Genomic DNA, 72,089 nt, shown 5'->3' with positions numbered 1-72,089 from the left:
CAGAGCTTTGTGATGGCCGCTCCAATACCTTGACTTTGTTGTCCTTAAGCCATTTTGCCACAACTTTGAAAGTATGCTTGGGGTCATTGTTAATTTGCAAGACCCATTTGCGACCAAGCTTTAACATCCTGACTGAGTTCTTGAGATGTTGCTTCAATATATCCATGTAATTTTCCGTCCTCATGATGCCATCTATTTTGTGAAGTGCACCAGTCCCTCCTGCAGGAAATCACCCCCAAAACATGATGCTGCCACCCCCATGCTTCGTGGTTGGGATGGTGTTCTTCGGCTTGCAAGCCTCCCCCTTTTTCCTCCAAACATAACGATGGTCATTATGGCCAAACAGTTCTGTTTGGCCATAATGACCAGAGGACGTTTCTCCAAAAAATACGATCTTTGTCCCCATGTGCAGTTGTAAAACATATTCTGGCTTTTTTATGGCAGTTTTGGAGCAGTGGCATCTTCCTTGCTGAACGGCCATTCAGGTTATGTCAATATAGGACTAGTTTTACTGAGAATGCAGATACTTTTGTACCTGTTTTTTCCAGCATCTTCACAAGATCCTTTGCTGTTGTTTTAGGATTGATTTGCACACTTGGCACCAAAGTACGTTCATTTCTAGGAGACAGAAAGCGTCTTCTTCCTGAGCGGTATGACGGCTGCCTGGTCCCATGGTGTTTATAGTTGCATACTATTGTTTGTACAGATGAACGTGGTACCTTCCCTGTAGCTCAGTTGGTAGAGCATGGTGTTTGCAACGCATGGTGTTTGCAACGCCAGGGTTGTGGGTTTGATTCCCACGGGGGGCCAGTATGGAGAAAAAAAAATGTATGAAATGAAATGTATGAACTGTATTCACTACTGTAAGTCGCTCTGGATAACAGCGTCTGCTAAATGACTAAAATGTAATGTAAATGTACCTTCAGGCATTTGGAAATTGTTCCCAAGGATTAACCAGACTTGTGGAGGTCTACAATTTTTTTTCTGAGGTGTTGGCTGATTTCTTTTGATTTTCCCATGAGGTCAAGCTAAGAGGCACTGAGTTTGAAGGTAGACCTTGAAATACATCCACAGGTACACCTCCAATTGACTCAAATGATGTCAATTAGCCTATCAGAAGCTTCTAAAGCCATGACGTGGTTTTCTGGAATTCTCCAAGCTGTTTAAAGGCACAGTCAACTTAGTGTTTGTAAATGTCTGACCCACTGGAATTGTGATACAGTGAATTATAAGTGAAATAATCTGTCTGTAAACAATTGTTGGAAAAATTACTTGTGTCATGCACAAAGTAGATGTCCTAACTGACTTGCCAAAACTATAGTTTGTTAACAAGAAATTTGTGGAGTGGTTGAAAATGAGTTTTAATGACTCCAACCTAAGTGTATGTAAACTTTCGACTTCAACTGCATATACAGTGAGGGAAAAAAGTATTTGATCCCCTGCTGATTTTGTACATTTTCCCTCATTAAAATGCAAATCAATTTATAACAGTTTTGACATGTGTTTTTCTGGATTTTTTTGTTGTTATTCTGTCTCTCACTGTTCAAATAAACCTACCATTAAAATTATAGTCTGATCCTTTCTTTATCAGTGGGCAAACGTACAAAATCGGCAGTGGATCAAATACTTTTCCCCCCCACTGTATATACACTACAATTCAAAAGTTTGGGGTCACTTAGAAATGTCCTTGTTTTTCAAAGAAAAGTACATTTTATGTCCATTAAAATAACATCAAATTGATCAGAAATACAGTTTAGACATTGTTAATGTTGTAAATGACTATTGTAGCTGGAAACGGCAGATTTTTTTATGGAATATCTACATAGGCATACAGAGGCCAATTATCTGCAACCATCACTCCTGTGTTCCAAAGGCACATTGTGTTAGCTAATTCAAGTTTATCATTTTAAAATGCTAATTGATCATTAGAAAACCCTTTTGCAATTATGTCAGCACAGCTGAACACTGCAGTCGGCCATTTTGTGATCTGTAGTTCTAATCAGGGTGGGCATTTTAGTGATCGTGCAGGGCCCGTTTATTAGTTCTGCTCTCACATATCTGCCATTTACCACTCGACCCCCTTCTTTGCCACAATATGTATATATATATATATATATATATTTTTACCATCTTAGATGACAGAGAACACAATCTTAGAGTCTTGGGAAGAGTAGCAAGCCAGAGAGAGGTTAAATGATACAATTACAAGCCGGGAATGATTTGCTTGCCATGGTAGCCCGACTAGATCACTTACTGTACACTTCAGCATGTAAATGACTAACAAATTGTCCCTGTGAATGCCAGTGGAGCAATGGACAATGGGGCTGGCAGTAAATAACTGTCAGTCTGGTGTGTGTGGAAGCAGATCTTCAAACAGAGGCCTGGTGACTGGGAAGGCAGCTGCCAGGTCAGGAACAGAGCATGGTCCTATAGAAAAGAGAATGCATTTGTAGAAAAGTTTTTTTTAAAGACAAATTTACAAAGGTTCTCAGTTGAAGTACTCTGTTGCTATTGCAAAACTGTAACATCTGTCTTCAGAAATGGACCAAGACGCAGCGGGAATGTGGATACTCATAGTTTTTTAATAAACATAAGTAAAGCATCCACTGGCAAAAACAATAAACAATACTCACGACGACAGGAACAGTCTTGCAGGCACACAAAACGCAATGCAAGAACAACTACCCACAACCCCAAAGAAAAACACACACGACTATATAGGACTCCCAATCAAAGGCAACTCAACATACCTGCCTTCAATTGGGAGTCCTAATCACCAACACAACACTTAACACACAAAAACCTGCCACGTCCTGACCAAAACTAATACAATTGCTCCCTCTGCTGGTCAGGACATGACAGTACCCCCCCCCCCCCCCTCAAGGTGCAGACCCTGGAATGCACCTTACAAAAAAAACCACAAAACAAATCCCCAATATCCCAACAAAACCCATAAACAATAACCCCAAAACAATAAGGGAGGGAAGGGAGGGTGGCTGCCGTCAACGACGGCACTGTGCTACACCCTCCCCAACCCACCTCTCCTGGAGGTGGCTCAGGTGCAGGACGTGGACCTCGCTCCACCTTCGACGTCGCCCACTTCGGTTTCGCCGATAGCTGCGCCGGGCAGACGGGCCACTCGGGCTGACCCTGGCAGACGGGCCACTTGGGCTGGACCGGAGGACAGGCGGGCCACTCGGGCTGGGCCGGAGGACAGGCGGGCCACTCTGGCATCTCCGGGCAGACGGGCCACTCTGGCATCTCCGGGCAGACGGGCCATTCTGGCATCTCCGGGCAGACGGGCCACTCTGGCATCTCCGGGCAGACGGGCCACTCTGGCGACTCCTGACTGGCGGGCGGCTCTGGCGACTCCTGACTGGCGGGCGGCTCTGGCGACTAATGACTGGCGGGCGGCTCTGGTGACTCCTGACTGGCGGGCGGCTCTGGCGACTCCTGACTGGCGGGCAGCTCTGGCGACTCCTGACTGGCGGGCAGCTCTGGCGACTTCTGACTGGCGGGCAGCTCTGGCGACTCCTGACTGGCGGGCAGCTCTGGTGACTCCTGACTGGCGGGAAGCTCTGGCAGCTCCTGAAAGGCGAGGCTGGGCTGACACACTAGACGCCTGATGCGTGGGGCTGGTACTGGACGTGCCAGCCTGGAGACACGCACCTCAGGGCTAGTGCAGGAAGCTGGCCTGGGGCTCCATTCCTGCCCTGCAAAACTGCCCTTGTGCCCCCCCCCCCCCCCCCCCCCCCCAAAAAAAAATGATTGGGGCTGTCTCTCGAGTTTACTTAACTCTTCCGTAGCCCTGGAAACACTCATCCTTAACTCCGCCCACGTCCATCCTTCTTCCTCGTTCGTCCGCTGCTTGGTCCTTTGGTGGTGGGTAGTTCTGTAACAGCTGTCTTCAAGAATGGACCAAGGCGCAGCGGGAATGTGGATACTCATAGTTTTTTAATAAACATAAGTAAAGCATCCACTGGCAAAAACAATAAACAATACTCACGACGACAGGAACAGTCTTGCAGGCACACAAAACGCAATGCAAGAACAACTACCCACAACCCCAAAGAAAAACACACACTACTATATAGGACTCCCAATCAAAGGCAACTCAACACACCTGCCTTCAATTGGGAGTCCTAATCACCAACACAACACTTAACACACAAAAACCTGCCACGTCCTGACCAAAACTAACAATTGCTCCCTCTGCTGGTCAGGACGTGACAAAAACAGAAACACTAACTTGTAATGTCCCTTTGTTCTTGTGTAACATTTTATAATAAGCCCATTTTTAGTTAATATCAGCTGAGAAAAACCTTGGTATTTCATTGTATTATTGGTGCTGGACTAGATTACTTTTACAAGAGTGAAATAAAAATGTGATTCAAAGTCACATTATGATTTAATAGCTATAATTAAAACTTCTTCGGGATCAGTGTCCCGTCCACGGGACGGTTGGGCTAACGTAGGCTAATGTGATTAGCATGAGGTTGTAAGTAACAAGAACATTTCCCTGGACATAGGCATATCTGATATTGGCAGAAACCTTAACCTGTTATGGCTAGGGGCAGTATTTTCACAGCCGGATAAAAAACGTACCCGATTTAATCTGATTATTACTCCTGCCCAGAAACTGGAATATGCATATAATTATTAGCTTTGGATAGAAAACACTCCAAAGTTTCTAAAACTGTTTGAATGGTGTCTGTGAGTATAACAGAACTCATTTGGCAGGCCAAAACCTGAGAAGATTCCATGCAGGAAGTGGCCTGTCTGACAATTTCTTGCCCTTCTTGATTATCTCTATCCATTACAGAGGATCTCTGCTGTTACGTGACACTTCCTACGGCTCCCATGGGCTCTCAGAAGGCGGCAAAAAGCTGAATCGTGGATTTGCAGGCTCTGGTTGAAAAAAAGTCGTGCGTTTGGGTAGTGGCTGGTTACAGTACTGTGAGACTCAGGCTCGTGCCCGCGTCGACAGAATGCTTTGTTTTCTTTCGTCTGTTTACCTAAACGCAGATTCCCGGTCGGAATAGTATCGCTTTTTTACGAGAAAAATGGCATAAAAATTTATTTTAAACAGCGGTTGACATGCTTCGAAGTACGGTAATGGAATTTTTAGAAATCTTTTGTCACGAATTGCGCCATGCTCGTGACCCTTATTTACACTTCGGATAGTGTCTTGAACGCACGAACAAAACGCCGCTATTTGGATATAACGATGGATTATTTTGGACCAAACCAACATTTGTTATTGAAGTAGCAGTCCTGGGAGTGCATTCTGATGAAGACAACAAAGGTAATCAAACTTTTGTAATAGTAAATCGGAGTTTGGTCAGGGCTAAACTTGGTCGGTGTCTAAATGGCTAGCCGTGATGGCTGGGCTATCTACTGAGAATATTGTAAAATGTGCTTTCACCGAAAAGCTATTTTAAAATCGGACATATCGAGTCCATAGAGGAGTTCTGTATCTATAATTCTTAAAATAATTGTTATGTTTTTTGTGAACGTTTATCGTGAGTAATTTAGTAAATTCACCGGATGTTTGCGGGGGGTATGCTAGTTCTGAACGTCACATGCTCATGTAAAAAAGCTGGTTTTTGATATAAATATGAACTTGATTGAACAAAACATGCATGCATTGTATAACATAATGTCATAGGGTTGTCATCTGATGAAGATCATCAAAGGTTAGTGCTGCATTTAGCTGTGGTTTTGTTTTTTGTGACATTATATGCTAGCTTGAAAAATGGGTGTCTGATTATTTCTGGCTGGGTACTCTGCTGACATAATCTAATGTTTTGCTTTCGCTGTAAAGCTTTTTTGAAATCGGACAGTGCGGTTAGATTAACGAGAGTCTTGTCTTTAAAATGCTGTAAAATAGTCATATGTTTGAAAAATGGAAGTTTTCGGATTTTAGAGGAGTTTGTATTTCGCGCCACGCCCATCATTGGATATTGGAGCAGGTGTTCCGCTAGCGGAACGTCTAGATGTAAGAGGTTAAATTCTTGTTCATCTAAATGCACTAACCAATTTACAGTAGCTATTACAGTGAAAGAATACCATGCTAATCTTTTAGGAGAGTGCACACTTTTGAACATGAAAAGTTATTAATAAACAAATTAGGCACAGTTGGGCAGTCTTGATACAACATTTGAACAGAAATGCAATGGTTCATTGGATCAGTCTAAAACTTTGCACATACACTGCTGCCATCTATTGGACAAAATCTAAATTGCAGCTGGGCTGGAATAATACATTATGGCCTTTCTCTTGCATTTCAAAGATGATGGTACAAAAAAATTAAAAAGAACGGTTGGTTTTTTCTTTGTATTATCTTTTACGAGATCTAATGTGTGATATTCTCCTACATTCCTTTCACATTTCCACAATTTCCAAAGTGTTTCCTTTCCAATGGAACCCTGAGTTAGGCAGTTAGATTTGGGTACAGTGAGGGAAAAAGTATTTGATCCCCTTGTCACGTCCTGACCAGTAAAGAGGTTATTTGTTATTGTAGTTTGGTCAGGACGTGGCAGGGGGTGTGTGTTTAGTGTGTTTCGGGGTTTGTTGGGGAATGTTCTATGTTAGTATATTTCTATGTTCTTTCTAGGTCTTCTATTTCTATGTGTAGTTTATTGGGTTGACCTTCAATTGGAGGCAGCTGTTCCTCGTTGCCTCGAATTGAAGGTCCTATTTAATAGGGGTGTTTTTTTCCATGGGATTTGTGGGTAGTTGCTCCGTAATTGTAGCTGTGTGCCTCACAGGACTGTTTTCTCGTTGTTGTTTTGATTAAGTGTTTGTTTTGGTTTTTCTTCATAATAAAGGAAGATGAGCATACACATTCCTGCTGCGCCTTGGTCCCATCTTTACGACGAGCATGACACCCCTGCTGATTTTGTACGTTTGCCCACTGACAAAGAAATTATCATAATTTTAATGGTAGGTTTATTTGAACAGTGAAAGACAGAATAACAACAAAAAACGTCCAGAAAAACGCATGTCAAAAATGTTATAAATTGATTTGCATTTTAATGAGGGAAATAAGTATTTGACCCCCTCTCAATCAGAAAGATTTCTGGTTCCCAGGTGTCTTTTATACAGATAACGAGCTGAGATTAGGAGCACACTCTTAAAGGGAGTGCTCCTAATCTCAGTTTGTTACCTGTATAAAAGACACCTGTCCACAGAAGCAATCAATCAATCAGATTCCAAACTCTCCAACATGGCCAAGACCAAAGAGCTCTCCAAAGATGTCAGGGACAAGATTGTAGACCTATACAAGGCTGGAATGGGCTACAAGACCATCGCCAAGCAGCTTGGTGAGAAGGTGACAAGTTGGTGCGATTATTCGCAAATGGATGAAACACAAACAAACTGTCAATCTCCCTCAGCCTGGGGCTCCATGCAAGATCTCACTTCGTGGAGTTGCAATGATCATGAGAACGGTGAGGAATCAGCCCAGAACTACACGGGAGGATCTTGTCAATGATCTCAAGGCAGCTGGGACCATAGTCACCAAGAAAACAATTGGTAACACAATATGCCGTGAAGGACTGAAATCCTGCAGCGCCCGCAAGGTCCCCCTGCTCAAGAATACATATACATGCCCGTCTGAAATTTGCCAATAAACATCTGAATGACTCAGAGGACAACTGGTGAAAGTGTTGTGATCAGATGAGACCCAAATGGAGCTCTTTGGCATCAACTCAACTCGCCGTGTTTGGAGGAGGAGGAATGCTGCCTATGACCCCAAGAACACCATCTCCACCGTCAAACATGGAGGTGGAAACATTATGCTTTGGTGGTGTTTTTCTGCTAAGGGGACAGGACAACTTCACCGCATCAAAGGGACGATGGACGGGGCCATGTACCGTCAAATCTTGGGTGAGAACCTCCTTCCCTCAGCCAGGGCATTGAAAATGGGTCGTGGATGGGTATTCCAGCATGGCAATGACCCAAAACACACGGCCAAGGCAACAAAAGAGTGGCTCAAGAAGAAGCACATTAAGGTCCTGGAGTGGCCTAGCCAGTCTCCAGACCTTAATCCCATAGAAAATCTGTGGAGGGAGCTGAAGGTTCGAGTTGCCAAACGTCAGCCTCGGAACCTTAATGACTTAGATAAGATCTGAAAAGAGGTTTGGGACAAAATCCCTCCTGAGATGTGTGCAAACCTGGTGGCCAACTACAAGAAATGTCTGACCTCTATGATTGCCAACAAGGGTTTTGCCATCAAGTACTAAGTCATGTTTTGCAGAGGGGTCAAATACTTATTTCCCTCATTAAAATGCAAATCATTTTATAAAATTTTTGACGTGTTTTTCTGGATTTTTTTGTTGTTATTCTGTCTCTCACTGTTCAAATAAACCTACCATTAAAATTATAGACTGATCATTTCTTTGTAAGTGGGCAAATGTACAAAATCAGCATGGGATCAAATACTTTTTTCCCCCCACTGTACATTCTATTACAGCTTTGCCATCGTAGGTTTGGACAACGAGTTCCTCTATGAACTTAAACTCAGACATCTCAAAATTCATAAAGTTAAACACAGACTCTGCATTTCGCCCACTTGACACATCAAAGTATCCCAAGAAAAGTTCCTGAATAAAGCCCTGATCTTCCACATACCTGACGATAACTGACCACCGTAGGTCCCAGACCGGTGGGGTAATTTTTACCGCCTGGGGCCTGGAGTTTTTCCTTATATGTTAACCTAACTAGGACAACTCTGGACCCCATAAGGTATGGCAGTGATAGTCAGTTGTAAAAAGGTTTTATATGGGCTATGATGGGACCAGTTTTTCCTAATCAGGTCACATGATTTTTAAAAACTCCTGAAAAAACTCCTGGTCCTGGGGGGATGATAACCCTGTCAAACTGCAGCTACCTTATATTTGTTCATATAAATTATATTTAGACTAGATTAGGTGGGGGATTTCCTCTACCCAGACACATAGACAACAACTGATAGACAATAGAACTCACAGGGCTGAGCTTGCTTTATGCACATTTGCATCATACAGGCCTATGCAACTGTAGGCCTTACAAAACATTTACTCACATCGTCATCACTATTATGTTGATTCATTATTCGACTTAATCATTATGGATTAAAAACGTATTGGCAGTTTAGCAAGCCCAATGTTTTATATAAACTAAATTTGATCACATTCACATTTTCTCCTGACACACAAATGGACTTTAAATACATAACATTACCAATTATTTACCCTGACCAGGTGGACAGGGCGCATAGGATGTATGTAATTGCTCTTATTAGTAGCCTACAATTGATCAGACTGAAAAATAGTATCGTTTTCATCTCATACAGCATGTCAGATTTATAATGTTTATGTGTAGTCTAGGCTGCTGCAACATTTATATCATGAGTTCTTGCTTGTGTCTGTCCGTAGTGATTATGTGTTATCATCTTTGCTAAATAAATACCGGAGGAAAGTGGAAAGCCTACTTGAGCGCATGTGAAAAAAATGCACCGCGTCAAACTCTCTTTAATCTTTTAATGGATGATGTGATGGAAGCTATCAAATCATTTAGAATTGTATTCGACATCCCAGAAAAGACAGTCGAAAGTTCGATATGTTCAGCAAGTAAAGCATTGCAATGTGCAATTACCCTTGCAAGTTCCTTGTAGTTGCCCTTGTCGGTGGAATTTTCCATCTTGTCGTGTCCTCTAAAAGCAAATTCTTGCACGCACAAAAACGCAGGCAAGGCCAGCAATACAGACGGCTTGATGAAAGGCTCCCTGTTAACCAGCTATACATTTGATACCAGGTGGTATTGAATGCCCTCACATTTTCATCCTTCTTCATGAAACTGATCTCAGGCAGAGGTCGACCCTCATTTTTAATTCGCACCTTTCCGTGTACCCCAGAGAATGAAAGGGGTTCTTCAACAAGAACCCCCATTAATGCTCTCTGGTACAATCCCTATACAACTCAATGGGATCGTTCTCTGATCCTAATTCTATGATTGGATGGACAACATGTCAGTTCATACTGCAAAAGCTTTGATTGGTTGGAGGACGTCCTCTGGAAGTGGTCATAATTACCATGTATGTCTATGGAAGGGGGTGAGGCCTACGAGCCTCCTAGGTTTTGTATTGAAGTCAATGTAGCCAGAAAAGGACGGAAGCAAGCTGTCTTCCGGCTGCACCATGGTGCTACCCCAGACAATGCTGTTGAAGTTCCTGTATTTGGTGACATATGAATATATTTAATATAGTTTTATCTAAAAAGGATAAAAATTGTAATGTTTCACTATTTTTATTTTTATGAAATTTCACTGAGGAGGATGATTCTCCCCTTCCTCCTCTGAGGAGCCTCCACTGATTTCCATAATGAGTGAAACATAAGGTAATAGGGTAAAACTTGGCATCAAGTTTTTATACATCTGTAGTAACGTTTTGATTGTCACAATAGTAACATTGTTGCTACATAGGACTTTGGATATTGCTTTCTTTGTGGGATATACTCGGCCTTGTCTCAGGATGGTAAGTTGGTGGTTGAAGGTATCCCTCTAGTGGTGTGGGGGCTGTGCTTTGGCAAAGTGGGTGGGGTTTAATCCTGCCTGTTTGGCCCTGTCCGGGGGTATCGTTGGATGGGGCCACAGTGTCTCCTGACCCCTCCTGTCTCAGCCTCCAGTATTTATGCTGCAGTAGTTTATGTGTCGGGGGGCTAGGGTCAGTCTGTTATATCTGGACTATTTCTCCTGTCTTATCTGGTGTCCTGTGTGAATTCAATTATGCTCTCTCTAATTCTTTCTTTCTCTCTCTCGGAGGACCTGAGCCCTAGGACCATGCCTCAGGACTACCTGGCCTGATGACTCCTTGCTGTCCCCAGTCCACCTGGCTGTGCTGCTGCTCCAGTTTCAACTGTTATGCCTGCAGCTATGTAACCCTGACCTGTTCACCGGACGTGCTACCTGTCCCAGACCTGCTGTTTTCAACTCTCTAGAGACAGCAGGAGCGGTAGAGATACTCTGAATGATCGGCTATGAAAAGCCAACTGACATTTACTCCTGAGGTTCTGACCTGTTGCACCCTCGACAACCACTGTGATTATTATTATTTGACCCTGCTGGTCATCTATGAACATTTTAACATCTTGGCCCTGTTCTGTTATAATCTCGACCCGGCACAGCCAGAAGAGGACTGGCCACCCCTCATAGCATGGTTCCTCTCTAGGTTTCTTCCTAGGTTCTGGCCTTTCTAGGGAGTTTTTCCTAGCTACCGTGCTTCTACACCTGCATTGCTTGCTGTTTGGGGTTTTAGGCTGGGTTTCTGTACAGCACTTTGAGATATCAGCTGATGTAAGAAGGGCTTTATAAATACATTTGACTTGATTTATAATTACATAATAATGAAGTTATTACATAAGTGAAATAAGGATCACTCACTATTTAGTTGAAACTCTATATTAACCTCAAGTATTTGAAAAGACGGTCTTTTAAAATAAACTGCAAAATGCAACTATTTTCTGCCCAGGTCTGTACAGGGGTGAGTGGACCATTTTAAGTCCTTAGTGATTTCGACCTTTTCAAGGGCATGTTGAAAGAGTCATACAATAGTTGAGCATCACAACTTATTTATACTTATCTGTACAAAATATCATTGGCTAATTGGTTTGACTTGATAATGCACATCTGAGGCAACGGACATTCAGGAGAATGGCCACTTACAGAATGTTCAGATAGAAATGCATTGTGTAGATAAAACATGACTGCCAGCTAGATTGAACTCCTGAGTGGCGCAGCAGTCTAAGGCACTGCATCTCAGTGCAAGAGGTGTCACTACAGACCCTGGTTCGATTCCAGGCTGTATCACATCTGGCTGTGATTGGAAGTCCCATAGGGCTGTGCACAATTGGGCCAGCGTTGTCCGGGTTTGGCCAGGGTTGGCCGTCATTGATCCAATTAGAAGCTGGGAATGATTTGCTGTCCATGGTAGCCCGACTAGAAACAATTACTTACACTTCAGCATGCAACTCACTGACAAATTGTCCCTGTTAATGCCAGTGGAGCAACGGACAAGGGGTTGGGCAGTGAATAACTGTCGGTCTGGTATGTGTGAAAGCAGATCTCCAAACAGAGGCCTGGTGATTGAGAAAGCAGCTGCAGGTCAGGTAAAGAGCATGGTCCAATAGAAAAGAGAATGCATTTGTATAAACATTTTTTATTTTATATATATATATACTGTATTTACAGAGGTTCTCAGTTGAAGTACTCTGTTGCTACTGCAAAATAGAAACACTTTCTTGTAATGTCCCTTTGTTCTTTGGAAACATATATTTTCTCGTAACTAAATAGGTTATCACCTGAGAAAAAACCTGGGTATTTCAATGTATTCTTTGTGCTGGACTGGATTACTTTTACTAGAGTGAAATAAAAATGTGATACAAAGTAACATTGTGATTTAATAGCTTTACTTACTAAACAATCATGTTTGTAGTATGTTTACGTCATGTTCATTGTCAACATTTTGACTAATGCCTTCTTACACATGTTTGCCAGAGCAGCCAAGGTCAGAGCAGCTTTAATGTGTTATGGTGTGAGAGAGTTTTCACATAGCTTAGACACACTCATTCAATTTACTCATAAATACATAGCCACAAATTGTAATGTATTATAATGCCACTGGCATAGATTTTAAACATTTCCTTTGCATTATATTCATATATTTTGTATAGTGTTTTATACACATATTTACAACCTTTTTATGCACAATTACTAAATACATTGTTGCCATGGTTATTCAAGACGAAGAGAGGCATCCATGAACCATATTTTTGTATTCAAGTACATCCATTTAATAGGAAGAGATAGATTTATTGGCATTTATATACTGACTGCATGCATTTTTTCATGGCAGTTAAAAGTAATGGTATATTTCCCAGTGGTTTTAAAGGCAAGTGGGGATATTTAACATCTGTTGATTTCACTCATGCATATAGACCCTGCAGCGTTTCAAAGCTCACATAATATCAACAAAAATGCCTTTGATTTAAGGAACACATCCACACTATTATGGGTGGCTAAAAATAACTATCTGAAAACCACACTCCTACTAAACTACGCCTTCAGTCTTCTGATCTGACCCAGTGGGTCATATCTCAATAACCCAGCACCAATAACCCAGTACCCAGCAGTAAACCCTAGCTGTTTTTAAAGAAAGTAACCCAACTAAGTGATCCAACACCTGCAACCCAGCTGTTGGGTCCATCAAACAACCCAGCATGTTTTTGTGTTTACTCTCCTTTCTTCAGCCTAATGTCCTCCTACTCCTCCTCCTCTGCCTCCTCCTCCTCCTCCTCCATGACCTTAGTCCCTCACTCCTTTTCTTGACCTCTCTCTAGTTTCCCTTAATTCCTCTCTTTCTTTATCTTGGCCTGTGCCAGCCTATAAAAAAGCACTTAGCAGAGGAATGTGTGAAGGAGGACAACAGAGCTTAATTGGTACATGGAGTGAAAAGAGAGAGCGAGAAAGAGTTTGTGTGTGTGTGTGTGTGTGTGCACAGGTGTGTGCGTGCGTGCGTGCGTGTGTGTGCGTTTTTCATGTGTGTGTGTGTGTGTAGGAGCTAAGCCTGAAGCTTCTTTAGTCATAAGGTCCCATTTAGTATACAGATATTTATGACACCTCATGAGCTGTCCTAACCAGTTAAGAGTTACCAGCAGGTGTCTTGATAATAAAGCGAGTCAGTTGTTCCTGCTCCAATAGTTAGGTTTTCATCCAATTGGTGACAGATTTTCATGTGAATATTCTAAAATTCTCATGAAGAAAATGTGCACATTTTTCCACCAGTAGTGTTTCCACCAAACAGACTTGTTGCGGATAAAAATCAGTGCGTGATGACATAGTGGACACAAAATGTAGTTTATGTACCGAATAAAAATCTTAAATTCACTGTGTTTCCATCGCATTGTCAACTACACAAATAGTTTTGTGACAAAAACTGTTGCGTTAAATAGCAAAGGTTCCTACTCTGGTCTTGGCACGTGCGCTCTAGCCAACAGCTAGCAAATACAGAATGGGTAGGCTGTAAGGGTAGGCTACTCTACATGAGATTATTATTTGTCAAAATGGCAGTCAAGCATTAATCAAGTCACCAGAATAAGACCCTCAATATTTATTGGACAGGAGCATCAGATCACTGTGCAGAACACCACCCTGTGAAGTTCATCAAAAATGTATTTAATCTATAGCCTAATAAACTGCATGGTTTTCTGAGTTGTAGTGTGAGGAGCACACCATATAATCACGTGACAAGTTTACTTCGATATGATGGTTATTATATCAATATTTGAGCATAAAAGGAGTTTCTACCGCCATTTCTCGCATAATACATTTTACGGACACAAAAAGATTCCACCATGTCGAACAAACAGAGCTTCTGTTTCCTTCACGGCTGATTTGATATGGTATACGGTTTGTACGGTATGACTTTACTCACAGAAAAACAAACGGTGGATGGAAACATGGTTATAGAGACTTGTTGAAAGAATGTTTTGATATTTCTATATGATCAACTCATAGATAATGTAGACCTACCTGCAACAGTAGACTATATCTTGTGTTTTTGACAAGGATTTCACGAGGCCAAATGTACATTTTATGCCTAAATACTACTAGGCTAATACATAATCAAAAACATTTTATTTTATTAAACTAGTGGGCCTGTCTAACTTGTGTCAAACTAAAAAAAAAATGGGTCATTGTGCGGACCTCAATAAAAAAACATGGTCTGGTGTGTTAGAAATGGCAGGGACAATTTTTGGTCCCAGTCCGCCCCTGATTAACCAACATCATGTTATTTCAAGTTATCCTTTTGGAGCACAATATCACATTGTTAAAAATGATGGCTACATTGGTTTGAGTTTATTTCTATTTTTACAGGGACAGTGCATATTAGTTTTTTCCAACTGCTTACATGTTTTCAAAACTGTCTCCTTTTTACAAAACTCTACACACAATTCCCAAAACTGCACACACAAAATGCAAAATGCCTCACATCTCCTTCAAAATGTAACACTGCATTCAAAATGCCATAAACACATGTCAGAATGAAGCATTTGCATCAAATGGCAAACACTGCTTTCATAATAGTTCATTTTTGGATATACCATGTAAACACTGTTCTCTAATCTAAAGCTCTTTGGTCTTTCATAGGCTTAAAGCCACATTTCAATACAATGTTCTACAATGAAAGTAATCTGCCGAGAGGGGTAACAAGTACACTGTAAACACCAATGCAATGTAGAAACAGAAAATATTTATTAGGCCAAACATTACTGTTGTATACAGTAGCATACAACAAAACCATAAACATATGTAAACCAAAAGTATATTCTTTAGAATACAGTAAAGAACACAATTGTGTGTGTGTGGGGTCCCAGGGGGGCAGTCCAGGAATTGATGGGGGGGGGGGGGGGGGGGCAGTCACCAGTGCTAAGCTACACTTCATCTCTTCTCCGGGCTGGGTCTGGCCACAATACTTCGTCCACATCACAAGATACGTTTTCTCTTGCCAAACATCGAGGGAAGTATCTCCTAGCATGGCGTATCCAACCTTGGACAGAGGCAACCTCAGTGTCCCCACATGCGTCCTCCATTGCCTGGAGAAGCGGCATGTGGGCATAGGATTGGCAATCATACACTTTCCAGCGCCAGGCTGAGAAGAATTCCTCTATGGGATTTAGAAAAGGTGAATATGGGGGTAGGTACAAAACTACAAATTGGGGATGGGTGGCAAACCAGTTTTGGACCAGAACAGCCCGGTGAAAACTAACATTGTCCCATAAAACCAAAAATCTAGCAGGCTCCTGATCTGGATCAGGGACAAGCATTGTGGAAATTGCATCCAGAAAAGTGAGCATATGGCCGATGTTGTACAGACCCAGTGTGGCATTGTGATGGAGGACCCTGTTTTGAGTGATGGCAGCACACATATTTATATTACCCCCATGCTTTCCAGGGACATTGGTAATTGCCCTCTGTCCTATTACATTTCTTCCGCGGCGCCTGGGTTTGGTGAGGTTGAAGCCAACTGCATCCACATAAATAAATTCATGGCGAATTACATGGGCATCCAGCTCCAATACTCTCTGTAACAGACAAAAGGATATACAGATGAGTAAATATGTTATGTCTGAAGTACTGTTGCATACAAAGTCATGTTGCATATTCTTGACTCTGTCAGAGTTTCTCTCAAATGGCACCTTGTAAAGTTGTTTCATCGTCACTCGGTGCCGTTGGAGGATGCGTTGTATGGTCGACAGGCTTACAGTATTGATGTTGTTAAATATGGTGTCATTATTCAAGATATGCTCTCTTATCTCTCGAATCCTAATTGCATTGTTGGCCAAAACCATATATATAATTGCAGTCTCTTGTACATCTCTTCTTGCAGTCTCTTGTACAGAATTCAAACACAGTATGTGTTCAGCATAGGAACTGTAAACAATGTACAAAAAAAGGTAGTACAGCATAACAAACGTCATTCATTCAATGCAGTGCAGTAAATGGATGGCTTAGAGTTACAAATGTTTATGCAATACTATGCAGTCATACGTATTTTACAGTACATTACTGTAATGCTAAAATAGTCATTAGATAGTTGCATACCTGTTCTCATTTCTGAAGGTTCGAATTATGGACGCCACTGTAAATCGACTCAAGTTGGGCTGGACTCTCAGTCCAGCCTCTCTCAAGGTCAAACCGTGGTTGATCACATGATCAACAAGTGTTGCCCTAATCTCATCAGAGATGGCTCTCCTTCCTTCTCTTCTTTGCCCTCGTCCTCTTCTTCGTCTTCCCCTTCCAACTCTTCATCTTTGAATTTGTCCTCGTTGTTGTCGCCTGCCTCTCCCTCCTACTCCTCTTGCTCTTTGTCCATTGTTGGCATCCATTGTTCAAAACAGGTAATCTGACCTTTGACCTATTTATAGGCCTATACTACAGTAAAGCAGTGATTGGTTAGTGATCAGTTAAGCAATTAGTGTTTGCACAAGTGAGGAGTGTGTGTGTGACCTGGTGAATAAGTGTAGCATTTTGATTGGTTGTGTTTGGAAAAGGAAAGCAAGTCACTTCCTGTTAGATTTTTGTGTTTTAGGTAGAGAATTGTGTGTAGTGTTTTGAAAAAAGTGTTTTATGCAATTGACAACTGAGTCAAAGGCTGAGAAATAGCTTATGGTTTTGGATATTTGGTGTGTAGTTTTGCACTTTGAGTGAGAGGTTTCAAAAATCGTGTGACATGAAAAGATTTTGTGTGTAAGCAGTTGGAAAAAACTGTAAGCACTTTTCTTCTGGGATGCTAATTTGTTTTCAATCCTTTACTTGGAAGCTTAGCAGAGGTAGATATGCTCATGTTATTTATGTTAGTGCAGGGTGAGCTGCACACGGTGGACTTTCTTCCTGGGGCACACCGCCTCAGTGATAAAAGTATAAATCTGGTTCATAGGCACATGATCACTGCTGTTGGATCAGCAGAGGCATTCAGGGCAGTTCGAGGGAAATAAATTAGGTTACTTACATTGTGTCTACCAACGCCCCTTGTGTAATTTGTTGAAGCATTATGACAACGCTGTGTCACAATGGTAGGGATTAGCTGAGCTGGGCTGATAAGTCATTGTCTCAACACAGCCTTATAATGCTGTGAAAGGATCCAGGAACCCAAATGATTTGGGTGGATCCCATCCTCCTTATAAAACGTGTTTTGTTTCCAAGAGGTATTGAAATTGTCAACAAAGGTTACACACATTGATCTGCAATAATCACGTAGCAAATTGTGAAGAGAAAGAATCCTGCTAAAGCGTTGACTGCCATGATTCAGAGAGGGCACTGGTGCTAGATTTAATGGGTTTTTGTTAGTGTCTAGCAGAGAGTCAATCAGCTCTTTAAAATCCAGTTCCAGCTGTTCAGAGCTGCCCTTCATAATGTCATTAAAACCCACATGGACTACGATAGAATCGATTTCCATGTCCTGACGTAGTACATCTTTGTAATGTAATTTACTCGAGCTCCGGGATAGGACATTGTTTTTGCACCAGGAACGGTCACATTTTTTACCATGGAGCTGCCCAAAATCACGGCTGGATGAGGAAACCCACCCACTCCTGGTGCTTGGTGCAGGCCTCCGACAGATGGAGAAGCCCCGCTAGATCTAGAGCAGGGATGGAAGGTTGCCAATGTCGACTTCGAAGTCGTAGTAGTAGGACAGCAAAACTATTTGTTGTTTGTATCCGCTCTGGTCCTCTCGATGGGAGTGTATACTTTTTTTGCGGGAGGCCGCTGTCTTCGGCTTCCACGGCTCGTGACATGCAACCATTGTTGATTTCCTTGCTCCTCTTGCTGTGCTCCTTCTACTCCGCTATCAAATGGGGAGCTCCAGGCAACACCCTGGCCAGTCAGAAAATGTAAAACGACAAGATTGAACTGTATCCAACAAGCGCGAACGCCATCCAGCCAACGGCATAGAAAATGTAAACATTTCACTCTGCGTTTTCCCCAGTTTCTTACGTAGGCTGGCAACCTGTGTGATCAAGGAAGCCACCTCAAGCCTATAATCCTTGGCAAGCAAACAATTGCCGCATTGGAACTCTGTGTGATCCGGTTTGTCCCGAAACAAAGTACGGTAGATACAGCTCCTAAAGTGCTGGAACCGTTCATTTACTTCTTCAGACAAAGAGGGCTCCATTGCAAAACGCTTCTGGTACCAACTTTGTTAGCTTGATGGCTAGCAGCTTAGCTAGGTCCCAGGCTGATGTGGTGTTGTCCCAGGTTGTGTACACTTTTCGGCTGTCCCGATAGGAGAATCCTTTTTGGTTCCAGGTAGAACCCTTTTGGTTTCCAATAAGGACCTTCTGTGGAAAGGGGTCTACCTGGAACCCAAAAGGATTCTTCAATGGATGTTCCTATGGGGACAGCCGAAGAACCCTTTTAGGTTCTAGATAGCACTTTTTTTTGAAGAGTGTAGGTCGTCTTCCAACTGATCAGCCCACCTGGCTCTCGGTCTTCCTCTTGGACGTGGCCAGTTTGGGGAAGGCTCCTAGAGGATCATGGCAGGCTTCAGAGGTGGGTTTGATCTGACCAGGTGACCTTCCAGTCAGACGCGGTAGGCTCTGACCAGGGAGGAGACAGTGGGTTGGTCAGTCTTTTTTATATTGTGGAGTTTGGGATGTGGTTCAGCCATGTGATGCCCAGTATGTGGCCGAGGCACTTGGAGTCAAAGGTGTCCATACAACGTGTGAGGTCCAGGGTGATGGTTCATGACTGATCCATACATCAGGATGGAGATGACCAGGCTATTGTATATGCAACATTTTGTTTTCAGAAAGCAAGTTTGTTTTTACCAGATGACATTTAGGTTGGCCGCCGATGCATAGGTGAATGTCGGCATTGCTCCTGCAGTTAGGTGTTTAATGTGCTTCCAAGGTAGCAGAATGTAGGAACAATGGAAACATGGTGGGTGTCCACAACAGGGCTGGTTGGAGGGGATGCGATGTCGCTGAAAGACTGGATTTTAGTCTTGTCCCAGCAGATCATGAGGCCAAGTTGATGGGTCATGATCTCAAGGGAAAGGTGTATGATGTCCAAGAGCTCCTCACTGGAAGCACCATGTGAACCAAGGCTGCCTGGGCCAATGGGGTGCCACAAGAATCAATAGTAAGCCCTCGCGGCGCACCCACTTCAAGGTGGGCTGAATCAGAACCACTGGCAGAAACTTGTAAAAGAAGTTCAGAGGCCACTGGTGCGCCTGAGAGAGATAAAATATTTTTTTGGGGCGAGCCAAGTTTATGAGGGCGAGAGACAGAGTCTCTCCATCTGTTGATGCACGCCACCACTGACATACTGTCAGTTCTGACGAGCACAAGCCGGCCTGACAAAAACAGGGGCAGACGCCTCAGCGGCAGATACTACGGGTAACTGACATGCAGTGCGCTCTGCATCATTGTCCATATCCCCCAAATTCCGGTATGCAACCAGTGGTGCAAAGTACTTAAGTAAAAATACTTAAAAGTACTATTTAAGTCGTTTTTTGTGGTATCTGTACATTAATATTTAAACTTTTGACAACTTTTACTTTTACTCTACTATGTTTCCCTGACACTCAAAATTACTAATTACATTTCTAATGCTTAGGCAGGACAGCAATATGGTCCAATTTAATATAACACATTGTCATCCCTACTGCCTCTGATCTGGCAGACTCACTGAACACAAATACTGTGTTTGTAAATTATGTGTGAGTGTTAATCTGTACTCCTGTCTGTCCGTAAATTAAAACATGAAAATCATGCCATCTGGTTTGCTTAATATAAGGAATTTCATGTATAGCATTTACTTTTACTTTTTCCACCACTAGATACAACTCAGCCCATGGGAGCCCACTGAAAATAGCAGAGGGTCGCACCACTGGGCCATGGCTGGTGGGCCTGACATTGACACCCGAAGCGACCGGGTTAGGCTGTCAGATGCATCCAGGTGAGAGATTGGCACTCAGCGCTGGAAGGCCCTCATCAACAATAGCTCCACGGGAACAACTTCTCTCAAAGAAGCCATCATCCCCAATAGGCATAGGCACTGGCGAAAATGCACTGTGACGCAGCCGAAATTTGGCTAAGTAGAGCCGGAACCCAGACACCCTCCGTGGGGTAGAAAAATCGCAATATGCGTCACAATCTAGCTCGAGACCCAGAAATAGAATGCACTGAGATGGAGTCAGACAGCTCTTTTTCTGGTTTCCTATGAAGCGTAGAGACTTAATACGGGACAGTAGCATGGATGTGTGAAACACTATCACCAGTCAATCACTGTAATAGCCCGGCAGTTTGTGAGCATTCTGAGTTTGTAAACTCTGAGGTGCTTGTTGAGGGTACGTAGGTCTAAAATGGGACACAAAGTCCCATCACTTTTCATAACCAGGAATACCGGCTGTATCAGCCGTCCTGGATCTTCGACATAGGAACCACTCAGATTGCCTGCTTCTGGAGACAAGAGGATATTTCCTGGAGCCTTGCGAACTGTCAACACGATGATGCTGCAGAAGCATGGGGCGCAGACAACAAATTGTATCCTGTTCCCTGACGTCACTGTTCACATGATCCAGGGTGACACTGCGCATGCAAGCCATTGGTCGGAATAGACACCGCAACTCCTGTGAAGTGCGAGCTGAAGGGTCGGGACGCCACGTTGTGACTGGGTGAGATTGGTTCTTCTTCCATTTCCACCACAACCGTGTGTCCGAAAATGGAAAAGGGACACTTTTAATCGAACTCACATGCGGGAGACAACACTTTTAACGCTTGTGAACACTGTGGAACCTAGTGTTCCAAGGTTTGCCTAAAGCCAGGCCCACTCTGTGTACACAGGCTCTGGCTATTTGCCATACCCTGATTGGCCATGCCACTTGAAGTTAATGTCACAACGAGCCTGACTGGGTTTAGGCGGTAAGATGTGTTCCGGTAACCGATTGGCACCCAGCGCTTCCCAAACGTGTTAATGAAGGGTCAGGATCCACTGCAGTGATCCATTCCTTTGTGAACTTTCGAGTCCGGTCTAGCTAAACATACGCTGCATACCATGCTAGCCAGGTTGGCTCACTACCCGAGGTGAGCTAGCTATTGCGAACTATTCCTGCAGTTTCTGGGTAGCTCTCTTGTTTAGTATACGTAGCGTTAACCTCTATGGGCTAGGTGGGACGCAAGCGTCCCACCCGTGGTGCACTCCATCAACAGCAGGTGCATTTCAAGAGCGGCAAATTTGAATCCAAATAAATGTCAAAATTCAAATTTTTCAAACATACAACTATTTTACACCCTTTGAAAGATAAACATCTCCTTAATCTAACCACGTTTTACGATTTCAAAAAGGTTTTACGGCGAAAGCATAAATTTAGAGTATGTTAGGACAGTACATTTACAAGAGTTGTGTGTAATGTTTTGTCAATTCAAAGACAGGGTCACCAAAACCATAAAACCAGCTAAAATGATGCACTAACCTTTTACAATCTCCATCAGATGACACTCCTAGGACATTATGTTAGACAATGCATGCATTTTTAGTTCTATCAAGTTCATATTTATATCCAAAAACAGCGTTTTACTATGGCATTGATGTTGAGGAAATCGTTTCCCTCCAATAACCGGCAGTCAAGTCAGCACCACAAATTAAATAATTAAAATTAGAAAACATTGGTAAAATATTATATTGTCATTTAAAGAATTATAGATTTACATCTCTTGAACGCAATCAACTTGCCAGATTTAAAAATAACCTTACTGGGAAATCACACTTTGCAATAATCTGAGCACTGCGCCCAGAAAAATACGCGTTGCGATACAGACTAGCCGTCATGTTGGGGAGATCTAAAATCGAAAATACTATGTAAATAATCCATTACATTTTATTCTCTTCATCAGATGTCACTTCCAGGTATCACAGGTCCATAACGAATGTAGTTTTGTTCAAGAAAGCTCATCATTTATGTCCAAAAATCTCCGTCTTGTTAGCACATGATCTAAGCCCGCCGGACTTCACTTCATGAACGAGGGGAAAAAATATATTTACGTTCGTTCAAACATGTCAAACGTTGTATAGCATAAATCATTAGGGCCTTTTTTAACCAGAACATGAATAATATTCAAGGTGGACGAATGCATTCTCTTTTATAACGTATTGGAACGAGGGTACCCAACATGAACTCGCGCGCCAGGTGTCTAATGGGCCATCATCGTTCCATGGCTCTTGTTCGGTCAGATCTCCCTCCAGAAGACTCAAAACACTTTGTAAAGGCTGGTGACATCTAGTGGAAGCAATAGGAAGTGCCAAAATATTCCTCAGCCCCTGTGTTTTTCAATGGCATAGGTTTAAAGGTAATACAACACATCAGGTATCCACTTCCTGTCAGAAAATGTCTCAGGGTTTTGCCTGCCAAATGAGTTCTGTTATACTCACAGACACCATTCAAACAGTTTTAGAAACTTTGGGGTGTTTTCTATCCATATATAATAAGTATATGCATATACTAGTTACTGGGTAGGATTAGTAACCAGATTAAATCGGGTACATTTTTTTATCCAGCCGTGCAAATACTGCCCCCTAGCCCTAACAGGTTAAGTCCCTTGGTTATTCTAAATGGAACGTGCTGCAGTTAAAGAGTCTAGCTAGCCTAGCTTAGCCTAAAAAGCATCCTGGCTAACATCGGTCATATGAAGTGTCTAGTGATACAGGTTATGGGTTCTATAGGCAATGAGTTGTTGATAGCGGAGTCGAGAGAACAAGCAGGGTTGGACACCACCACGCTATTATCCCACACACATTACAAATAGACACAGGGAAAAAACTTTACCATGGAGGTTTCCCTACCGACCAGTCATAGGCACTGGCGACAAAGTACCTTGTAACCTAGCTGGGAATGTACCCCTTCTGTGGTAACAGACAGGGACGATTCGTAATTTAATCTAATTCACTGGAGTGAAAAGTGTTGAGCTGGAGACAGACAGCTCATTTGCCTTCTCATATGAACCACAGAGACTGCATGTGGGATAATTCTCATATGAACCACAGAGACTGCATATGGGATAATTCTCATATGAACCACAGAGACTGCGTGTAGGATAATTCTCATTTGAACTACAGAGACTGCGTGTGGGGTAATTCTCATATGAACCACAGACACTGCGTGTGGGATAATAGCGTGGTCGTGTCCAACCCTGCTTGTTCCCTCGACTCCGCTACCAACAACTAATCACCTATAACCTGTAACCTGTATCACTAGATACCTCATAGGGACTCTTAGTGTCCCAGTAATGAGCCACCTATGGGGTAGGGGCACCCTTGTTGACAGTGACCCAATTTATCACTCTTACCCTAGGGAGATGTATATAACCCAGAGGGGGCAGTATTAAACATGGACAATTTTCCAACATACTTTGTGCTTCCATGAGACTGTATACAGGCACAGGGCGCTCTGACAATGGCTGACATAGTATCCCGTTTGCCAAGCGTGGGGGCACTGTTGTCACAGTAAGATTTTTTGTGCAGAGACGCACTTGTCACTCAGACCTGTGCCAAGGCCCCTCGCTAAGTGTTTGGGGGGCTGCTTCTTCATTGGAGGAGCACGCAAACTCTGCTTCATCACTCCCTCCAACTCAAGGAATTGAAAATGGGAACGGGGTTGCCATAACGCCGGAAGAAAGCTAGTAAGTTTCACTCACAGGAAGTTAGCCAGGAGGCTTTTTAGCCTAACCTAGCTAGACTCTTTGACCACAGCACGGTCTGTTTATAATAAACAAGGGACTTAACGCTACGTATATTAAACAAGACAGCTACCCTAGCAACTCCACCATAGGGAGGCAGGAATAGTTATTAATAGCTAGTTCACCTCTGCGAGTTAGCCAACCTGGCTAGCACGCTATCCAGAGCTTGTTTAGCTAGACCAGTCTCGAAAGTCCACATAGGACTGGATCACCGAGGTGGAATCGGACCCTTCATTAACAAGTTTGGTAAGAGAGGCATGTGGTGCTTGACCTAGCAGACACACGCGGCAGGGGGTACAAACTGAATATGGCCACCCTCTCTCCTCAAGTAGCCTCCCGTAGAGCACACAGGAACTGGGTTGGGCATGAGAGGGCACACAGGAGCCAAGTTGGGCACGAGCATGTGATCAAATGAAGCTTCGGACGTCATCGATGACGTACTTCTGATAAATTGATACAAATTGATACACATATTCAATTGTCATTTCTTGAGTAAAAGTACAAAGTAAAATCTATACATCAAATTCCTTATATTAAGCAAACCAGAGGAAACTATTTTCTTGTTTTCAAATTTACGGACAGAAACAGCATTTGTGTTTACTGAGTCTGCCAGATCAGAGGCAGTAGGGATGACAACGCATTATATTGATAGGTGTGTGAATTGCTGTCCTGTCTTAGCATTCAACACGTAATGAGTACTTTTGGGTGTCATGAAAAATGTATGGGAGTAAAAAGTACATATTTTCTTTATTAAGAATGTAGTGGAGTAAAAGTAAAAGTACAGATACCCCCAACAACGATTTAAGTAGTACTTTACACCACTGGTAATATTAATGTATTAGATACACTCTTGAAATAGTTGATGAAATCAGTAACAGTAACATTTGCTGAATCAGTATAGCCCTTGACACAGTCTCTCTCAATCTCCCTCTAATCATAATGCCATATTGGCCTATTTATATTCTACTTTGTTCCCAGCTTTCTTTGCTGCCAGGGGGCTGAGTTCATTCTTTGGCTAATCCAGCCAAACACACACACGTACGCACTCACACATGCACGCATGCATGCACCACACACAATTTCTCTCTTAGAACTCGAGTCCGCCGGAAATATCATGAGGAATAACTGGAATATTCTCAAGCAATCAATGTGACAGGTGAGTGCTGGATTCGTAAGTAATTCCAATTTTATGGTAATCCTAATGGGATTTTGTGGGAATGCAGAGGTAGTGTTTTGCGAGTTACGGCAGCCAAAACATGGAACGCAAAGAGTAATTGAAAGGTGTTGTGAAGCAGAAACTGAGACAGAAAGCTAAATGAAGTGGGTTGAAAACAACCTGAAGTTGATAGAATGAATCAAATCACACATCATAGTGTCTGTCATACTGTCATTTAGTTGAATGGATTTGGGACTTAATCTTTGGGTGGTGTTCGGGTCTGTGGCACCCATTTTCAATGTTTACTAAAAGAAAAAATGATACAATGAATTATTTTTTCAACTTGAGACTCATTGGCCTTGGCTCATTTTCTGTAAAGAAACATTTTCATTGTGCACACCCCTACATATTTATACTACATATGTGATGTTCGGGAAAAGTGGAAAAGTGTGTGTGTGTGTAAGTGAAAACAAGTAAAAATGAACAAAAACGTTTGCTGTGTGCCTTCACTCTTTCTTCCTCCTCCCTGGGTCTGCTGTTTCAACATAGCACGAAGAACCTGTCTGTGTCACTGCCTGTCTGTGTAACGGCTGTCGTATAGAGGGGACCAAGGCGCAGCGTGTTGAGTGCTCATAATTACTGTTTATTAAACTCAGAACACTAAAGAAAATAACAAAGAGAAAACGATCAGCTAACAGTTCTGTCAGGTACTGAAGACTACACAGAACACAACTAAACAGAATACAACTGCCCACAAACACACTAGAAAAAACCCCAACATAAATATGATCTCCAATTAGAGACAACGTGAACCAGCTGCCTCTAATTGGAGATCATCTCAAAAAACCTCCAACATAGAAATAGAATACTAGAACAAAACATAGAAATAGAAAACATAGACAAACCACCCAAAACACCCCCTGTCACGCCCTGGCCATTGTAAGGAAGTCTGTGTGTAGCTGGTGTATAGGAGTCCGGTGCAGGACAGCAGATATGAGTAAATAACAGTTTTTTACACAACATATAATAAATGCAATACAAAAACAGAGCCCACAATAACGAACCTTCCTTCATAGAAACAATCACTCACAAACAAACATGGGGGAACAGAGGGTTAAATAATGAACAGGTAATTGGGGGATTGAAACCAGGTGTGTAAGACAAAGACAAAACAAATGGAAAATGAAAAGTGGATCGGCGATGGCTAGAAGGCCGGTGACGTCGACCGCCGAACGCCACCTGAACAAGGAGAGGGACCGACTTCAGCGGAAGTCGTGACAGTACCCCCCCTTGACGGCTCCAGCCGCACACCGACACCGACCTCAGGGACGACCCGGGGGACGAGGCGCAGGGCGATTCGGATGGAGACGGTGGAACTCCCGCAGCAACGAAGGGTCCAAGATGTCCTCCACCGGCACCCAGCATCTCTCCTCCGGACCGTACCTCTCCCACTCAACGAGGTACTGAAGGCCCCTCGCCTGACGCCTCGAGTCCAGGATGGCTCAAACAGCATCGAGGGGGCGGAGGAACCTCCCGCACCTCACACTCCTGGAGTGGACAAGCCACCACCGGCCTGAGGAGAGACACATGGAACGAGGGATTAATACGGTAATCTGGGGGAAGCTGTAACCTGTAGCAAACCTCGTTCAGTCTCCTCAGGACTTTGAATGGCCCCACAAACTGCGGACCCAGCTTCCGGCAGGACAGGCGGAGGGGCAGGTTTTGAGTCGAGAGCCAGACCCGGTCCCCCGGTGCGAACACTGGGGCCTCACTGCGGTGGCGGTCGGTGCTCGCTTTCTGCCGCCTCACGGCCCGTTGCAGGTGCACATGGGCGGCGTCCCAGGTCTCCTCCTAGCGCTTAAACCATTCGTCCACCGCAGGAGCTTCGATCTAGCTCTGATGCCACGGTGCCAGAACCGGCTGATACCCCAGTACGCGCTGGAAAGGAGAGAGGTTAGTGGAGGAGTGGCGGAGTGAGTTTTGGGCCATCTCTGCCCAGGAGATGAACACCGCCCACTCCCCCGGCCGGTCCTGGCAATATGACCGCAGAAACCTACCCACATCCTGATTTACTCTTTCCACCTGCCCGTTACTCTCGGGGTGAAAACCTGAGGTGAGGCTGACCGAGACCCCCAGACATTTCATGAACGCTCTCCAGACCCTGGACGTGAACTGAGGACCCCGATCAGAGACTATATCCTCAGGCACCCCATAGTGCTAGAAGACATGAGTGAACAGGGCCTCCACAGTCTGTAGGGCCGTAGGGAGACCGGGCAAAGGGAGGAGATGGCAGGACTTAGAGAACCGATCCACAACGACCAGGATCGTGGTGTTGCCCTGTGATGGAGGAAGATCTGTCAGGAAGTCCACCAACAGGTGCGACCACGGCCGTTGTGGACCGGGTAGGGGTTGTAACTTCCCTCTGGGCAGGTGCCTGGGAGCCTTGCACTGGGCGCACACCGAGCAGGAGGAAACATAAACCCTCACATCCTTGGCCAAGGTGGACCACCAATACTTCCCACTAAGGCAATGCACCGTCCGACCGATGCCAGGGTGACCAGAGGAGGGTGACGTGTGGGCCCAATAGATCAAACGATCGCAGACAGCAGACGGAAAGTACAGGCACCCAGCTGGACACTGGGGGGAGTGGGCTCTGTGCGTAACGCCCGCTCTATGTCCGCGTCCAACTCCCATACCACCGGTGCCACCAGGCAAGAGGCCGGAAGTATGGGAGTGTGATCCATGGACCGCTCCTCTGTGTCATACATCCGGGACAGTGCGTCTGCCTTAGTGTTCTGGGAACCTGGTCTGTAGGACAGAGTGAAAACAAAATGGGTAAAGCACATGGCCCACCTTGCCTGGCGAGGGTTCAGTCTCCTCGCTGCCCGGATGTACTCCAGATTGCAGTGGTCCATCCAGATGAGAAAAGGGTGTTTAGCCCGCTCAAGCCAATGTCTCCACGCCTTCAGAGCCTTGACAACAGCCAACAGCTCCCGGTCCCCCACATCATCATTTCGCTCCGCCGGGCTGAGCTTCTTCGAAAAGAAAGCACAGGGGTGAAGCTTTGGTGGCGTGCCCGAGCGCTGAGAGAGCACGGCTCCTATCCCAGCCTTGGTCGTGTCCACCTCCACTATGAACGCCAAAGAGGGATCCGGATGAGCCAGCACGGGAACAGAGGTAAACAGAGCCTTCAGGTGACCAAAAGCCCTGTCCGCCTCAGCCGACGTCCTCGCGCAGACTGCACCGGTAGTGATCAATCAGGGCCCTGTCGTTCCATTCCGCGCTGGCAGCCAGGGTCCGGAAGTCCAATGCAAAATCCTGCGCGCTCCTCGTCCCCTGCATTAGGTGGCACAGTTGTTCACCTGCGTAATGGTCCAACGCCGCGTCTCCCTCACTCCATACGGCGTTGGCCCACTCCAGGGCTTTGCCTGAGAGGCAGGAGACGAGGGCAACATGCTATCACATCCCGAAGGAGTGGACAGTCGCCAGGTAGAGCTCAAGCTGGAGTTGGAACCCCTGGCATCCGGCAGCCGTCCCATCGTACTCCCTCGGGAGCGCGAGCCAGATCCCGCTGGAACCGGGTGAAGGAGGGGTGGACAGTGGGACGTGCTGTAGTGGGGCTGGTGGAGGCGCTGGATGACCTCCTCCTCTCTCCCAACAATCCATCTTCTGCAGCACGCGATCCATGGTGGTGCCCAGATGTTGCAATATGGTCGCATGCTGCTGGACGCACTCCTCTATCTCTGAAGGGAGGGCGTCTGCTCCTGCTGACTCCATTCTTTCAGGTGAGTGATTCTGTAAGAAAGTCTGTGTGTAGCTGGTGTATAGGAGTCAGGCGCAGGACAGCAGATATGAGTAAATAACCGTATTTTACACAACATATAATAAATGCAATACAAAAACAGAGCCCACAATAACGAACTTTCCTACATAGAAACAATCACTCACAAACAAACATGGGGGAACAGAGGGTTAAATAATGAACAGGTAATTGGGGCATTGAAACCAGGTGTGTAAGACAAAGACAAAACAAATGGAAAATTAAAAGTGGATCGGCGATGGCTAGAAGGCCGGTGACGTTGACCGCCGAATGCCGCCCGAACACGGAGAGGGACCGACTTCAGCGGAAGTCGTGACAATTATCCACTGGACAATATCTATACAGTGCCTTCAGAAAGTACTCATACCCCTTGACTTACTCCACATTTTGTTGTGTTACAGCCTAAATAAAAAAATGTATGAAAACATATTTTTTGAAATGTTAGCAAATTTACTGAAAATGAAATACATACATATCTAATTTACATAATTATTTACACCCCTGAATCAATACTTTAGAATGACCTTTGGCAGCAATTACAGTTTTGAGGCTTTCTCTAAGAGCTTTGCACACCTGGATTGTACACACTATTATTTAAAAAATTATTCGAACTCCGTCAAGTTGGTAGACAGTCATTTTCTAGTCTTGCCATCAATTTTCAAGTCGATTTGACTCAAAACTGTAACTAGGCTACTCAGGAGCATTCAATGTTGTCTTCGTAAGCAACTTCAGTGCATATTTGCCATTTTGTTTTATGTCCTGCTGAAAGGTGAATTTGTTTGCCAGTGTCTGTTGGAAAGCAGACTGAACCAAGTTTTCCTCTAGGAGTTTGCCTGTGCTTAACTCTATTCCATTTTTTTCATCCTGAAAAACTCCCTAGTCCTTGCTGATGACAAGTATACCCATAACATGATGCAGCCACAACCATGCTTGGAAATATGAAGAGTGGTACTCACTGATGTGTTGTGTTGGATTTTCCCCAAACCTAACGCTTTGTATTCTGGACATAAAGGTAATTTCTTTGCCAATTTGTTTGCAGTTTTACTTTATTGCCTTATTGCAAACAGGATTCATGTTTTGGAATATTTTTTATTCTGTACGGGCTTCCTTCTTTTCACTCTGTCATTTATATTAGTATTGTGGAGTAACTACAATCTTGTTGATCCATCCTCAGTTTTCTCCTATCACAGCCATTCAACTCTGTAACGGTTTTGAAGTCACCATTGGCCTCGTGGTGAAATCACTGAGCGGTTTCCTTCCTCGAGGGTAACTGAGTTAGGAAGGACGCCTGTGTCTTTGTAGTGACTTGGTGTATTGATACACCATCCAAAGTGTAATTAATAACTTCACCATGCTCAAATGGATATCCACTGTCTGCTTTTCCATTTTTACCCATTTATGTGCCCTTTGCGAGGCCTTGGAAAACCTCCCTGGTCTTGAATCTGTGTTTGAAATTCACTGTTCGACTGAGGGACCTCACAGATAATTGTATGTGTGGGGTACAAAGATGAGGTAGTCGTTCAAAAATCATGTTTAACACTATTTTTGCACACAGAGTTTGGCCATGCAACTTATTGTGTGACTTGTTAAGGTCATTTTTACTCCTGAAATGATTTAGGCTTGTCATAACAAAGGGGTTCGATACTTATTGACTCAAGACATTTCAGCTTTTCAATTTTTATTAATTTGTAAAAGTTTATAAAAACATAATTGCACTTTGACATTATGGGTTATTGTGTGTAAGGCAGTTGCACAAAATATTAATTTCATCAATTTTAAATTCAGGCTGTAACACAACCAAATGTTGAAAAAGTCAAGGGGTGTGAATACTTTCTGAAGGCACTGTAACTGGTGAAAAGGCTTGGATGTGGAGTTCCAGGTTAGATCCCAGCCGATTCCAGCCAAGGTAGAGCATCTCCTATTGCAAAGTTAGTCCAAGAATCCTATCAAAACTCTAACCCTAACCTTAACTCCCATATGGTGCCTTCTTTGTTGACGTAAATTGGACAAAGCTGGATAGAAGGTGAATGTTTTTGATTGTTCTGGAATTTTTCATATAAACCATATAGTCCTTGTGTTATTCGAACATTATATTGGTCTGTCAGCTAGAGTAATCAGGCCTTCAAAAAGACTAGAGGAGGGATCTGGGAGAAGTAGGAATGTGTGCATGTGTGAGCGTGTGTATGTGTGTGTGTGGGGGTGGGGGGGGATTAGTAACAGCTGAGTACATGTTGACCTAAATGACCTTGCCTTCCCTCAAAAGCACTCTTTTCTCCCCCCTCCCATGTTCCTCTCCTAATAATGACCCATTATTTTGGCCACGTCCCTCACCAGCCAACTGGACAACAGGGGTCCATTCCTCCACTGGCTAACCCTGCTAGACCAGCACTCTAAAGGAGAGGACAATAGAGGAGAGACGAGGAGAGGGGGATTAGTTAACCCTGCTAGAACAGCACTCTAAAGGAGAAAACAGGAGAAGAGAGAGGATAAAAAGGGGATTAGGTAACTCCTGACACTGGTAAGTTCTATTTCATGACTACTACACAGTGTATTTGGAAATTGATTTTCTCTCTAAGCATACTCTTGTGCTGCTAAACCCCACTGTCACTAGAGAATGACTCAATGGGCCAATGGGGTTTGGTTTTATTAAGGGACTAATACAATAAGCTGGTGATGTCAATCGATACACATGTTCATAAAGTGATGTAATTCCACTTTTGTTAGTGTCATGTCCCAGAGTGTGATTTGGATATTTCTCTGATTGGCAACAACGTTATTGTGATTTTGCTGACTCATTACGTACAATGTAATTCCTATTTATGCACATGTTTAAGTCATTCAATTGACATCCCTTGAAACTCATTCCTGCTGTTTCAGTAGCTGTGGCTTGACTAGTACAGTATTTGCACTCAGTTTGTTGATAATATCAGTCATCTCAATATTCTATTCAATAGACCTTATTGGTCATCAAATAATATAACATCTGGTGCATAATCCTGTTGTGTATTTACAGGCTCTTCTATTTTGTTTTAAACAAGGGCATTAGTCCAATGTTTGCATGACCTCTAGGGTCCACCTCTCCCTGTTAAGTTCTGTTGGCACCAGACAAACCCAAGGCCAGACTCACACACTCATGTCTGCTTTCAGAGCAAACATTCCATCTGCATTCTTACCAACAACTCAACAATACTCCCTTGGTTCCAAAGCAACAGGGATCCTAGATGTGACCCCTGGGCAACCTTAGGTCTGATCTGAGGTCAGATCTGAGGTGCAGAAACAAACACCAAAACATACAGGGTCATATTAGGAGAACAGGGAAATGTGGAGATCTGACCTAAGACTGTACATCGTTTGAAATATTCAGTTGCATTTGATTTGCCCTTGGAGGTGGTTGTGTCTGAGACAGTGGACATCTGGAGTTGTGTGCATCTGTGTCTGTGTGTGCGTGTGTGTGAACAAAGACATCTCCAGCTGTACTTAGGCTAGACAGGCCGGAGGTGGTAGGGAGAGGTGGACCGTAGAAGTCATGCAAACATTGGACTAATGCCCTTGTTAAAAACAAAATAGAAGAGCCTGTAAAATATTGATCAATTACAATGAAGATGGGGTTTACTAACCAAAAAATCTACCAGGTTACTGTCACAGATTGCAACCATACAGAATTCATATACAATATTCACTTTATCACAACTGATCATACTAAGAGGTGATACGGTTGTGATATGAATTGAAACCAAGTGCTGTAAGATCGATTTGGTGGATTTCGTAAGACGATTTGGTGGATTTTAGATGCTAGCATTAACACTAACCAGAGCCTACTGAATTTAACCCTTTGACTGACAATCTCTTATCACAGGTAGTTCCATGTGTAGCCTGAGAATGGTGGTGCTGTGTGTGGTTGTGGCCTTTGCCTTGACTCTACTAGGCCCCTGCCCCAGTGTGTGTGCCCCTCAGGGGGGGGCGGAGCCAGACGAACAGCCATATGACCTGGTTGACTTTGATATGAATGGAGAGACAGACTGGGAAAACTTGGACCTCAATGGAGAAAACTATGACTATGAAGACCTAGACCAAGAGGTGAGAAGGAGAGGAGGAGAGAGGAGAGACTAGCAGAGGGTGAGAAAGAAGAGGAAGGAACAAGAGAGGAGAGGCAAGATAAAGAGAGAAGAAAAGTAAGAGTGGACAATATGGGCGATAGGAATGGGTGTGAGAGGAAAGGAATGATGGTAGTGGAAGAAGGGAAACGAGAGAGAGTGGTTGAGAGAGGTGAATTGGTCAATCTACTAACGTACTCTTCTCTGTGAGAGCAGATCGAGGTGGGGACAGTGGCCCCCCCTGCTCCTGAGACCCCTCCCCCAGCCAACATGCCCCCTCCTGAGTATGAGGAGGAGATGACACTGTCCCCCAGGCCGACCCCTCCCCTGGCTCCAGTAACTCTGGACTTCAAAGGACCAGGCCTGTTTGGACCCGACACTGGCCTGGGTGAGCCGCACGTGTGTGTGTGTGTGTGTGTGTGTGTGTGTGTGTGTGTGTGTGTGTGTGTGTGTGTGTGTGTGTGTGTGTGTGTGTGTGTGTGTGTGTGTGTGTGTGTGAGCGCGTGTGTGTGTGCATGCGTGAGCGCGTGTGTGTGTGTGTGCGTGCGTGAGCGCGTGTGTGTGTGTGCATGCACAAAATGTAATCTCTACCTGTGCAGGTATGCCTACATGTCTGCTGTGTGTATAATAATAATAATAATAATAGTATGCCACTAAGCAGACACCTTAATTTTTATTTTTTTATTTTTTTATTTAACCTTTATTTAACCAGGTAGGCCAGTTGAGAACACGTTCTCATTTACAACTGTGACCTGGCCAAGATAAAGCAAAGCAGTGCGACAAAAACTACAACACAGAGTGTGTACACATAAACAAATGTACACAAAAGGAAAGAAAAATCGAAAAATCTATTTACAGTGTGTGCAAATGTAGAAGAGTAGGGAGGTAGGCAATAAATAGGCCCTAGGGGTGAACAACATCCCCGGAGTGATAGATGTGCAGATGATGATGTGCAAGTAAAGATACTGGGGTGCAAAAGAGCAAGAGTGTAATAATATGGGTAGTAATAGTATTAATAATATTTATAAATAATATTAATCAAATCAAATCAATCAAATCAAATTTATTTTTATATAGCCCTTCGTACATCAGCTGATATTCTCAAAGTGCTGTACAGAAACCCAGCCTAAAACCCCAAACAGCAAGCAAAGCATGTGAAAGAAGCACGGTGGCTAGGAAAAACTCCCTAGGAAAAACTCCCTAGAAAGGCCAAAAACCTAGGAAGAAACCTAGAGAGGAACCAGGCTATGAGGGGTGGCCAGTCCTCTTCTGGCTGTGCAGGGTGGATATTAAAACAGAACATGGTCAAAATGTTAAAATGTTAAAATGTTCATAAATGACCAGCATGGTCAAATAATAATAATCATAGTAGTTGTCGAGGGTGCAACAAGCACGTCCGGTGAACAGGTCAGGGTTCCATAGCCGCAGGCAGAACAGTTGAAACTGGAGCAGCAGCACGGCCAGGTGGACTGGGGACAGCAAGGAGTCATCATACCAGGTAGTCCTGAGGCATGGTCCTAGGGCTCAGGTCCTCCGAGAGAAAGACAGAAAGAGAGAAAGAGAGAATTAGAGAGAGCATATTTAAATACACACAGGACACCGGATAAGACAAGAGAAATACTCCAGATGTAACAGACTGACCCTAGCCCCCCAACACATAAACTACTGCAGCATAAATACTGGAGGCTGAGACAGGAGGGATCAGAAGACACTGTGGCCCCATCCGATGATACCCCCGGACAGGGCCAAACAGGCCCTGTCTGTCCAAAGTGACTTACAGTCATGCATGCTTACCAGTGGGAGTGTGTGTGTGTAATGTTCTCTCTGTCTCTGTGCAGGTATGCCTACATGTTTGCTGTGTGTGTGCATCAGTGGAAGTGTGTATTGTGATGATGCTAACCTGGAGCAGATTCCTCCACTGCCTAAAGATACCACACACTTCTATGGACGCTTCAACAGTATCAGACACGTCAAGAACACTGACTTCATCAACCTCAGTAAGATATATGCAGGCACACGCACACACACAGGCACAGAGGCATGCACACACACACACAGGCGTACACACACACTACTGGCTGCAAAACATAATTCCCCCCTTTAGAGACCAATAATAATGGGGCTAGATAGGGCCAAAATAATAATAACTGACAATACAGTATATGTTCACCTCACCCCCTTCTCTGTGTGAAACAGTAGTTCACCTCACCCTGCAAGTAGTGAGGGTGATTACACGGGCTGCTGCGGCTATTTAATCATAATGTAGACCTACCAGAGTGGCCTACCATAAAAAACAATGGATAAAAATGCATCTCATAACATTTGAACATAGAAATAGCTATTCTATCATTCAGCCTACAGTAGCAGTAAAGGTGTGGTGTTCAATGTAGGCCTACAATCCATGATACCTTTGAAAAAAACATGCACGACTTGACAATAACCTGTTTATCCACTTGTCCTTCATGGCAGTGACTGAAAATGTTGTGTTGTTTGATGCAAGAAACCACTTTACAAAATAAAACTCATTATTATTCCCATACCATTATCACAGAGAATCAGACACATTATGCTACCCTCTCCCTATTGGCTGCTTAGCTTATTGAAGACAGTCTCAAAATACAACACTGCCCCTTTAAAACCTGTTACAGCTGGACGTTCCGCTAGCAGAATTTCCGGTGAAATTGCAGAGCGCGAAATTCAAATTAAATTATTAGAAATATTTAACTTTCATACAATCACAAGTGCAATACACCAAAATAAAGCTTAACTTCTTGTTAATCCAGCCACCATGTCAGATTTCAAAAAGGCTTTACGGCGAAAGCAAACCATGCGATCATCTGAGGACAGCACCCCACCATACAAACACATGACAATCATATTTCAACCCGCCAGGCGTGACACAAAACTCAGAAACGATACAATTCATGCCTTACCTTTGAAGATCTTCTTCTGTTGGCACTCCAAAATGTCCCATAAACATCACAAATGGTCCTTTTGTTTGATAAATTCCATCGTTATATCCCCAAAATGTCCATTTATTTGGCGCGTTTGATTCAGAAAGCACCAACTCGCCCAACATGACTACAAATGATCTAATAAATTACCTGTAAACTTTGTCCAAAAATTTCAAACAACTTTCCTAATCCAACTTTAGGTATTTTAAAACGTAAATAATCAATAAAATTTAAGACGGAATATACTGTGTTCAATAGTGGATAAAATGAAAGTGGAGCGAGCTACAGGTCGCGCGCCCCAAACAAAACAGTCCACTTGGCTCCACACCCAAAAAGGAAAGGGCTACTTCTTCATTACTCAAAAGAAAAACATCAACCAATTTCTAAAGACTGTTGACATCTAGTGGAAGCCATAGGAACTGCAAGCAGGTGCCTCAGAAATCTAGATTCCCATAGAAAACCAATTGAAAATACGGTGAACACTAAAAAAAAAAATCCTGGATGGTTTGTCCTCGGGGTTTTGCCTGACAAATAAGTTCTGTTATACTCACAGATATTATGTTAACAGTTTTAGAAACTTTAGAGTGTTTTCTATCCAAATCTACCAATTATATGCATATCCTAGCTTCTGGGCCTGAGTAGCAGGCAGTTTACTTTGAATAAAAACAAAAATGTGTTAAACAAATCAAAATATATTTTATATTTGAGAATCTTCAAATAGCCACCCTTTGCCTTGATGACAGCTTTGCACATTCTTGGCATTCTCTCAGCCAGCTTCACCTGGAATGCTTTTCCAACAGTCTTGAAGGATTTCCCACATATGCTGAGCACTTGTTGGCTGCTTTTTCCTTCATTCTGCGGTCCGATTCATCCCAAACCATCTCAATTTGGCTGAGATCAGGGGATTGTGGAGGGCAGGTCTTCTGATGCAGAACTCCATCACTCTCCTTCTTGGTAAAATATCCCTTACACAGCCTGGAGGTGTTTTGGGTGATTGCCCTGTTGAAAAACAAATGATAGTCCCACTAAGCCCAAACCAGATGGGATGGCATATTGATGCAGAATTCTGTGGTAGCCATGCTGGTTAAGTGTGCCTTAAATTCTAAATAAATCACAGACAGTGTCACCAGCAAAGCACTCCCACACCATCACCCCTCCTCCTCCATGCTTTATGGTGGGAAATACACATGCGGAGATCATCCGTTCACCCACACCGCATCTCACAAAGACATGGCGTTTGGAACCAAAAACCTCCAATTTGGACTCCAGACAATAGGACAAATTTCCACCGGTCTAATGTCCATTGCTCGTGTTTCTTGGCCCAAGCAAGTCTCTTTTTCTTATTGGTGTCCTTTAGTAGTGGTTTCTTTGCAGCAATTCAACCACAAAGGCCTGTTTCACGCAGTCTCCTCTGAACAGTTAATGTTGAGATGTGTCTGTTACTTGAACTGTTTGAAGCATTTATTTGGGCTGCAATTTCTGAGGCAGGTAACTCGAATGAACTTATCCTATGCAGTAGAGGTAACTCTGGGTATTCCATTCCTGTGGTGGTCCTCATGAGAGCCAGTTTCATCATAGCGCTTGATGGTTTTTGTGACTGCACTTGAAGTGTGGTATGTCATACAATGTAGAAAATAGTAAAATAAAGAAAATCCTTGAATGAGTAGGTGTTCTAAAACTTTTGACCGGTAGTGTACATATATTTTAAATATACATTTTACATATTACATATTACATTTACATTTTACATACATGGTACTTTAATATAAAGCAGTCACATAACAATAATGCATTACCAATCATAACATCTTTAATCCCAACCCTCAGCCACTCACTCTCAGCCCACCCACCTATCACCATAGACCACCCTCGTTTGATTTCCATGTGCCATATATTTTTCAATTGTGCTGTGATGTTTTACATAATATTTTTACCTTTCTAATCACAGATTATGAGCTAAAGATGAAAACCTTTCCTAAGAGTATTATTATATTATTTTTTTGACTGACTTTGGTTTTCCAAATCACCCAAAACTGCTATTTGTAAGGTTAATTTGAAGTGCATGTTGTTGTTTTTGAACCATTACTGAACCTGTGATCAGAAACAAGCTACATAGAGTAAATACCAGAATAAATTATCTTGTGATTCTGATTCTACACACCTGAGATTGTTGTATGCCCCATATATATGGCATTCTGTTGGTTGCAAGAATTTTATATAATAATTTAAATTGAAAAACTCAAAGTTTTGAATCAAGTGTTGTTTTTGTACCAGTTCATAAACCATGTGCTATGGAATCGGTAATCGAAAATCTTTTCCCATTTATTTTGCAACCTGTTAGGCTCAGCTGTCAACATTTTGTCCTCAAATTAAACTGGTATATTTTTCTATTTATGCCAATTCCTTTCAGCCAATTTGTATCTTTAATATATGGCAGGCAAACAAGTACCCTACCTCTCCCTTTTCCACTTGCCTCCTCTATTTTTGTGGTATTGCTGCAATCAGTTGTTTGTAAGTTTGGATTGAGCGGACATTCCCATATATTTCCGATTGCTGCAGATGTGACATAACTCCACCGTTTCTATTCGTAATTTAATTAATTAACATAAGACAATTGTTTTACTTTTTTACATAAAGAATGTTTTTTTTATTAATCAGTATTTGAGTTTAACCATAACATTTCTGGATGATAAAACTGAAATTTACATTTTAGTAGACGCTCTTATCCAGCACGACTTACAGTAGTGAATGCATACATTTCATACATTTTTTTCCCCCGTACTGGTCCCCCGTGGGAATTGAACCCACAAACCTGGCGTTGCAAACACCATGCTCTACCAACTGAGCCACACGGGACTGTGTGGAAATTGTAACCAGCTTTGTATGACTTGTTTATTAAGAAAGGGCGAAACTTTAAACAAAATTTTATTTTCAATTTGTCGGAAATGAGAAGTCTGTATAAAGGCAAAAAGAATGAGCCTTTCTTCATAATCTACTGGAGAACCATTTTGGGTTAGGAATGAGTGAAGCTTTTAGTGACATGTTTAAATCTTTAATATTTAATAATTTTTGTCTCCCAAATTCATATTCATCATATAATTAGGCACGTTTAATTTTGTCTGGCTTAGGATTCCAAATAAAATGAAATATTTTTTGCTCATATGATTTAAAAAACTAGTCGTCTGGAGTAGGCAGCGCCGTTAGTAAGTAAGTAAACTCTGATCAGACCAAAGAGTTAATCAATGTGATTTTTCAACAAATAGACAAGTAAATACCTCTGCATGGTTGCAGAATCGTATCAATTTTTGCAAACTTTTTATTGATATTGATTGTGGTAAATTAATAAATATTTTTTGAGATGTGAATACCAAATATGTCTACTTCACCATACGCCCATTTTATTGGTAAACCACAAGGTAGTGTAAACACTTAATACGGTATAATTGGGTTTTAGTCCAGAGAGGCTAGAAAAGTGATCAAAATCTTCAATGAGACTGCAGGGATCCAGATTGCAGACTTTAAAAAAAACTTGAGTCATCAGCATACATTGACACTTTTATCCCTGGATTTCTAACCCCTTGATGTTGTTGCTGGATCTAATTTTAATAGCTAGCATTTCAATGATCATTATAAATAGATATGGAGACAATGGACAGCCCTGTTTTACTCCTCTTAAAAGCTCAATACTTTCTGAGAAGTAACTATTTTACAATTTTTTACTATTTTACTATTTTACATATGGGGTTGCTGTACATAACTTTAACCCAATGCAGAAGAGATTCACCAAAATTAAAGTAATTCAGACATTTATATATCAATTATAGTCATACTTTATCAAACGTCTTTTCAAAATGTGTTATGAAGACCAGGCCTGGTATCTTTGATGTTTCAGAACGTTTATTTGTTTCAAGTAATTCTCGTATATTATCTCCAATATTTTTTCCATGTAAAAGATGGACCATACTGAATTTGGTATTGATAACAAGAACAAAAATAACAAGGAAACTATTAACAACTCATTCTTTGCATGTGTAATGCTAATGCTCAAAACCATATGCAATCATCTTCTCTTCATGAACCACAGTGGTGTAAAGTACCTAAGTAAAAATACTTTAAAGTACTACTTAAGTAGTTTTTTGTGGTATGTGTACTTTACTTGACTATTTATGTTTTTGACAACTTTTACTTTTGCTTCACTACATTTCTAAAGAAAATAATGCACTTTTTACTGACACCCAAAAGTAGTCGTTACATTTTGAATGCTTGGCAGGACAGGAAAATGGTCAAATTCACACACTTATCAAGAGAACAACACTGGTCGTCCCTATTGCCTCTGATCCGGCGCACTCACTAAACACAAATGCTTCATTAGTATATTAATGTCTGAGGGATGGAGTGTGCCCCTGGCTACCCATAATTCTTTTTTTGTTATAAAATAGTTCTGTCTGGTTTGCTTAATATATGGAATTTGAAATGATTTATACTTTTACTTTTGATACTTAAGTGTATTTTAGCAATTGCATTTAGTTTTGAAACTTAAGTATATTTAAAACCAAAAACTTTTAGACTTTTACTGAAATAGTATTTTACTGGATGACTTTCACTTTTACTTGAGTCCTTTTCTATTAAGGTATCTTTACTTTTACTTAAGTATGACAATTGGGTATGTTTTCCAATACCGATGAACCATAAGTCAGATTCATTCCAGATTGTATTTAAACTCAGTGCATCATTCTATATCATTGTATGCGGGGCGCTGTCCTCAGATAATCGCATGGTTTGCTTTCGCCGTAAAGCCCTTTTGAAATCTGACACGGCGGCTGGATTAACTAGAAGTTAAGCTTTAATTCGATGTATAACACATATCTTTAAGAATGTTAAATATTTGAATTGAGTATTTTTGAATTTCGCACTCTGCAATTTCACTGGATGTTGGCCAGGTGGGACGCTACCGTCCCAGGTAGCGTATGGTATTGACTTTAAGAATGATTACCTGCTGCATTCAAAAATAATCAACCTACAGCACTAGACTAAACTTCACTTGCGTCATCCTTGTGGTATAGACAGGTACACATAGTAATGCTTTCACTGATTGTACATATTAGAAGATAGTTCATACATGATAGAGTGCTTGTTTTGTTATCCTACACTTCTTGTGTCCTTTCTGTCATCCTGTGGACCCTGGTCCTTGCTGCTCACAGCTATATTTTGTTTAACATTTTCCCCAAATAACTGCCAGGTGTGTGTTTGAAGAGAGTAGTGGGTTGTCTGTGTTTACATGTCTATAGCACTGGCTTTTATGATCTGATTGTCTGTATTTTAGCCAATGAGGTGCTCAATGTGCCCAGCTAAACTAATGCACTGCCAGGGATAATTGTCACTTCGGCCTGTGGGGAGGAGGAGACACAGCAGCAGTTGTAGTATGGACGGTAGGGGAAGTCAGGATTTTGCAATTGAGTTTTATTTGTCTATTTAAGGGTCATGCAAGTTTGGTGTTGACCAGTTGACTAATGGCATTATGCTGGAGATAAGGAACCGGGCTCGGGTGACTGTCCCACAGTCAGTCATGCAATAAGTTGTGCTGCAGCAGAACTTTGATCTTGGGCCTTACATTGCTGATGACAGTAACTCTCCGCGATTTATCAGTGGATTGATGTCTACATTGAATGAAAGCAAACAGGAAACGTTTAGCTGGAATGAAACAGGGGGATTTTGATAAGAGAGTGTTTCATCTTCCTAAAAGATGCTAGAGTCAGGATATACTTTTTTTGTAGGAGATTGTGATGAAGATGACAGTGTCGCTGTGTTGGAAAGTGCTCGGGAGACAGACTCTGTTGTAGAGGAGTTAGGGAACTTGGTGGTAGGAGGAACCTGGAAAAGGAGTGTGAGCGCCTCAGGGAGGAGAGAGACAGGCTGTACAAGGAAGGATAGACGAGGCTGAAGCTGTTACACAGATGCTGTTAGGGAGGTTTGTATGGATTTTATCACTACCATGAGTGTTATTTCAGTAAAAGCATCACAAGTTGTCAAGGTTGTTTTGCCAAAACTTGGTGGGTGACAGGTTGACAAGTGACCAGGTCCAATATTCTGAATGTACAAGGTTTTGGAGGCATAACAGGTTTCAATGCAACATCTGGAGGATGCTTTGAATAAGCTCACCCTTTGCACTGATGCTACTAGTAAGTTTGGACACAAGTATGGCACTTCGGGCACATTTCTAAAGGATGGCACAAAGTTTGATTTAGATTTGAAAGAGCAGGAATCCGTCTCTACCCAGTGCACCTTTGACACAGTGCATGCTATAGTTTACGATGTGGTCAGTAGTGGTGGCGGAGACATTGATGCATTTTCTTTTGAGAGGGACACTTTCTGTAAAATTAACCCATTACAGTCTAAGGGGGGGGGGGGGGGGGGTTATACTTAGCTATATGGAATTGTTTTAGGAAGGTCATACCAAGGATAATTTTGCTACTTAATTTAGATCTTTTTTTATGTACAGTGCATTCGGAAAGTATTCAGACCCCTTCCCTTTTTCAAAATTGTGTTACGTGACAGCCTAATACTAAAACAAAATTAAATAAATTGTTTACCTCATTAATCTACACACAATACCCCATAATGACAAAGCGCAAACAGATTTATTACAAATAAAAACAGAAATAATTTATCTACATAAGTATTCAGACCCCCTGACATGAGACTCGAAATAAGTTGAGCACAGGTGCATCCTGTTTCCATTGATCATCCTTGAAATGTTTCTACAACTTCCTTTTAATTTAATTAATTGGACATGATTTGGAAAGGCACACAGCTGTCTATATAAAGTCCCACAGTTGACAGTGCATGTCAGAGCAAAAACCAAGCCATGAGGTGGAAGGAATTGTCATTAGAGATCCGAGACAGGATTCTGTAGTGGCACAGATCTGGGGAAGGGTACAACAACATTTCTTCAGCATTGAAGGTCCCCAAGAACACAGTGGCATCCGTCATTCTTAAATGGAAGATGTTAGGAACCACCAAGACTCTACCCAGAGCTACCCACCAGGCCAAACTGAGAAATCGGGGAGAAGGGCCTTAGAAGGGCCTTGGTCAGGGAGGTGACCAAGAACCCGATGGTCACTCTGGCAGAGCTCCAGAGTTCCTCTGTGGAGATGGGAGAACCTTCCAGAAGACAACGTCTGCAGCACTCCACCAATCAGGCCTTTATGGTAGTGGCCAGATGGAAGCCACTCCTCAGTAAAAGGTACATGACAGCCCCCTTGGAGTTTGCCAAAAGGAACATTAAGGACTCTCAGACAATGAGAAACAAGATTCTCTGGTCTGATGAATCCAAGATTGAACTCTTTGGCCTGTATGCCAAGCGTTACGTGTGGAGGAAAACTGGCACCATCCCTAAGGTGAAGCATGGTGGTGGAAGCATCATGCTGTGGGGATGTTTTTCAATGGCAGGGTCTGTGAGACTAGTCAGGATCGAGGGAAAGGTGAACAGAGCAGATCAGAAAGTACAGAGAGATCCTTGATGAAAACCTTCTCCAGAGTGCTCAGGACCTCAGACTGGGACGAAGGTTCACCTTCCAACAAGACAACAACCCTTAAGCACACAGCCAAGACAACACAGGAGTGTCTTCGGGACAAGTGGCTGAATGTCCTTGAGTGGCCCAACCAGAGCCCGGACTTGAAGCCGATCGAACAGCTCTGGAGAGCCCTGAAAATAGTTGTTCAGCGACGCTTCCCATCCAACCTGACAGCGCTTGAGAGGATCTGCAGAGAAGAATGGGAGAAACTCCCCAAATACAGGTGTGCCAAGCTTGTAGTGTCATACCCAAGAAGACTCAAGGCTGTAATCGCTACCAAAGGTGCTTCTGAAAAGTACTGAGTAAAGGGTCTGAATACTTATGTAAATGTGATATTTTCGGGGGGGGGTTGTTATAAATGTGCGAACATTAAAAACATAAAAATACCTGTTTTTCTTTGTCATTATGGGGTGTTGTGTGTAGATTGATGAGGGGGAAAAACAATTGAATATATTTTAGAATAAGGCAGTAACGTAACAGAATGTGGAAAAAGTCAAGGGCTCTGAATACTTTCCAAATGCACTGTATAAAAAATATTTGATGAACATTTTTATTGGCCTTACTGCTATTAGTCCATACAAACATAGCAGAACAGATAGTCCCAAAGAAAATCAAAAGGAAGTTTGTTCTGAAGTGTCTGTTCTATAGCTGAGAGATACCATGAATGGGATCATTTACACGCAACGTGTGAGATCTATCAATATGAATGTTTGCTTGAGCGTGTGCATAAATGACTCACAGCCATTATCATGACGCACAGTGCCAAGTGGTGGAATAGGGGAACAGCTTGTCAAGCATAGCCTAGTGAATGGGGAAAATGTATGTTGAATGTGTGAAATTGTGACAGTAATAATTAAATCATTTTACATTTTTCAATAATAATCCATGTTAAGTACAGTAATTTGTTAAATTAGAGAAACTTGTGAAAGTGAATTTATTGTTAAAATATTATAGAAGACTGAGATAATGGGACATTGAATGAGAGATGGCTGATCTTTCTCTGTTGGAAGATTTTGCACATGTTGCATTTCGCAGAGAGCCTGTTTTAGAGAAAGGTGGGATTGGCTCATGAGATATCGTTTCCCAAAACCAATCTTTTTGCGAGGATTTAAAACCTACTTTAGAAAGACAAACATGCATGCCATTCCGGTGCACATCCAAGTGCTATATTCACCCTCAGGTTTTTGGCAACGGGCACTTTTCAACTGGAACTTGACGATGGGTATTTCACAGCCCTCCATGAGCCGATGTTTTGGATGCAATCATCAGCAAAATGAACAGTTACATACAATTTCCATAGACCATCGCAAAACAGGTTGAAGTGAAGAGAGGTTTCTTTGCCATCAATCTGCCTAGTCTCATAGACTAGACTTAACATAGTAAATGTACATTTATGACACTCAAGTTAGTATGATGTTACCTTTGGTTTAGTTACATAAGACAGAAGGTTACTTAAAGCAAAACTAAAGTAGGGTGGTTAGTCAGGGTGGATGGCTGGGTATACAGTCGTGGCCAAAAGTTTTGAGAATGACACAAATATGAATTTCCACAAAGTTTGCTGCTTCAGTGTCTTTAGATATTTTTGTCAGATGTTACTATGAATACCCCGAATACTAAAACATTTCATAAGTGTCAAAGGCTTTTATTGACAGTTACATGAAGTTAATGCAAAGAGTCAATATTTGCAGTGTTTGTTGACCCTTCTTTTTCAAGACCTCTGAAATCCGCCCTGGCATGCTGTCAATTAACTTCTGGGCCATATCCTGACTGATGGCAGCCCATTCTTGCGTAATCAATGCTTGGAGTTTGTCAGCATTTGTGGGTTTTTGCTTGTCCACCTGCCTCTTGAGGATTGACCACAAGTTCTCAATGGGATTAAGGTCTGGGGAGTTTCCTGGCCATGGACCCAACATATCGATGTTTGGTCACCGAGCCACTTAGTTATCACTTTTTCCTAATGGCAAGGTGCTCCATCATGCTGGAAAAGGCATTGTTTGTCACCAAACTGTTCCTGGATGGTTGGGAGAAGTTGCTCTCGGAGGATGTGCTGGTACCATTCTTTATTCATGGCTGTGTTCTTAGGAAAAATTGTGAGTGAGCCCACTCCCTTGGCTGAGAAGCAACCCCACACATGAATGGTCTCAGGATGCTTTACTGTTGGCATGACACAGGACTGATGGTAGCGCTCACCTTGTCTTCTCCGGACAAGCTTTTTTCCAGATGCCCCAAACAATCGGAAAGGGGATTCAGAGAAAATGACTTTACCCCAGTCCTCAGCAGTCCAATCCCTGTACCTTTTGCAGAATATCAGTCTGTCCCTGATGTTTTTCCTGGAGAGAAGTGGCTTCTTTGCTGCCCTTCTTGACACCAGGCCATCCTCCAAAAGTTTTCGCCTCACACCTGCCTGCCACACCTCCAGTCTGTTATTCGAACTCAATCAGCATGACAGAGTGATCTCCAGCCTTGTCCTCGTTAACACTCACACCTGTGTTAACGAGAGAATCACTGACATGATGTCAGCTGGTCCTTTTGTGACAGGGCTGAAATGCTGTGGAAATGTTTTTGGGGGATTCAATTCATTTGCATGGCAAAGAGGGACTTTGCAATTAATTCCAATTCATCTGATCACTCTTCATAACATTCTGGAGTATGTGCAAATTGCCATCATACAAAATGAGGCAGCAGACTTTGTGAAAATTAATATTTGTGTCATTCTCAAAACTTTTGCCCACGACTGTATAACGCAATCGTCTCAAAGGTTGCCTGTTTGAATCTCATCATGGACCATTTTAGCTAATTAACAACTTGCAACGATTTACTACTTTTTAGCTACTTTTCAACAACTTAGCATGTTAACTAACCCTTCCCCAAACCTTAACCATTTAACCTAACTCCTAACCCTAATCTTCACCTTAACCCCTAATGCTAACCCTAGCTTAGCTAACGTTAGAACCTAGCTAACATTAGCATTAGCCACCTAGCTAACGTTAGCCACAACAAATTGGAATTCATTACATATCATACGTTGTGTTAATTCGAATTTGTAACATCCTCAAATGAATACATACCAATACAAAACATAACTTCTAATTGGCGTGTCTTGGATTTACATTTACTATGATAGGTCTCCCCCTGTGTCCAGGTTGCGTCAATCAATTCCAATATATATAAATGGATCAATAGATGGCACCCACATCTCCATAAAAGCACCATCCCAAAACAAGTTATAATATGTGAACAGAAAACGCTTCCACTCACTTAATATGCAGGTGATAGGTTATGTGATGTGCAAAATACACTGCTGAATGTGGTGGCCAGGTGGAACGCATGACTCGTTCATTCTGCAGAATAGCAATTTGGCCTAAGAACGGAAATGTTTGCCTATACGACTACAGGAGGGAGCTGTTTACAATGGATGGCTTAGTGACAAGTGTTGCCTACTCATTTTAAGTATATTTGCCAAATGTAAAGCAACTTGTCCTAATGGTCCTCTCTTTATAGCTATGTTTTTAATTTTGTCTTGTCAAGTCACAACTGAGCGAGCCAAATAAAATACTATATTTTGGTTGTTCTCGACCTCTGACCATAGCACCTATATTTCAGTCTAGAAAAAGCTTTCTTTGGTTGTGCCATTGCATTTCATGGTACGGCGTTTTATATTCCCCACAGGCTTTAAAGGGATGACTTGATGATGTCATGTTCGTTTGGCCCATGTTGACTTCAATACTTCCCACAGTTCAGTCAAGTCGGCTGGATATCCTTTGGGTGGTGGACAATTACTTGATACACGCGGGAAACAGTTGAGTGTGAAAAACCCAGCAGCGTTGCAGTTCTTGACACAAACTGGTGCGTCTGACGCCTACTACCATACCCCGTTCAAATGCACTTAAATATTTTATCTTGCCCATTCACACACCAATGGCACCCATACACAACCCATGTCTCAAGGCTTAAACATCTTTCTTTAACCTGTCTCCTCCACTTCATATATACTGATTTAAGTGGATTTAACAAGTGACATCAATAAGGGGTCATAGCCTTCACCTGCAATCCCCTAGTCAGTCTGTGTCATCGAAGCAGATTTTCTTAATGTTTTGTACAATCAGTGTAGGTCCACACGGATGTTCAGAATATTGGACTGTAGAGAGAGAAATGTTCTACCTGTCTCAGCTAAAGTGGGGTGGAAAATACTCAGTAGGGTCTCTACTGACCAAACATGTGTCGTTTTGGAGAGGGACTGTGTCGTATATAACCAGCAGCACTTAATTCTCCACCCCCTCCATAGCCACCAATGGACTGTACATGGGATACAAATTGGCTTGTAGTGTTAATAATTATATTTTCCAATATTTATTCCCTATTGGAATTTGGCCTCTAGGTACCCTCTCTCAGGCCAGAGGTCACCGTAAAGCAGGCCTCAGTAACTGGTATATGGGACCCTGAGCCATAAAATCAGCCATAGGTGTCCTTAAGCAATTATGTTTCAAATGTATAGTCAATTCAACCCCAAGATCTCAGCCTTGATTTAATGCTTTGGCACCAGGCACGAAAGGGTGAAACAGCAAACAGCTAAGGCAAGAGTGTATTTAGGTCAGCCCTGCCAGCTGGAGGGGGAGAGATTTGCTGTGAACAAACCTCTTAGAGGAATGTGTCTGTCTTCCAATACATCTATCTACGTCTGTCTATGTCTGTATTTGTCATTCTACGTCTGTCCAAATTGGTTCTAGTCAGAAAACACGACTTTACTAGGCAACAAAATAAACATAACAAAATAACTTGGGTTTGGCTCGGTCCTTCTTCTCAGGTTCTGCTCCGTGTCTGTCTCTCTGTCCCTCCTCGCGGTGTGCCATGGTGCTCCCTTTATGTGACCTGCACAGCTGATTGGCACTCTCCCCTAATTACCTCTACTTGGAGCCATCCGCGTTGGGGTGTCCAGCCCGTGTACTCCCAGCAGAAGGTGCCAACGTCGCGGCATGTACCTCTCCTCTATCACCAACCCCCAGGGTAGACTTCCCGGGATACCATACTGTCTATGTATAACATTTTTTACATGCGTTTTTCGGGATATTTTTGTTGTTATACTGTCTCTCACTGTTCAAATAAACCTACCATTAAAATTATAGACTGATCATTTCTTTGTCAGTGGGCAAACGTACAAAATCAGCAGGGGATCAAATACTTTTTTTCCCTCACTGTACATATTGGCTTGTTAGAGATGTTTACCTGTCTCAGCTAAAGTGTGTGGGAAATAATCAGTAGGGTCTCTTCTAACCAAATATGGTTTGTTTTGGAGGGGGACTGTATCATACACATCCAGCAGCACTTTGTTCTCCACCCTCTCCATAGCCAGCAATTCAATACATGTAAGATAGTAGTTTAACCGATAAGGAACATGTACACACTGTAAATTATTGTAAAGATGACTTACAGTGGGGGGGAAAAGTATTGATCGAAATAATTGAGTAAAACACGTTCTAGAAATCAAAAATTATCCTATGATGGGTAGTTTGTGCGCGCTGCCATGCTTGTTTTCTTTCCGCATCAACCAACGATAATAAACGGGGGTGGCAGCATCATGTTGTGGGAGTGCTTTGCTGCAGGAGGGACTGGTGCACTTCACAAAATAGATGGCATCATGAGGACGGAAAATTATGTGGATATATTGACGCAACATCTCAAGATATCAGTCAGGAAGTTACAGCTTGGTCGCAAATGGGTCTTCCAAATGGACAATGCCCCCAAGCATACTTCCAAAGTTGTGGCAAAATAGCTTAAGGACAACAAAGTCAAGGTATTGGAGTGTCCATCACAAAGTCCTGACCTCAATCCCATAGAAAATATATGGGCAGAACTGAAAAAGTGTGTGTGAGCAAGGAGGCCTACAAACCTGACTCAGTTACACCAGTTCTGTCAGGAGGAATGGGCCAAAATTCACCAAATTTGTTGTGGGACGCTTGTGGAAGGCTACCTGAAATATTTGACCCAAGTTAAACAATTTAAAGGCAATGCTACCAAATACTAATTAGTGTATGTAAACTTCTGACCCACTGGGAATGTGATGAAAGAAATAAAAGCTGAAATAAATCATTCTCTCTACTATTATTCTGACATTTCACACTCTTAAAATAAAGTGGGGTCTGCATCCTGCTCCTGAGCCACCTCCGTAGGGGGGAGGATTGGGAAGGGGGGGGGGGTGTCGCACAAGAACCGTCGTTGACAGTGGCCACCCTCCCTTCCCTCCCTTTAAGTTTGGGGTTGTTTTTGTGTTTTTTTTTTTGTTTGTGGTGCATTTCGGGGTCTGCACCTTTTTTTGGGGGGGGGTACTGTCACGTCCTGACCAGTAAAAGGGGTTATTTGTTATTGTAGTTTGGTCAGGACGTGGCAGGGGGTGTTTTTCTGTGTGTTTTGGGGTTATGTTCTATGTTCTTCTATTTCTATGTTTATGCTAGGGTATCTATTTCTATGTTGGATTTGTTTGGGGTTGGTCTCTAATTGGAGGCAGCTGAATCTCGTTGCCTCTGATTAGAGACCATATTTAAGTAGGTTTGTTTTTCATTGTGTTTGTGCGTGGTTCATTTCTGTTTAGTTGTCTAACCTGACAGAACTGTGGGCTGTCGTTTTTGTTTATAGTGTTCTCTGTTTAATAAATACAAGATGAGCACTAACCACGCTGCGCCTTGGTCTACTACCTTTAACGACGGCCGTTACAGGGAGATGAATAGTTCCCAAGGTGAAAACAATTTGTTCCACAATGGCGATAAAACATTTAATACTTCAACTTAAGTGTGGAGGCTCACAACTTAACTGTGGGCACACATCCAAAAGTGTAAACATGATGCAATTAACATTTTAACCTGTATACATAATGAGATATTAATGTGGCGGATTCATTTGACTATTAAGAGATATCATGTTAGTCTGGATACGAGTCTTTTTAGCTAACATTCCACTCCTTGCCACACCTGTCATTTGCCAAAGACACATTTTGGAATTCTGACATGTGCATAAAACATGTGAATAAAACAACTCAAGCTGCGGCGACCGTTAGAGATATTTGGAACACATGTGAAAAGGTTAATTTGACAGATTTCTATGGAGATTTTTGTATTAAGCTAATTAGGCTCTGGACCTCGTAGGGTAAGAGCTGAGTACCCCTGCTGTAGGCTGTCTTTTGACATGTGTGGAGTGAGAACAGTGGTTATTCTTGGAAACAGTGATATTTTGAAATAGAGCTCATCTCTTCACTTTTGAGAGTTGGCAAGTATTTTGGAAACCTCATCCTCTTATCTTTCTGATAGAATATGTACAAATCAAATATACAGAAATCAAAACTTCTTACCTGCATGTGACTCTGTAGGATTTGAAAAAGTCATTTTTTGGCACTCAGGGAAAACAATGTCCTCTTTAAAACTGCTTATAACACAGATTCTGTTTGTGATGTCGAAATTAAAACATACATTTGTTAAATAGACTTAGGAAAAGTCAAGGAAGGAGGTGGGCATGTGTGTGGGGGGCATAATGCAAGTAATCCAAAAGTAACAGAAAGTAATCAGATTATGTTACCGAGTATGGGTAATCCAAAAATGACATTACTGATTACAATTTTGAACAGGTAACTAGTAACTGTATACTAGTAACTATATCAGATTACATTTAGAACGTAACCTACCAACACTGTCTGTGATACAGTATATGTTCACCTCAACCCCCTGGTCTGTGCGTTCCAGACAAGCTGAAGAGCATCGACTTAACAGGGAACCAGATCTCTGGGGTGGATGAAGATGCATTCCGCCCCCTACCACAGCTCCAGGACATCCTATTGGCTGATAACAACCTGCAGGCGTTGCCAGAGCTCCCACCCACCCTCAGATACATCGATGTGCGCAACAACAGACTGATCAGCAATGGACTACACACAGATGGGTTTAAGGTGTGCACACACACACACACACACACACACACACACATTTGCACGCACATACATAAAGACATTCACACGCACACACACTCTAGCTATAATTTGTATGAATTCTTTGAAGTAAATGCCAGAAGGCAATCCTTTTTACAACATCATTGAACAGTAAATACCAAGTAGCTGAAGCAGTGTTGTAGGATACAGTTTCTCTTGACTGAATAGAGATGGAGCTCCCTCTGGTGGCTTTTATTGATGTTTTACATTGTTGTTTTACTCCATCTGGCCTAAACAGGAGATGAGCCTGCTCGAGTTCCTGTATCTGTCTGATAACAAGCTGGACTACATCCCCGTCCCACTACCTGAGAGCCTCCGAGTACTACACCTGCAGGTATCAACATGCATGTACACACACCCCTCATACACCTCACATACCTCACACACCGCTCATACTCCTCATAAACCTCACTCACACCCCTCATACAGCTCACACACACCACATACACCTCTCATACACTCCTCATGCATCTCACACACACCGCTCATTCACCTCACACACCCCACATAAAAAATACTACAGGTTACTATAGAATATTATAGTACTTACTATATCATTATATAGCATTTTGTAGTGAACTCGAGTATACTTTAAAATCCTCAACAACAAAAAAAGAATCCCTCGATCACGTGTAGTACTTGCTATAGCATTTTGTAGAATACTATACTCCACACTGTAGTATCCCTCGATTGTGTAGTGCTTACTATAGAATGTTGTAGTATTTTGTAGGATACTATACTACAAATCAAATTGTATTAGTCACATGCGCCGAATACAACAGGTTTAGACCTTACAGTGAAATAATTACTTACGAGCCCCCAACCAACAATGCAGTTTAAAAAATACAGACAAGAATAAGAGCTAAAAGTAACAAGTAATTAAAGAGCAGCAGTAAGACAACAATAGCACCGGGGTACCGGTACAGAGTCAATGTGTGGGGGCACCAGATAGTTGAGGTAGTATGTACATGTAGGTTGAGTTATTGAAGTGACTATGCATAGATGACAACAACAGAGAGTAGCAGCGGTGTAAAGAGGGGTGGGGGCAATGCAAATAATCTGGGTAACCATTTGATTAGATGTTCAGGAGTCTTATGGCTTGGGGGTAGAAACTGTTTAGAAGCCTCTTGGACCTAGACTTGGTGCTCAGGTACCTATTGCCGTGCGGTAGCAGAGAGAACACTTTATGACTAGCGTGGCTGGAGTCTTTGACAATTTTTATAAGGCCTTCCTCTGACACCGCCTGATATAGAGGTCCTGGATGGCAAGAAGCTTGGCCCAAGGGATGTACTGGGCCGTTCGCACTACCCTCTGTAGTGCCTTGCGGTCGGAAGCTGAGCAGTTCCCATCCCAGGCAATGATGCAACCTCTCAGGATGCTCTCGATGGTGCAGCTGTAGAACCTTTTGAGTATCTGAGGACCCATGCCAACTTTTTTCAGTCTCCTGAGGGGGAATAGGTTTTGTTGTGCCCTCTTCACAACTGTCTTGGTGTGTCTGGACCATGTTACTTTGTTGGTGACGTGGACACCAAGGAACTTGAAGCTCTCAACCTGCTCCACTGCATCTCCGTCGACGAGAATGGGGGCGTGCTTGGTCCTCTTTTTCCTCTAGTCCACAATCATCTCCTTTGTCTTGATCATGTTAAGGGAGAGGTTGTTGACCTGGCACCACACGGCCAGGTCTCTGACCTCCTCCCTATAGGCTGTCTCGTCGTTGTCGTGATCAGGCCTACCACTGTTGAGTCATCGGCAAATTTAATGATGGTGTTGGAGTCGTGCCTGGCCGTGCAGTCATGAGTAAACAGGGAGTAAAGGAGGGGACTGAGCACGCACCCCTGAGGGGCCCCTGTGTTGAGGATCAGCGTGGCGGATGTGTTGTTACCTACCCTTACCACCTGGGGGCGGCCCATCAGGAAGTCCAGGATCCAGTTGCAGAGGGAGGTGTGTAGTCCCTGGGTCCTTAGCTTATTGATGAGCTTTGGGGGCACTGTGGTGTTGAACGCTGAGCTGTAGTCAATGAACAGCATTCTCCCATAGGTGTTCCTTTTGTCCAGGTGGGAAAGGGCAGAGTGCAATGTAGATTCCATCATCTGAGGATCTGTTGGGGCGGTATGCAAATTGTTGTGGGTCTAGGGTTTCTGTGATAATGGTGTTGATGTGACCCATGACCAGCCTTTCAAAGAACTTCATGGCTACAGATATGCTAATATTTCATTAGCATATACCCTGCCCATTCCCCTGCCCATTTCCCAATTTGTGCCACCCATGAGTGAGAAGCTTACATGACAAGTATAGACCAAGCAACATAGAAAACATTTCAGTCACAACAACAAAAAACAGATGCTGTATCAGCTGGTGGAGAGGCTGGGGAATGTCATTATCCAGGCCTGGGAGGATACCATCTCTGTAACTACCATCAGGTTACCAAAACAACAACTCCCACCTCACCTTGTCCAAAGATAATTAAGGAGAAAATACATCAAGACCAGATCCCCCCCCCCACACCAAATCATAAATAAATACATTCTAGAAACAGCTTGGTAAAGACTCCAACCCACACATCTTCTGGTAGAAAATAAAGAGTCTTAACCTCTATGGGCTAGGTGGGACGCAAGCGTCCCACCCGTGGTGCACTCCATCAACAGCAGGTGCATTTCAAGAGCGGCAAATTTGAATCCAAATAAATGTCAAAATTCAAATTTTTCAAACTATTTTACACCCTTTGAAAGATAAACATCTCCTTAATCTAACCACGTTTTCCGATTTCAAAAAGGTTTTACGGCGAAAGCATAAATTTAGAGTATGTTAGGACAGTACATTTACAAGAGTTGTGTGTAATGTTGTGCCAATTCAAAGACAGGCGTCACCAAAACCCTAAAATCAGCTAAAATTATGCACTAACCTTTTACAATCTCCAACAGATGACACTCCTAGGACATTATGTTAGACAATGCATGCATTTTTAGTTCTATCAAGTTCATATTTATATCCAAAAACAGCGTTTTACTGTGGCGTTGATGTTTAGGAAATCGTTTCCCTCCAATAACCGGCATTCAAGTCAGCACCACAAATTAAATAATTAAAATTAGAAAACATTGGTAAAATATTATATTGTCATTTAAAGAATTATAGATTTACATCTCTTGAACGCAATCAACTTGCCAGATTTAAAAATAACCTTACTGTAATAATCTGAGCACTGCGCCCAGAAAAATACGCGTTGCGATACAGACTAGCCGCCATGTTGGGGAGATCTAAAATCGAAAATACTATGTAAATAATCCATTACCTTTGATTCTCTTCATCAGATGTCACTTCCAGGTATCACAGGTCCATAACGAATGTAGTTTTGTTCAAAAAAGCTCATCATTTATGTCCAAAAATCTCCGTCTTGTTAGCACATGATCTAAGCCCGCCGGACTTCACTTCATGAACGAGGGGAAAAAATATATTTACGTTCGTTCAAACATGTCAAACGTTGTATAGCATAAATCATTCGGGCCTTTTTTAACCAGAACATGAATAAAATTCAAGGCGGACGAATGCAAACTCTTTTAAAACGTATTGGAACGAGGGTACCCAGCATGACCTAGCGCGCCAGGTGTCTAATGGGCAATCATCGTTCCAAGGCTCTTGTTCGGTCAGATCTCACTGTAAAAGACTCAAAACACTTTGTAAAGGCTGGTGACATCTAGTGGAAGCAATAGGAAGTGCCAAAATATTCCTCAGCCCCTGTGTTTTTCAATGGCATAGGTTTAAAGGTAATACAACACATCAGGTATCCACTTCCTGTCAGAATCTGTCTCAGGGTTTTGCCTGCCAAATGAGTTCTGTTATACTCACAGACACCATTCAAACAGTTTTAGAAACTTTAGAGTGTTTTCTATCCATATATAATAAGTATATGCATATTCTAGTTACTGGGTAGGATTAGTAACCAGATTAAATCGGGTACATTTTTTTTATCCAGACGTGCAAATGCTGCCCCCTAGCCCTAACAGGATATGCTAGCTTGAAAAATGGGTGTCTGATTATTTCTGGCTGGGTACTCTGCTGACATAATCTAATGTTTTGCTTTCGTTGTAAAGCCTTTTTGAAATCGGACAGTGTGGTTAGATTAACGAGAGTCTTGTCTTTAAAATAGTGTAAAATAGTCATATTTTTGAAAAATTGAAGTTTTTGCATTTTTGAGGTTTTTGAATAACGCGCCACAGGATTACATTGGCTGTTACGTAGGTGGGAGGATTTGGTACCACCTACCCTAGAGAGGTTAATTTCTATCAATGTGTTAAATGTGCAACCAGAGGGAAAAGAACTCTGGACCACCTATACTCCACACAGAGATGCATAAAAAGCTCCCTCACCCTCCATTTGGCAAATCAGACCATAATTATATCCTCCTGATTCCTGCTTACAAACTTTAGAGTGTTTTCTATCCATATATAATAAGTATATGCATATTCTAGTTACTGGGTAGGATTAGTAACCAGATTAAATCGGGTACACTTTTTTATCCAGCCGTGAAAATACTGCCCCCTAGCCCTAACAGGTTAATGGAAACAAAAAGAACAACACAATCCTGACACTGAGGTCACAGGGTCAATCCATAGAGAATAACTAAGAAAAGGCCATACTGTTAAAAAAACACCTGCAAAATGTGCACTCCTGCACCCCCCGCACCTCAATCCACCCTTAATACCAAGCCTTCAGTCAACCACGCCCTCCTTGCCCCTGCCTGCCTGCCTTGCCTCCTCCTCTCATCCCATGACATGAAATGGACAGAAAAGAGCAGAAGCTTTGAGCTATCCAATCAGACTCTAGTCCTACCTACCTACAGATTACAGGATGGAGCAGCCGTTCAGTTCCCAATCCTACCTCCTTACAGGTTATGGACAATTTAGTATTTTCGTATTTGTCCAGTAGGTTTCACTCAAGGACAAAGCCCCAAAAACAGCAAAGAAATATAGATAAACACTATAGTAAATACTACAGTACACTGTCCTACAGTATACTGCAATAATGTCTGCAAAAATACTACTGTAAATACTACAGTAATGTCTGCAAAAAATACCACAGTAAACACTACAGTATACTAGTCATATCCGTAAAAGCACTAAATGAAATACTACAGTATTCACTTTAGTGTTTTTGTACAAAAACACTGTGCGAAAACACTAGAGTGAATACAATAATATATAAATATGGTAGTACCACTACTGTATACTTCAATATTTTTTCCTGTGGGACTCCCCACACCCAGCACAACCAGACTAGCGTACACATTTCTGCAGACACGGTCTCAAACCTAGTATTCTCTGAGGGCTGAAAATAGAGGAGACTAACTTTCACTCCACACAGCTCTACAGCAATCCTCAGGCTGTCCCCCATACTGTTTCAGACCCAGTATAACCTCCCTTTTCGATTCCCACTAAATGGCCAAGCTGCAAAGTCATAATCATTTCTGAAAACAAAAATTTGCTGTTTGGTCTTAATTTAGGCAGGCATAAGGTTAACAATGTGGTTAAGGTTTGGGTTAGAGTTAGAGTTAGGTTTAAAATCAGAATTTAAAAAGAGAAATTGTAGAACTAGGAGGAGCTTCCGACATTGCAACTTGGTCAGATAGTGACGACCTGGTTTCTCTCTCCTCTCCTCTGTAGTCATGGATTCACAACGGGCACAGAGTCAAATTGGAGCAGTGACGTAATGAGAAATTGACTCTCCAGATTTAATGAATTAATCTAATGACGTCTGCCATCATGTCTCTGCTTCATCCAGTTTAATTTCCTCATCAAAGTAACACATAACCTCCTCTCCTCTCCCCACCAGAACAACAACATCCAGAATCTTCATGTGGACACATTCTGTAACAGCCACGACCGTAACTACATACGACGCTCCCTGGAGGACATCAGACTGGATGGAAACCCTGTCAACATCAACCTGTACGCCTCCTCCTACATCTGCCTGCCTCGCCTGCCTATCGGGAGCCACTGAGGGGGGCATTGAGGGGACATGGAGGGGGCCATGGAGGGGCTCTGCAGAGAGGGAGGCAGGGATAGGTCTACAAAGACGGTGGTAGGGAGGGTGAGGGAGGAAAGGGAAAGAGAAAATATTCATTTTATAAAGCAAATCAAAGACAGAGATGAGCGTGAGGGGTGGGGAAAGGAAGGATGGAAAGTGGGAGTTGTTAATTCTATTCTGGTTCGCTATCTCTTTAACATTAGCTGCTAACTCAATCCTGAGACACCTGTGATGTCACACCAGTAAGAGGCTGTCCTGACTGAATGATTGATTGGCAGATGGCCAGATAAATGAGGGGCCGTTTGCTTGTACCTGACAAATATCAATCATGCTGAAATCCAACCTGGGCAGAGGAAAACAGCTGCCACTGTATCGACTGTCTGTATGTCTGCCTGTCTGACTGCTACTTTTGCCTACTGAAACATGTGTGTCGCCTCACAATGAGATCGTCATTTTTAATTATAGGTTGACCATAATAAAAACAACTGTGATTCACTTAGTTTGTTTGTTAATCAACAATGTAAATTCATCAATTAAAGTATAAACACTGCTCCATCATTGTCACTTCCCGTGTAATAATCTAATTTAAAGGTAGAGTAGCCAGTTTAACATGATATTGTATTTTGCTTCATTTCAATTCCATTTATTATCTCATCACTGGGATGTGTTCAGTAGAACAGCAGTGAAGTCAGAGAGAAACATCTATCAATCGCAAATTGAACCATATAGCCCCTGTCCCCTATGCATTTGTGGAGATCTGAGGGGAGGGATTACAATTTCATGTTGGTCCACTTTCCCTGCTGATAGGCTAGGTGTAATCCTAATCTTTTCCATGTAGTCAACAAAATAATAATTCTAAGTCAGAATCCACACCTCCCTTTTCTTTTCCTCACAGTCTTTCAATACAGTGCCTTCAGAAAGTATTCATACCCCTTGACTTATTTCACATTTTGTGGTGTTACATCCTCAATTCAAAATGTATTAAATATATGTTTTTCTCAACCATCGACACACAATACCCAATAATGACAAAGTGAAAACATGTTTTATAACATTTTGTCAAATGTATTGAAAATGAAATACATAAATATAAGTACTTGCACACCCCTTAGTCAATACATGTTACAATCACCTTTGGCAGCAATTACAATGTCAAGTCTTTTTGGGTAGGTCTATTTTTAAAATTCTTCAAGTATTGTCAAGTTGGTTGTTGATCAATGCTAGAAAGCCATTTTCAGGTCTTGCCATAGATTGTCAAGCCAATTTAAGTCACAACTGTTACTAGGCCACTGAGGAACATTCAATGTTGTCTTGGTAAGCAACTCCAGTGTATATTTAGCCTGGTGTTTTAGGTTATTTTCCCACTGAAAGCTGAATGTGTCTGTTGGAAAGCAGGCTGAACTAGGTTTTCCTCTATGATTTTGCTTGTGCTTAGCTCTATTCCATTTATTTTTATCCAAAAAGCCTCCCTAATCCTTGCCGATGACAAGCATACCCATAACATGATGAAGCCATAGCACCATGCTTGAACATTTGAAGAGTAGTACTCAGTAATGTGTTTTGTTGGATTTGCCCCAAACATAATGCTTTACATTCAGGATATAAAGTTATTTCCTTTGCCACATTTTTTTGTAGTTTTACTTTAGTGCCTTATTGCAAACAGGATACAAGTTTTGGAATATTTTTATTCTGTACAGACTTCCTTCTTTTCACTCCGTCATTAAGGTTAGTATTGTGGAGCAACTACAATGTTGTTGATCCATCCTCAGTTTTCTCCTGTCACAGCCATTCAACTCTGTAACTGTTTTAAAGTCACCATTGGCATCATGGTGAAATCCCTGAGCAGTTTCCTTCCTCTCCAGCAACTGACTTAGATAGGACGCCTGTAAACATATCTAAAAACATAATTACACTTTGACATTATAGGGTATTGTGTGTAGACTATTGACGCAAAATCTCAATTTATTTTATATTCAATCTGTAGCACAACAAAATGTGGAAAAAGTAAAGGGTTGTGAATACTTTCTGAATGCCCTGTACATTTGGAGCGTTGCTCAAAATGCATGCATCTAGTGTACAGTGTCGCTAAAGTGGCTTCTTAAATTACTCTTTACATATTGATCAATGGAGATAATTTGTTGTGCCACCAAGTTAAAACTTAGGCAGCGATATAATTTAAATTGTGATGGTGATAAATAAACTCACATTTTTACATTCTGTCATAAAGAACAAATGTTAAACTAAATATTTTTTTATATGTTTTCCCATCTCAAGAGGTAAAAAACAAAAGTCTATAGTAAGTGCCTTTCTTCAGCTTAGTTAAATAAAGAGAGATCGGGCTGTCACGTCCTGACCCTAGTAAGATGTAATTTTCTATAGTAGAGTAGGTCAGGGCGTGACAGGGGGTGTTTTGGGTTTTTCTATGTTTTCTGTTTAGTGTATGTCACCTGACGGAACTGTTGTCGGTCGTTTTGTTGTTTTTGTTAAAGTGTATTCATTAAAAGTAAATATGAGCACTATACACGCTGCGCCTTGGTCCCCTTTAGACGACCCACGTTACACGGGCGCTAGGCTGTTATTATTATTCATTTTTTAAATACATTTAAACAAAAACTATACATTCTACAATGCTCCACAATATGTCGAAGTGAAGGTCTATGTCTTATGCTTCCAATGAGTTGTATTATAAGGCTCTACACTGGATGGTTAGCGGTGTTATGGTGCTAACAAACATTTAAATATTTTGCATGTATCCTAAAAAAATCTATCTAAAATTAAATTGTAAATGTTGTTCTTTTCATATGAGTAAGTGCAGACAAAGGATATGAAGGATCTAGAAGGTTTCTGTATGGAGGAATGGTCTAAGATCCCTCCAACTCAAGAAGCATTTTTTTAAAGGCTCAGTGATGTTATCCTCACAAGGTGAGGTATTGAAAGGTATAATTTTGACTCCTACCTTTTTTAAAATAACATTTTTTGTTAAACAAAATCTCTTTCTCTGAGCAATAGTCGAGACAGTGGACATTTCATAATATCCGGTAATGATTCCAATCGTTTTTTCAAGGATGAGCATGAGAGCATGAAAAGGGGAGAAGACCAATATAAGTCTGGCCATGTGGAGAAGTTCAGCTATAGCGCGGGGCAACTTGACGGTTTGGTCAGGGCCAGCATGAGGAATAAAGTTTATCCTGTGTCTGTGAGTGTAGTTATTAAGTTAAGTGTGAGCATCATAGCAATACAATATCCACTTTCTACAAAGAAAGAGCCACTTAATAATTTATATAATCATTTAAACAGATTTCCCCGTATACCAGACGTGGATGAGTGATAATTCAGTTCTAGAATGTTGTCAATGAGGAGAATGAATCAAAAAAATATATTGGCATTCATAATTGACTTTGTTTAGACATCCATCCTGTATTGTAGTTTCATGACCAGAGACAAATCTTCAAAGGCAGTATTGTTTATTCGTGGTGGTACATGCATTCACACAGCCTTGATTTATATGATCCTTCCCACTATGTCAAGTGATAAAATCCCAAATGATCAATTAAAAGTTCATGGAAAAACTGCACTTGTCCGCATGTGAAAATTACAATTGATTAAATATTCTACAGCTGTAATGTCATCGATAAAATCAAACTTTATTCCTATAGCACATTTCTTACAACAAATGCATTTCAAGGTGTTCAAAGTCATGCATTGAAAGGCATGTGGCTCTTAACAGGTCTCTATTGGTGACCAGGGGATTCTCTCTACCACATGTGAATGCCTCCATGGAGTTCATAAATGTAGCCATGCAGCTGCATTGGCTATTTTCTGCGGTTCACAATATCGGCTGTACTTATGTGGAATGCTAGTGAAGGAAGCCAGCCGTGCCCAACCAGGTGCAGTCAGTGGAGGACCTGTACCCGGCCAAAGACTACAACCATCTGTCCACAGAGGAGGATCTTCAGTGGCTAAGGAACCACCTCTGGGGCAGGTTCAGTGGAATGGCGTGGCTCCTTGAAACTGAGCCAGAACAACGCTGTCCTCTGTCATCCATGTCTGTATTGGACATTGTTGAAAAACAAGTGAACAATGAATAAAGATCATAGACAAACAATAGACTCCTAGAATAGGTTATATTACATTAAAGTTTTGGTCAAAACAGCCAACTAAAGTAATGTAGTTAGCATAAGTTCAATCACAAAGGCTGGTCTGAGAGCATCTCCTCACAGTTTTATTCAGGAGTACATAACAATTCACATAGCATTTTTATCATGGTCACAGTGGGAATGTATATCTGTGGTGTTTAAATTATGTTTTACCGCAGAGTGGGAGAGAGAGTACTGTCACGTCCTGACCAGTATAGAGTATATTTGGTTATTGTAGTTTGGTCAGGACGTGGCAGAAGGTAGTTGATGTATGTTTATGGGGTTTGTCACTGGTCTATGTCTGTGTTTCTATGTTTAGTTGATTGGGGTTGGACTCTCAATTGAAGGCAGGTGTGTTGAGTTGCCTTTGATTGGGAGTCCTATATAGTAGGGTGTGTTTGTCTTTGTGTTTCGTGGGAAGTTGTATTTCGCACTGCTAGGGAATGTATAGCCTGTGAAACTGTCACTAGTCGTTCTTTGTTTTCCACGTGTTCACATTTATTTAATAAATTAAGATGAGCATGCAATCCGCTGCGTATTGGTCCACTTTCTCTGACAGTGACTTCAACATATCGTCAGAAGACGAGAGTCGTGACAAGTACATCACTTCCAGCAGATCTCCTTGCTGGCATTGATCATGCACTGCTTTTCATGGGGTGAGCCTGATGTTCCGCATGTCATGCCTCATGTCTAAAACATGGGGGAAAAGTAAACAAAGTCAAATTCTACAAAGTCAATGTTTTACACAATATTGTATCATATTTCATGAGTTTGTGTTTTGTATGGGGAAAACATTGAGCCCACATCAAATTGTATTTGCCATATACACATGTTTAGCAGATGTTATTTTGTGGGTGGAGCAAAATGCTTGTGTTTCTAGCTCCATTATTAAATTGGCCAGTGATTACAAGTCTATGAATATGGGGGCAGCAGCCTCTAAGGTGATGGCTATTTAACAGTCTGATTGCCTTGAGATAGATGCTGTTTTTCAGTCTCTCGGTCCCAGCTTTGATGCACTTGTACTGACCTCACCTTCTGGACGATAGCTGGTTGAACAGGCAGTGACTCGGGTGGTTGTTGTTCTTGATGTTTTTTTGACTTCCTGTGAAATCGGGTGCAGTAAGTGTCCTGGAGGACAGGTAGTTTGCCCCCGATGATGCTTTGGGCAGACCACACCACCCTCTGGAGACAACAGCGGTTGCAGGCGGTACAGTTGCCGTACCAGGCGGTCATACAGCCTGACAGGATACTCTCAATTGTGCATCTAAAAGTTTGAAGGTTTTAGGTACCAAGTCAAATTTCTTCAGCCTCCTGAAGTTGACAAGACCGCCTACAAAGCGGTCTGCTCCACCACACTGTGTCAGTGGAACATTTCAGATTGTCAGTGACGTGTACACCGAGGAACTTGAAGCTTTCCACCTGTTCCACTGCGGTCTAGTTCATGTGGATAGGGGCGTGCTCCCTCTGCTGTTTTCTGAATCAGCTCCATTGTTTTCTTGACATTGAGTAAGAGGTTATTTTCCTGTCACCACTCTCCCAGGGTCCTCACCTCCGCTCTGTAGGCGGTCTCGTCATTGTTGGCAATCAGGCCTACTACTGTAGTGTCGTCTGCAAACTTGATGATTGAGTTGGAGAAGTGTGGCCACGCAGTCATGGGTGAACAGGGAGTGCAAGAGGAGGCTGAGCACGCACCCTTGTAGGGCCCCTGTGTTGAGGATCAGCGAAGTGGAGGTGTTGGAAGTTCAGGACCCAGTTGCACAGGGCGGGGTTCAGACCCAGGGCTTGTTAGTGATGAGCTTGGAGGGTACTTTAGTGTTGAATGCTGAGCTATAGTCAATGAACAGCATTCTTAATAATGGCCCTGACTTTCTGGTCTAACTCTTCATCTGACATATCAGAATAGCATTCCCTTACAGATATGTTGTGATCAGATTCAGTAGAATTTTTTTACGTCATTTCTGGTCACAACTTGTAGACTTGTTTACGTGCTGCTGTGCATTTTGTTGCTAACCTTACTTTGCTACCTGAAAACTTTACGGTTTTTACTTTTTAATTACTGTTTATATTTTTTTTTCCCTTGCTCAACTTTTTTTTATTTTTCATTCAACTTTTTCACTCCGGACGCTTTATCTGGACATGGTTCGTCAGGACCTCCACCAGCCGAAGCTAAGTAGTAACATTAACATGCCTTCTAATTGCAGTCGCTGTACTCATAATATACAGGAGAACGATCACCTTACTGGCGAGGTTAGCTTTGCTGCAAGCCCAGCTTCAGACGCAATCGTTAGGCAAGGGTAATTTCAGCGTAGGAAAGGATGAAACAGCATCTGTGCCACCAGTAAGTACAGATAGTAGTATAAATCCCCTTGCACAGTCCCCGCAGCCGGACAACTTTCTCATGACTTCTGGAGGGAAATGCTGTAGGAATGCTCAACCGGTGTTGCTCATTCAGCCGACAGAAACTTTCAACCTTCTCCCCATTAAGCAGCGAGTCAGAGTCAGAGGCCAAGCCTTCTCTGGTCTCTACTCCTCCCGTTACGGGGTCTGAGATGCCGAAGCCTCCCACCATTAGCTCTGACAAATTGAAAACCCTAGTCATTGGCAACTCCATTACCCGAAGTATTAGACTTAAAAACGAATCATCCAGCGATCATACACCGTTTACCAGGGGGCAGCACTTGGAATTTTGGATGAAAAGCGTGCCCAAATTAAACTGCCTGCTACTCAGGCCCAGAAGCTAGGACATGCATATAATTGGTAGATTTGGATAGAAAACACACTAAAGTTTCCAAAACTGTTAAAATAATGTCTGAGTATAACAGAACTGATATGGCAGGCAAAAACCTGAGGAAAATCCATCCAGGAAATACTATTATTTTGAAAGCCTATCCACCATACAAAGACTTAGGACCCAGCTCACGATCTCTATGGCTTCCTCTACATGTGGCCAGTCTTTAGGCATTGTTTCAGGCTTTTACTCTGAAAAATGAGGGAGATACAGTACTTTCAATGAGTGGACAGTGGAGATTTCCAGACAAGAGGTCAGCGCGTGATTGGGAGTGTGCCTTTCTTGTTTCTCCTTTTCTATTGACGAAGCTTTTGTCTGGTTGTAATATTATTGATTATTTATGACAAAAACAACCCGAGGATTGATTTTAAACATCGTTTGACATGTTTCTACTAACTTTTATTGTACTTTTGACTTTTTGTCTGGGTGTTGAGAGCGCGCTTTGTGCCTTTGGATTACTGAACTAAATGCACCAACAAAACAGAGGTTTTTGGACATAAAAAGGGACTTTATTAAACAAAACAAACATTTGTGTAACATGGAGTCCTGGGAGTGCCACCAGATGAAGATCAAAGGTTAGTGATACATTGAATCACTATTTTTGACTTTTGTGAGTCCTCTCCTTGGCTGGAAAATGTCTGTATGGTTTCTTGTGGCTAGGCGCTGTCCTATCATAATCGCATGGTGTGCTTTCGCCGTAAAGCCTTTTTGAAATCGGACACTGTGGTTGGATTAACAACAAGTTTCTTTAAAATGGTGTATAGTACTTGTATGTTTGAGGAATTTTAATTATGGGATTTCTGTTTGAATTTGGCGCCCTGCAATTTCACTGGCTGTTGTCGAGGTGGGATGCTAGCGTCCCAATGATACCAGAGAGGTTATTAAGGCTAATCTGAAGATGGAGCTGGCTAAAGCTAAAATTGGCGAGTGTAGAGAGTATAGGGATATTGTTATCCACTTCAGCACCAATGATGTTAGGATGAAACAGTCAGAGGTCACCAAGCGCAACATGGCTTCAGCGTGTAAATCAGCTAGAAAGATGTGTTGGCATCAAGTAATTGTCTCTGGCCCCCTCCCAGGCAGGGGGAGTGATGAGCTCTACAGCAGAGTCTCACAACTCAATCGCTGGTTGAAAACTGTTTTCTGTCCCTCCCAAAAGATAGAATGTGTAGATAATTGGCCCTCTTTCTGGGACTCACCCACAAACAGGACAAAGCCTGGCCTGTTCAGGAGTGATGGACTTCATCCTAGCTGGAGGGGTGCTCTCATCTTAACTACGAACATAGACAGGGCTCTAACTCCCCTAGCTCCACATTGATAGCCAGCCAGCCTAGTGGAGTCTGCCACTAGCACAGTCAGTGTAGTCATCTCAGCTATCCCCATTGAGACCGTGTCTGTGCCTCGACCTAGGTTGGGCAAAACTAAATATGGTGGTATTCGCCTTAGCAATCTCACTGGACTCAAGACCTCCATTCCTGCCATTATTGAAAGAGATTGAGATACCTCACATCTCAAAATAGGGCTACTTAATGTTAGATCCCTCAATTCAAAGGCAGTTATAGTCAATTAACTAATCACTGATAATAATCTTGATGTGATTGGCCTGACTGAAACATGGCTTAAGCCTGATTTAACTGTGTTAAATGAGGCCTCACCTCCTGGTTACACTAGTGACCATATACCCCGCGCATCCCACAAAGGCGGAGGTGATCGCAAATTTAAATTTACAAAAAAAACAAAAAAACACCAAGGATCATCAAAAGTCATGCTATAAATTCTCGGACAACCCAAAGATTCCTAGATGCCCTTCCGGACTCCCTCCACCTACCCAAGGACGTCAGAGTACAAAAATCAGTTAACCATCTAACTGTGGAACTCAATTTAACCTTGCGCAATACCCTAGATGAAGTCGCACCCCTAAAAACAAAACATTTGTCATAAGAAACTAGCTCCCTGGTATACAGAAAATAAACTAGCTCTGAAGCAAGCTTCTAGAAAATTGGAATGGAAATGGCGCCACACCAAACTGGAAGTCTTTCGACTAGCTTGGAAAGACAGTACCGTGCAGTATCGCAGAGCCCTCACTGCTGCTCGATCATCCTATTTTTACAACTTAATTGAGGAAAATCAGAATAATCCGAAATGTATTTTTGATACTGTCACAAAGCTAACTAAAGGTAGCATTCCCCAAGAGAGGATGGCTTTCACTTCAGCCGTGATAAATTCATGAACTTCTTTGAGGAAAAGATCATGATCATTAGAAAGCAAATTAGACTCCTCTTTAAATCAGCATATACCTCCAAAGCTCAGTTGTCTTGAGTCTGCACAACTCTGCCAGGACCTAGGATCAAGGGAAACACTAAAGTGTTTTAGTACTATATCGACACAACGAAAATAATCATGGCCTCAAAACCGTCAAGCTGCATAGTGGACCCTATTCCAACTAAACTACTGAAAGAACTGCGTCCTGTGCTTGGCCCTCCTATGTTGAACATAATAAACAGATCTCTATCCACCGGATGTGTACCAAACTCACTAAAAGTGGCAGTAATAAAGCCTCTTGAAAAAGCCAAACCTTGACCAAGATTTCTTTTTTACACTATCGGCCTATATCCAATCTCCCATTCCTCTCAAATAATTTAGAGAACTGTTGCGCAGCAACTCAGTGCCTTCCTGAAGACAAACAATGTATATGAAACACTTCAGTCTGGTTTTAGACCCCATCATAGCACTTGCACTTGTGAAGGTGGTAAATGACCTTTTAATGGCGTCAGACCGAGGCTCTGAATCTGTCCTCGTGCTCCTAGACCTTAGTGCTGCTTTTGATACCGTCGATCACCATTCTTTTGATACCGTCGATCACCATTCTTTTGGAGAGATGGAAACCCAAATTGGTCTACATGGACAAGTTCTGGCCTGGTTTAGATCTTATCTGTTGGAAAGAGCAGTTTGTCTCTGTGAATGGTTTGTCCTCTGACAAATCAACTGCAAATGTGTGTTCCTCAAGGTTCTGTTTTAGGACCACTATTGTTTTCACTATATATTTTACCTCTTGGATGTCATTCGAAAACATAATGTTAAATTTCACAGTTATGCGGATGACACAGCTGTACATTTCGATGAAACATGGTGAAGCCCCAAAATTGCCCTCGCTGGAAGCCTGTGTTTCAGACATAAGGAAGTGGATGGCTGCAAATGTTCTACTTTTAAACTCCGACAAAACAGAGATGTTTGATCTAGGTCCCAAGAAACAAAGATCTTCTGTTGAATCTGACAATTAATCTTGATGGTTGTACAGTCATCTCAAATAAAACTCAAGGACCTCGGTGTTACTCTGGACCCTGATCTCTCTTTTGACAAACATATCAAGACTGTTTCAAGGACAGCTTTTTTTCCCATCTATGTAACATTGCAAAAATCATAAGCTCTGTCCAAAAATGCAGGAAAATGTATCCATGCTTTTGTCACTTCTAGGTTAGACTACTGCAGTGCTCTACTTTCCAGCTACCCAGATAAAGCACAAAAAAAATAAAATTCAAAGACATTTGTTCTCCAAATATTTTTGGGGAATAAAATGCATAAAGTTTTGCGCTCTATTACAAAATATTTCATTGCTTTGAAGCCTCATTTTTGCTTTCAGACCAATTATTTTTGATTGAAAATAAAAAGTTTTGCTCTTGACAAAAATACATCCATTTGTTGTAAGTTGGAGTGAAGCTAATAGCTGAATAGACTACTCAACCTTTACTAAAGAACAGTCTAATAGCCAAGCTAGATGTGAAAAAAAAGGTCCTATCACAGACCAGATTTGCCCTAATGACCAAGGGAGAGTTAGAACACCGATTATGCTTTTTGGTCCCAATGCACTACTGTGACTCTGACAATGAATGAGCAATATAAACCAAATAAACTGATAATTGTGCACAACTTCAAATGAAACAAGCAGGGAGCAGGTTTCATTTGGTTTCATCAACATTCTTGCCCGAAGTCCAGCGCGCTATCGACTATGCACCAAAGCATGCTCAAGCAGCAGAGTTGATAGAGCGTGTCCTCGCGGTAGCTTGCTACTAAACGTAATAAAGTAATGACTTTTCAAATAAGATACCTTACACGTTATGTTGGCTGAGAATTTGTTAGCTACGCCGTCCTTACGAACCACATACCGGTACATACTGCTGTAATGATATGCTATGTTAGCTATCTACCTAACGTCCCACGGGGGGCCAGCACAGAAAAAAAATGTATGAAATGTATGCATTCACTACTGTAAGTCGCTCTGGATAAGAGCGTCTGCTAAATATGTAAAATGTAAATGTAAAAATGTTAGTAGTTATACATCAAACTTGACAGTATATTACCTACAGGCTAACTACCCAAAGTTTGACTTTATTATTTCCATCAGTCTTAGCTTAGCTAAAAGGTATAGTCGTTGTGCATTCTCAAAGGACATTTGGGTGCTTTCATAAATTCGCTCTGGCTATATACCTCGATTTCAGAGCACTCTCGTCTGAGTGTACCAGAGTGGAGAACAATGAATTTAGAGTGCTCAACGCCTGTTGAATATGGCCGGTGTCAGTAAATGTCGCCAACAAAAAAAGCGTAATTAAATTGCTTCCAGCAGCACAGTTCGTCACCAACACTCTGGTTAACCAGCTCTGCTAAGGCAAGTAAAATGGTCAGAGTGGTCTCATGTGTCTGGAAGTAGCTATCAAGCTAGCCAACATTAGCTTGGGTGTTTGCCTGCCATTGTAAGGCCAGAACGCTCAAAATCAACCCCACTCCTCGGCCCAAACGTCCATTTCGCTTTCTTTTTACTATTTTCTACATTGTAGAATAATAGTGAAGACATCACAACTATGAAATATCACATATGGAATCAGTTAAGAACAAATTCTTATTTACAAGGACAGCCTACTCCTTCCTCCCCGTCGGGGAATTGAACCCCGGTCTCCCACGTGCCCTCCCCTTCTCTGGTAATGCCAATACGGAAGACTATCAAATGCTTCTCTAAGATGCCCTCGGGTGGTCAAACTAGCAATAACAGAAAAAAACAAATAGATAACGTGCCACAGAATGCTGCAGCAGCCCGCAAGGTGTGCCGCAGTATGACGCAACATTTAAAGGAGGAAGCACTGTACGTCTAGTATCTGAGCCGTTGAATTACGACTCCATTTTGTCTCTTTGCTGATGTTTTAACTGTTCGATTGCCTTACGGAGGGAATAACTAAACTGTTTGTATTCTGCCATATTCCCAGTCACCTTTCCATGGTTAAATGCAGTGGTTCGCACTTTCAGTTTTGCGCGAATGCTGCTATCCATCCAGTTTCTGGTTAGGGTAGGTTTTAATAATCACAGTGGGTACATCTCCTATACACTTCCTGATAAACTCCGTCACCATATCTGTGTTTTTGTCGATGTTATTCTTAGAGGCTACCCGGAACCTATCCCAGTCCCTGTGATGAAAACAATCGTGGATTCCGATTGGTCAGACCAGCGTTAAATTGTCTTTAGCACAGGTACTTCCTGTTTGAGTTTCTGCCTATAGGAAGGGAGGAGTAAAATGGAGTCGTGATCAGATTGGCCGAACAGAGGGCAGGGTAGGGCCTTGTAGGCATTTCAAAAAGCTGAGTAGCGGTGGTCTAATGTTCTCAGAGCGAGTGCTACAGTGAATGTGTTGGTAGAACTTCGGTAGCATTTTACTCAAGTTTGCTTTGTTAAAATCCCCAGATACAATAAATGCGGCCACAGGATGTGGTTTCCAGTTTGCATAAAGTCCAGTGAAGTTCTTTGAGGGCCGTCATGGTATCGGCTTGAGGGGGAATATACATGTCTGTGACTATAACCAAGAGAATTCTCTTGGGAGCTAATACAGTCGGCATTTGATTGTGAGCTATTCAAGGTCGGGTTAACAAAAGGACTTGAGTTTCTGTATATTATCACAATCTCACCATGAGTGGTTAATCATGAAACATACACCCCCACCTTTCTTCTTCCCAGAGAGTTCTTTATTAATAAATTATATATTTGAACTTTTACCCCTTTTTCGCCCCAATTTCATGGTATCCAATTGGTAGTTACAGTAGTGTCTCGTCGCTGAAACTCCCGTACAGAGAGCCATGCGTCCTTCGAAACATGACCCAACCAAGCCGCACTGCTTCTTGACACAATGCCTGCTTAACCCGGAAACCAGCCACACCAATGTGTTGAAGTAAACACCGTATACCTGGCGACCATGTCAGCGTGCATGCACCCAGCCCACCACAGGAGTCGGTAGAGCGCTATGAGACAAGGACAGCCCTGCCAGCCAAACCCTCCCCTAACCCCCGACAGCGCTGGACCAATTGTGCGCCGCCCCATGAGTCTCCCGGTCATGGCCGGCTGCGACAGAGGCTGGACTCAAACCAGGATCTCTAGTGGTACAGCTAGCAACTAATGCAGTGCCTTAGACCACTGTGCCACTCGGGAGGCCAGAGTTCTTTTTGTGATGTACTGAGAACCCAGGTGGCTGTATGAACAAAGACTCTATCCCGAGAGTATATCCCGAGAGAGCCGTGAAATAGAGCATGTTACAATCCCTGATGTCTCTGGAGGGAGATTCTCGCCCTGAGCTTGTCTACCTTATTATCCAGTGACTGAACATTAGCGAGAAATATACTTAGAAGTGGTGGATGGGGTGCATGCTTCCTGAGTCGGACTAGAAGTCCACTCCAAATATCTCTCCTCTGCCGGCGGTGTTTTGGATCAGCCTCCGGAATCAGTTCAATTGCCCTGGTGGGTACGAACAAAGGATCCAATTCGGGAAAGCCGTATTCCCGGTTGTAATGCTGGGGAATTACCGCCGTTATGATATCCAAAAGTTTTTTCCGGCTTTAGGTAATAACAAGTCCTTTGTGAGCTAGATGGCCAACTTTAGCTAATGTAGCTAACCAAGGTGCCTAACTAGCTAGCCCACCAGGTGATATTTAGGTAGCTAGCTGGTGAACATTAGCTTACGGTGTGTGTAGTCAGACTTTTTTAAGTGGCGACATGTTAGCTAACCAACTATCCTTGCCATGGTGTCGGCCTAACGTTCGCTAGCAAGTCTGACTACATGAATGGTGAGTTAACAACATAAACTAGCTAGCGTTAGCTAAATATGCCTTCCCTTGTGGGCTAATGCTAGCTAGCATGTCACCACATGAAAAATAATTGCCACTAACCGTGCGCTAACATTAACTAGCAGGCTAGCTCACTAAATACTTGTCAATAAAACAGTCATTATGCTAGCTTTTGTTGGTTCTTTTTACTTGTAAGGATGGTAAA

General features: G+C 42.4%; 1 protein-coding gene across 3 annotated transcripts; it reads left to right on the top strand.

The window, feature by feature from the left end:
- The first annotated feature begins 31,543 nt into the window (after positions 1-31,543).
- Positions 31,544-58,416, top strand: optc (opticin). 3 transcript variants are annotated; one of them, XM_014131829.3, is made up of 7 exons: positions 31,548-31,769; positions 33,177-33,328; positions 33,562-33,733; positions 35,184-35,342; positions 51,601-51,803; positions 52,081-52,176; positions 57,669-58,416. In XM_014131829.3, exons 2-7 carry the CDS (start codon positions 33,254-33,256, stop codon positions 57,834-57,836), a joined length of 873 nt encoding a protein of 290 aa, XP_013987304.1. In that variant the 5' UTR covers positions 31,548-31,769; positions 33,177-33,253; the 3' UTR covers positions 57,837-58,416. The 3 variants fall into 3 exon arrangements, with proteins under 3 accessions (XP_013987305.1, XP_013987304.1, XP_013987303.1); XM_014131828.3 differs by having other exon boundaries at positions 31,550-31,769; positions 33,108-33,328; XM_014131830.3 differs by lacking the exon at positions 35,184-35,342 and having other exon boundaries at positions 31,544-31,769; positions 33,108-33,328.
- The last annotated feature ends 13,673 nt before the right edge of the window (positions 58,417-72,089 follow it).

This window comes from Salmo salar, chromosome 12, assembly GCF_965601325.2.
Source record: "Salmo salar chromosome 12, fSalSal1, whole genome shotgun sequence".
Classification (NCBI taxonomy): Eukaryota; Metazoa; Chordata; class Actinopteri; order Salmoniformes; family Salmonidae; genus Salmo; species Salmo salar.
Note: the sequence above shows the minus strand (reverse complement) of the source record. Positions and strands in the feature narration are given on the sequence as shown.

Excerpts from the sequence above, each read along its gene's own strand:
- optc (XM_014131828.3), top strand. The coding sequence starts at position 33,116 with ATGTGTAGCCTGAGAATGGTGGTGCTGTGTGTGGTTGTGGCCTTTGCC. Across the intron at positions 35,343-51,600 it reads CACTGACTTCATCAACCTCA|ACAAGCTGAAGAGCATCGAC; the intron begins GTAAGATATATG and ends TGTGCGTTCCAG. Across the intron at positions 51,804-52,080 it reads TACACACAGATGGGTTTAAG|GAGATGAGCCTGCTCGAGTT; the intron begins GTGTGCACACAC and ends TGGCCTAAACAG.